At 42.1% G+C, this 72089-nt stretch overlaps 2 protein-coding genes across 3 annotated transcripts; one reads left to right on the top strand and one right to left on the bottom strand.

The window, feature by feature from the left end:
• The first annotated feature begins 2116 nt into the window (after positions 1 to 2116).
• Positions 2117 to 17096, top strand: LOC124121318. The gene is made up of 6 exons (XM_046484314.2): positions 2117 to 2917; positions 7271 to 8032; positions 9610 to 9838; positions 13187 to 13243; positions 14697 to 14756; positions 15852 to 17096. The coding sequence occupies exons 2-6, from the start codon at positions 7277 to 7279 to the stop codon at positions 16502 to 16504; spliced, it is 1755 nt and encodes a 584-aa protein (XP_046340270.2). The 5' UTR covers positions 2117 to 2917; positions 7271 to 7276; the 3' UTR covers positions 16505 to 17096.
• A 7097-nt stretch (positions 17097 to 24193) lies between these two features.
• LOC124121322 (carbonic anhydrase 1-like) lies at positions 24194 to 71317 on the bottom strand. Of its 2 annotated transcripts, none has more exons than XM_046484321.2 (8): positions 71257 to 71317; positions 38110 to 38139; positions 36326 to 36499; positions 31056 to 31204; positions 27937 to 28029; positions 26889 to 26952; positions 26015 to 26172; positions 24194 to 24696 (listed from the first exon to the last, which is right to left on the bottom strand). In XM_046484321.2, exons 1-8 carry the CDS (start codon positions 71303 to 71305, stop codon positions 24490 to 24492), a joined length of 924 nt encoding a protein of 307 aa, XP_046340277.2. In that variant the 5' UTR covers positions 71306 to 71317; the 3' UTR covers positions 24194 to 24489. The 2 variants fall into 2 exon arrangements, with proteins under 2 accessions (XP_046340277.2, XP_046340276.2); XM_046484320.2 differs by lacking the exon at positions 71257 to 71317 and adding an exon at positions 65434 to 65689.
• Positions 71318 to 72089: the final 772 nt, after the last annotated feature.

Here is a 72089-nt window from a genome sequence, read left to right as displayed (position 1 = left end):
CCGACATGGGTACAACGTGTGAAGCCCATTTCTGTTGTCCCCCACTGTGATATTGCTGGAATATTGCTAAAAGCGGCGTAAAAACCATACTCACTTACTCGTGCAGAATGTCGAACGATCACGGGAGTAGTAATTTGATTGGGTGGTTATATTTAGCGCCGGGTCGTCTAAAACGTACTGACAAAACTAGAATCGGTGGTGAATGGGCCAAGGCTTTATGTCATAACAGAATGGAGGTATATGTTTCATATTTTGTTTGATCAAGGTTACAGTTTTCAAGGCCTCAGTAAAGCTTTCAAAAAGTTTGATGGTAAACACGTGGCGGACCCTTTCCAAATGTGACCATCAGTGGCCAAAAGTATGTCCGATGCAATTCCCTATTTTGATATATACCAGATGTTCCCGTATGTTTTCAGGTGTAACATTGACTTGGCTTTGTGTGTGTTTATGGCGAGTGCCACCGCTGGAGAAGGATACTCTTAATGTTTCGCAAACACCTGGCATCATGACTATTTATAGGGATTCCTAAACACATGCTCATGATATAGTCGGAACCGTAAAATCGACTCTGCTTTTAGCAGAGATTTCTTATGAATATGGAAAGAGTTTTTTACGCTTTTATTTATTTTATACACTGGATAATCGAGGATCCAAAAACTGTGCACTGACAAAAATAGTTTCTAGTTTCACTGTCCACTCTATTTGTGTCACTCACTTGTGATGAAATTTTACTAACCAGTTAGTAACTATTTGCTAAAATTAGACTAGTGTGGGTGGTCTTATCAAAATTTACTAACTGCAATAGTATATTTACTAAGCTTGTAGTAAGTTTTACAACACAAAGGCTCGTTTCTTGGTCATGTTGTGATCCCTGTTGACAGCTGCTATTAACAATTTGTGAAAAAACAAGTAAATGACAAAAACAATGAAATATAACATATAATGATTTTCAGTGGCATTTTAAGAATATTAACACAACACTTCGAAAACGTAATTGAGAGGTAAATAAAATAAACAAATCTTGTTGTATACTGGCAAACTTAACAAACGAGGAATACGTTCTCTGCCACTGGTGCACGTGTGCCAAGCTCCGTCGCGAGCTGACGTTTACAATGCATGGTACGCGACTCTTCATAATGTCGTGGGACCCTAAAGTAGCATTTTATCAATCACTTGCACATTATAAATACATTCTGACGGTGATTAAAGGACATAAAGAGACCCGAACAAGGATATATATCTTAACCTGAAAGGTTAATTTAATTGCTTCCAGTATGACAACAAAACATACATATTATTTTTTAGCTTTTAACGAGTAAACGAGGGCCTCATTCTAAGGAATGAAAATTTATTCGGTGTGAGATAGCCCTTCATTCCACCGGTGCCTCGTGCAATCTATCAGAGTGGATAGTAAATTCGCGAACCTTCTGGCAGAGTGTCTGAAACTCAGCAGAGTAAATGAGATCCTTAAGTGCCAGCACATTTCAAATACTGTAGGCCTTTTGGGAAAAGCGTAGGCCCAAACATTTTAGCTGAGCAGGGAGACATACTCTTGCAATATAAATTGAAGCTTTCACTGCTATCACACCGAGCTCCCTGAGACATGGTGGTGATAGATGAAGCCTACATTTATCAGGAAATTATCAGTTTGTGAAACATCTCCGCGACTACATGTCATACACCATTTGAAAGGTCCAATCCTACTGGGGGCGGTCGGGTAGCCTAGTGGTTAAAGCGTTCGCTCGTCACGCCGAAGACCCGGGTTCGATTCCCGACATGGGTACAATGTGTGAAGCCAATTTCTGGTGTCCCCCGCCGTGATATTGCTGGAATATTGCTAAAAGCGGCGTAAAACCATACTCACTCACTCACTCCAATCCTACTGTTTATAAATATGAAAGTGATGCTAATCACATTACTTAATAATGCTTAATAAAAATTACTTGATTAAACTATCAGCCCGAGAAAAAATCTGTCGGCCTACGGGTCGATGTCTATTTCGAACACTGCAGATTCTGGCCGCTGTTACTCATTAAGTTAGTAGAATTAACTAGACTTTTTTTCTCAGAGTGCCGTGCGTCTTTAATAGGTATGAGTGACATGTTTTGTGACACCCCATGAGGTCTGCTATCTCTCTTTATGTCGCGTGCTTCTGTTACTGTCCTCCAATGTCCACGCAGATCACGTCAGGCCTTATCTGAATGAAAATATAACTTTCTACAACTTACATATTTGTGTGATCGCGTTCTATGGTTAAATTGACAACGTGGAGTGTTGCACACGACGCACTACTGACAGGACCGTAATGACCGACCGACATCTTCCACACAAGGTTAACGAGCTAGCAGACGACATTCACAACTGCTGACATCGACAGCAGCTTACATCGCCAGCAGACGACATCCACAGCAGCTGACATCAACAGCAGACGACATCTACAACACCTTACATCGATAGCAGACGACAACATCCACAGCTGACATTGACAAGAGACGACATCCACAACAGCTTAGCGCGACAGCACACGGCATCCACAACAGCTGACATCTACAGCAGACGACATCCACAACAGCTGACATCCACAGCAAAAGACATACACTGTCGGTGATACCAGTTGGCAGGCACCATCTACTACAACAGGCACAAAAAATAGGCGTACGATCAAATATAAATATATTTTCACCCAATAACATCGACACCAAATGGTGGATACACAGGGTGTGTATCAAAGTTCGTAACCGTCAACACCGACAGCTGACGACATCCACAATAGATGACATCACCGAAAGTCGACATCCACAACAGTTGATACTGACAGCAGATGAATCCTTACATCTAAACCACACAAGACGACACCAAAGGCGATTTTGAAGAATCGAAGCTTGCGACTTTTCAAGAGGACATATTAAATCCTAAGGTGAGCAGGAGACAGTATAAATATTATTTCATATTCACTGTTTTCGGATATCAAAAAGACCTTCTGAGATTTTGGTTGAAACAAAAAAGTGCATCACATTTTCTTATGCTTTCTAGGATATTTGTGTTGTTACATTGGTGTTGTATGATTTTTGCGAACACCTGGTGTCATCACTGATTGTCTGTGTTCCATTTAAATAATATCCATCGCTATTTTGCTTTGTACGCTCAATGGATTTTTGGGGCAGATAATCGATTTTTCCATGACGTTGCCGTTTGGAATACGTTTTCTGCACTGTCATTATTCGGAAGATGATGACTCTTATTTTTTCGATGAGAGCGACGTGATACTGACATCGTAGAGATACTTAAACCGTGCGATAACCTTGAGTCCCATGTCAACAGTAACTGACACGGACAGGCTCATCAGGACAGCGCTGGTATCTGACTGTCCCTTCAGCTACACGAAAAAAAATATACCTATCTAGTGACACATGTATATACACTCTTGTTTTTATATGTTTTCACCGTGTCTCATAAGCCCTGTGGCTGGGCGTTACATACCTTACTTACACTCTTCAAAAAAAGAAACGCACAGGTAGATTTTTAATAAATTTATTGTACCTAATAAAGTCGATACATTTAATGTAATATCATAGATACAAATATGAAATTTTGGAACTCGATAGTCACATGTTGTCATTTTACAAAGGCATTGGAAACTGTTCATTGTCATGCCACATAAGGCTCCCAACAAGTACCATCTTTAAGCGTATTTTGGTATGGCGCGGCCGGGTATCGAACCCCGGACCTTCCGCTCTCCGGGCGGACGCTCTACCACTAGACTACGGAGTGCTGCATTTCGTACCAGGGCCACTATGGGCCATGATGCCAGAAATACTGAAGACAATTTGTCATTGTCATTGTGTTCAACAAGGGAAAAGACACAAACGAGCAATGTGTTTTAATAGTTTGATCATAAACAGCTTGAGATTCCCCTGAGTGTATGGGCTGAGTTTACTAACGCCTTGCTTGTTTGCTTAATTGTTTGTTTGTTTGTTTGTTGTTTAACGCTGCACACAGAAATATTCCAGGGCCTTAATCCTGAGTTTGAGATGCCCACACCCCTTCATACACTTATGGAAATGTTGACATCCTCAAATAATTTCAGTAAGAAGATGCATGAAATTAATCATAAACTATCGTAAGAAATTGAGGATGGAAAACATGTAGACATGTTGAAACCCCCAAAATTTAGAGAATTAAGCTCTGACTCTCTATTTTGGCACAGTGTGTGGCTTGGTGTATGTTAATTGTGACTGTCCTGATGGCAAAATATCAAGGAAGCTGTCAATGATAAATATTATCTTTACTATTCATCTGCAAAACCATTTGACACTGCTATAAATGATTTGTTTGTATGTTGATTAACACCGCACTCGGAAATAATCCAGCTGTAGGACGGCGGTCTGTAAATATTCGAGTCTGGATCAGACTATCTAGGGATTGACATCATGAGCATCGACTAACGCATTTGGAATACGATGACAAGCACCAAGTCAGCGAGCCTAACCATCCGATCCCATTAGTCGCCTCTTATGACAGGCATGGATTGCTGAAGACCAATTCTCAACTGGATCTTCACGGGTCAATAGCGCTATGAGTAGTATTCCAGTTACTGGTATATCAATTTAGGGACCTACCATTTAACATTCTAGAGTTATAACATATATACATCGTATGTCAATTAGGAGATATGTGTTCACAAATTTTCGGTTGTAATTCAGTATTTTATGCCCGGTAATTTCATTTGGAACTGGCGGGGATAACATTTCTGCGCATCAAATAACAAGTAACACCTAAACACACACATCATGATTATCTTCATTGGGAAATACAGAAGTTATCAGTAATTGTCCGTAGAACGTGAATGTCTCACTCTGGAATGATATGATGTCACTCTGAATGGCAATGACGTCATGGTGATAACTTAACCCACCTGGTTATCAGAATGTATGACGTAACACTAAATGTTCCGGTAAGTATTGATCACGCGTAATGTATGACAAATGAACTATCAGTTTCGCCATGCCCGATGACACGAATCTAGATATGAGAATTTTATACTTTTCAAGCAAAGTGTGTAATTACAGACGCGTTATAGGATCTAATCCCATGGACAACGTTTTCACACTCTAATCAATTTTAAAATGACCTTTAAATGTGAGTGAGTGAGTGAGTGAGTTGGGTTAAACGCCGCGTTTAACAGTATTTCAGTTATATCACGACGTGTCAGCTTAATGTGGGAGGAAAGCCCGAAGTGATGCAGGTCTCGGACGTTTACCACTTCGGTGAAACCCACGAGCACGGGTATGGTGCTGACAAACCTAGAAACATAATCGGGGCGAACCGGGATTCGAACCCATAATCATAGGTTTCTCGCATGCCCAAGGGACCCCCCCCCCCCCCCCCCCCCCCCCCCCCTCTTTAAATGTAGTGTGCATGTACCATTTACAATGTTCTTAAAAAGTGGTATTGTATATTTTATTAATATATTTGAGACCTGCATCATTTCAGGATTTCCTCCCACAGAAGCTAACAAGCCGTGATACAGAAGCTAACAAGCCGTTATATAACTGAACTACAATGTACTGTAAAAGCGGTGCTAAATCCAACTCAGTCACTCACTCACTACAAATATAGTAACTCCTGGTTGTGTCGTCCATCCCGCGTCCTACACCCCACCATCCCCTAAGTATACTGTCGTACATATTCATAGTACCTAACTAAAGGATAGGTATTTGGTGGTGTATGGTTTCACTGTTATCTTATAAGGCCAACTAACTTGGGTCTGCAGTGAAGCTATCTGTTGTGGGTGGTGTAAGATTATCATCACCACGGTATAGTATGACACGGATTTTGGAGGTGAGGTGAAATGTGTGTGTGTGTGTGTGTGTGTGTGTGTGTGTGTGTGTGTGTGTGTGTGTGTGTGTGTGTGTGTGTGTGTGTGTGTGTGTGTGTGTGTGTGTGTGTGTGTGTGTGTGTGTGATTAATGCCGATTTATTGTGCTAGCCTACTGAGATACCATGACGCAGTTTAACATGAATACCCCACTCAGACATAGTATACTGACTCCAAGCCGACCAGTCCTTGTTTTAGCCGAGCACCAGACAGGGTAACAGCAAGTACCATCTTTTAACGTCTGGTATGACGCGGCCGGGGATCGAACCCCGGACCTTCCACTCTTCGGGTGGACGCTCAACCACGGGTATTAAACTTACACGGGTTATTGATGTGTGTAACATACGGAACCTGCATCACACCCGTCAGTACTTCTGTTTGTTTAGGCTTCGACCCGTGGAGATCCGGGGTAGAATAGGTCTTCCGCAACCCATGCTTGTCGTAAAAGGCGTCAATGATTATCGTAAGAGGCAGCTAACGGGATAGGGTGGTCAGACTCGCTGACTTGGTTGATGCATGTCATCGTATCCCGATTGCGTAGATCGATGCTCATGATGTCAATCACTGGATTGTCTAGTCCAGACTCGATTATTTACAGACCGCTATCATATAACTGGAATATCGCTGAGTGCGGCATTACACATCAAACAAAAACATAATCGTTCTTTGTGAATACATAGGCGTTGTGCGGCGTAGAGGCGTGTCCAGTTTTAGTTGCGCAATGAAATTAGACCGTGTATCACTGGGTAAGTCAAACGAGCCCTCCACGTGCATGAATAGAGCGATGTGTAGAGTATATGGCTGAAAAACTGTAGAACATGTTGCATGAGAAAAGTACCGTTTGTAATCTGAAGACTCGCTGGTCTTAGCACTCGCTGACTTCCCTCTCGCTGGAACAAGTTCATAACAGCCAGAGTGCGTGAGTCAGTATGGTTTTACGCCGCTTTTAGCAATATTCCAGCAATACCAAGGCGTGGGACACCAGCAATGGGCTTCGCAATTTGTACCCATGTGGGGAATCGAACCCGGGTCTTCAGCGTGACGAGCGAGCCCTTTAACCACTAGGCTACCCCACTTCCCCAATACTAGCCACTGTAACGCGGTCGTATGTATTCATGGGTGGGGGGTGACGATAGATGAGTCTGCGAACAGTAGAATGAGACGCGGTGACAAATATTATTCCCTGATTCCTGATTATTCCTTCCAACGGTGGGGCAGGACATGTTTAGGCTTATCGCGAACACCTGGTGTCATCATTGATTTTCAGTGATCCATTCATATAATTTTCAAAGTTATTTTGCTTTGAACGTCCAATGGAATCTATTTCGGCGGAGAATCGACACTGTATTTTCTCTTCCACTGACGTTTTATATTTGCTTCTGTTTTGTTACAGGAGGCAATGTCAGAGACTACAGACATCAAGAACCTGCTCACTGAGTGCCATACGTGTTTAAAACAGTATGACCGGAAGTCACGTGTTCCTCGGCGCATGCCCTGTTGTTCAGAGACCGTATGTGAGCCTTGTCTCACTTCCTGTCAAACCAATGGCCGCCTCATCTGTCCCCTGTGTCAAAAGGAAACATCTGAACACAAAGAGGTTTCAAATCTGCCAATTGATCCCCTTGTGATCAAGCTTCTCTCACAGAACACCACGTCACCCCTCACGTGCACGTTCTGCTCTTTCAACAATCCTGCCATCGCAAAATGCTGTCAGTGTAGCGATCTGCTTTGTCAGTCCTGTCTGAGCACTCATTCAATGAACAAACTTCCCATCAACCACGACGTCATCTCCATTGACGCAATCAAACAGCAACGTGCCATCCGTTCGGAGACATTGTCCAGAAGTCTTAGCCTCCAGTCAATGAACCTCCTGGGTCAGCTTAAGGAGAAGGGGGAAGGGGTGATGGCTCGGATGAAGCAGTTGGATGATGTCCTGAAGAACATAGGTCAGTCCCGGAAGAGCGCCATGGGAGATATCAATAAATGTTTTGACGACCTGCTAAAGGAGCTGCAAGAGAGGAGGAAGTTCCTCTTGTCTCAGGTGGAGCTGAGGGCGGACCAACACGCCAGTACTGTCAAATATGCCAAGGCTTCTCATCACGGCATCAACGAAAAGATTAAGAAGTTATCACAGAACATATCAAAGGGTCGTAAGGTAGGTATGAGTGAGTTTGATTTTATGCCGCTAAGAACAGATTCAGTTGTATAGGGTGAGTGAGTGAGTGAGTGAGTGAGTTGGGTTTAACGCCACTTTTAACAGTATTCCAGTTATATCACGGCGTGTCAGCTTGCTGTAGGAGGAAAGCCCGAAGTAATGCAGGTCTCAGACGTTTACCACTTCAGACGTAAAACCCACGAGCACGGGTATGGCGCTGACAAACCTAGAAACATAATCGGGGCGAACCGGGATTGGAACCCACAATCATAGGTTTCTGGCGTTCCCAAGGGACGCAACTCTGCACAGCGAATCGCGGCGCCTTAGACGACTGGAACACCCGTGCCCCCCTTGTATAGGTGAGATGAGGTGAAATGGGGTTAAACGTCGCGTTCAAGATTATTGCACTTGTCCTGTAGCGACGTGCATGCACGTTGTGTGGCTGCTTGTTATAGTCCGGACTAATGCCGACCAGTCCTTGTTAGTCCCTTAATGCCGAGCGTCGTACCTTTCGCTCTCCGGACAGACGCTCTACCACTAGACCACAGAGGTGGTCCAGTGACATAGCATGAACTAGTATATATTAGTTGTATAGTTAATACATCATAGGTTTCTGTCACAATCAAAGGGACGCAACTCTGCACAGACGACTAAGCCACCCGTTCCCACGTAAGGGGGACATAAATACATATGGATTATTATCGTTTTCGTATTGGAACTATACGGAAGCAAATAATAATCCCTTTATAAGAATGTCATTTTTTAAATGGTCGAGGTTTCATACATATAGTGAGTGTGTGAGTTGGGTTTTTGCACCGCTTTTAACAGTATTCCCGTTATATCACCGCGTGTCAACTTAATGTGGGAGGAAGTCCGAACAATTACCATTTTGGTGAAACCCACGAGCACGGGTATGATGCTGACAAACCTAGAAATGTAATCGGGGCGAACTGGGATTCGAAGCCACAATCATAGGTTTCTGGCGTGAGTGAACTGCCCCATTTAGCACAATGTGCCAGATAATTTGCAGCCATAGTTGGTTACATGGGACTCATACATCGGGTACCTTCTTTCAAAACGTTTGGGGAGAGTAAGGTTTTAATAAGATGGCATCGCATCGATGTACAGAGCTTAAAATTATAATTACTGCTGAATAACAAATCGGATCGTGATACTGTCTATCGGACTTTTTATCACCTATGTAACACATCGATGTGATAGTTCTTAAAGCGTTCGTACGTCACTCCGAAGACCCGGGTTCCATTCCCGACATGGGTACTATGTGTGAAGCTTATTTCTGGTGTCCCCCGCCGTGATATTGCTGGAATATTGCTAAAAGCGGCGTAAAACCATACTCAGTCACTCTTTACAATTCTCCAGATGACCATGTCACTTTTCGGTAAAAACTAATTCTGGTATGACTTAACATACTAGTATCAATGACATAAAGCACATTTTATATATTTTTCAGATATCTCAACTTCTAGAAATACCTTAACTAAACAAAACATGATGTATATATTTACACATATACGATGAGCAGTTTTCAAAGATAAAACTTCAAGTTTCTGTTCCAGGATTCACCGGCTGCTATTATCTCATTACTCCAAGAAACCGCAAAGGATGTAGATTTTGCCCGGAAGGGGGTCTGCTTTGTGCCCGCGAACACCCAGCATCTCTTCTCCATCCTCCAGACAGCTGGGCTGGTCCGGTCCATCACCTTCACGCCGGCGGAAAAGCCCTGGGGAGTTCCAGACGCCGTCATCTACAACGCAATATCCCTGGACCCTATCAGTATCCCACAAGGCAGGTGCCCTGTACCCGCCATAGAAGTAGCCCGCAGTTTGTTTGTTTGTTTGTTTGTTTGTTTGTTTGATTGTTTGTTAGTTTTTTTGTTATTGTTGTTTTTGTTGTTTGTTTGTTTGTTTTTGGGAGTGTGTTTTTTTTTGGTTTAACGTCGCACTCAGCAATTTTCAAGCTAGATGTCGGCGGTCTGTAAATAATCGTATTTGGACCAGACAATACAGTGATTGATATCATGAGCATCGATGTACGCAAATTCAATACGATAGCATGCATCAACCAAGTCAGGAAATATGACCATCCTACCCCGTCTTACACAAGCAGGAGACGGGGCCACGGGTGGCCCAGTCGTCGAAGGAGCTGCGATTCGCTGTGCAGAGTTGCGTCCCTTGGGCACACCAGAAACCTATCTCTACGGAGAGGTGGTCCCCAATAACCAATGGTTGTTGAAAGAGTCGACGAAATTATTCGGTAGGCCGGGCTTAATAACTTTGTTGATTGCTTGTCATTGTTGATCAAACTTCCTATCAGTGGTTTGTATGGTCGATAGTTGATTACTTACTGGCCGCCATGCGGTATCCGTTAGATACAGTGATGGAGGTTTCATCACTGGTTTGCCTTTACGCCCATTGGAATATGTTGTGGTTGATAATCGAGACTGGTAACTGTCAGGCGTTGGCGTCTTATATACACATGTTGCTGGAATAGTGTACTTTCAAATAACTGCGATTTTTGTTTTACGCTACTTTTAGCAACAAGTGGGGCGCCGACACGAGCTTGTACAATAGTACACCGTGATGTCAGGACACTAGGTTGTACAATAGTACACCGTGATGTCAGGACACTAGGTTGTACAATAGTACACCGTGATGTCAGGACACTAGGTTGTACAATAATACACCGTGATGTCAGGACACTAGGTTGTACAATAATACACCGTGATGTCAGGACACTAGGTTGTACAATAATACACCGTGATGCCAGGACACTAGGTTGTACAATTTACACCGTGATGTCAGGACACTAGGTTGTACAATAATTCACCGTGATGTCAGGACACTAGGTTGTACAATAATACACCGTGATGTCAGGACACTAGGTTGTACAATAGTACACCGTGATGTCAGGACACTAGGTTGTACAATTTACACCGTGATGTCAGGACACTAGGCTGTACAATAATACACCGTGATGTCAGGACACTAGGTTGTACAATAATACACCGTGATGTCAGGACACTAGGTTGTACAATAATACACCGTGATGCCAGGACACTAGGTTGTACAATTTACACCGTGATGTCAGGACACTAGGTTGTACAATAATTCACCGTGATGTCAGGACACTAGGTTGTACAATAATACACCGTGATGTCAGGACACTAGGTTGTACAATAATACACCGTGATGTCAGGACACTAGGTTGTACAATAATACATAGTAATGTCAGGACACTAGGTTGTACAATAATACACCGTGATGTCAGGACACTAGGTTGTACAATAATACATAGTGATGTCAGGACTCTAGGTTGTACAATAATACACCGTGATGTCAGGACACTAGGTTGTACAATGAAACACCGTGATGTCAGGACACTAGGTTGTACAATAATACACCGTGATGTCAGGGCACTAGGTTGGGCAATAATACACCGTGATGCCAGGACACTAGGTTGTACAATAATACACCGTGATGTCAGGACACTAGGTTGTATAATAATACACCGTGATGCCAGGACACTAGGTTGTACAGTAAAACACCGTGATGCCAGGACACTAGGTTGTACAATAATACACCGTGATGTCAGGACTCTAGGTTGTACAATAATACACCGTGATGCCAGGACACTAGGTTGTACAATAATACACCGTGATGTCAGGACACTAGGTTGTACAATAATACACCGTGATGCCAGGACACTAGGTTGTACAATAATACACCGTGATGTCAGGACACTAGGTTGTACAATAATACACCGTGATGTCAGGACACTAGGTTGTACAATAATACACCATGATGCCAGGACACTAGGTTGTACAATTTACACCGTGATGTCAGGACACTAGGTTGTACAATAATTCACCGTGATGTCAGGACACTAGGTTGTACAATAATACACCGTGATGTCAGGACACTAGGTTGTACAATAATACACCGTGATGTCAGGACACTAGGTTGTACAATAATACATAGTAATGTCAGGACACTAGGTTGTACAATAATACACCGTGATGTCAGGACACTAGGTTGTACAATAATACACCGTGATGTCAGGACACTAGGTTGTACAATAATACACCGTGATGTCAGGACACTAGGTTGTACAATAATACACCGTGATGTCAGGACACAAGGTTGTACAATAATACACCGTGATGTTAGGACTCTAGGTTGTACAATAATACACCGTGATGTCAGGACACTAGGTTGTACAATGAAACACCGTGATGTCAGGACACTAGGTTGTACAATAATACACCGTGATGTCAGGGCACTAGGTTGGGCAATAATACACCGTGATGTCAGGACACTAGGTTGTACAATAATACACCGTGATGTCAGGACACTAGGTTGTATAATAATACACCGTGATGCCAGGACACTAGGTTGTACAATAAAACACCGTGATGCCAGGACACTAGGTTGTACAATAATACACCGTGATGTCAGGACACTAGGTTGTACAATAATACACCGTGATGCCAGGACACTAGGTTGTACAATAATACACCGTGATGTCAGGACACTAGGTTGTACAATAATACACCGTGATGCCAGGACACTAGGTTGTATAATAATACACCGTGATGTCAGGACACTAGGTTGTACAATAATACATAGTGATGTCAGGACACTAGGTTGTACAATAATACACCGTGATGTCAGGACACCAGGTTGTACAATAATACATAGTGATGTCAGGACACTAGGTTGTATAATAATACACCGTGATGTCAGGACACTAGGTTGTACAATAATACACCGTGATGTCAGGACACTAGGTTGTACAATAATACACCGTGATGTCAGGACACTAGGTTGTACAATAAGACACCGTGATGTCAGGACACTAGGTTGTACAATAATACATAGTGATGTCAGGACACTAGGTTGTATAATAATACACCGTGATGTCAGGACACTAGGTTGTACAATAATACACCGTGATGTCAGGACACTAGGTTGTACAATAATCACCGTGATGCCAGGACACTAGGTTGTACAGTAAAACACCGTGATGTCAGGACACTAGGTTGTACAGTAGAACACCGTGATGTCAGGACTCTATAAAACACTGTGTTGTCACTTTTTATTCCATACTTTTATCATATTTTATACTCTTTTGTAGTGTCGAATGGAGATGTTGGCTTTCTTTCCCACAGCAGAGCACACAGTGAACAAACATGTGAGTTGGTGTCAGGATGTTACATCATTTATGCTATGGCATTCAAACCAGGTAATGTTTGTTTGTTTTTTTGTTTTTTTTGTTAAACGCCGCACTCAGCAATATTCCAGCCATATGGCGGCGGTCTGTAAATAATCGAGACTGGACCAGACAATCCAGTGATTAATATCATGAGCATTGATCTTTTTTTTACGCAATTGGGATACGATGACATGCATCAATCCGGTCACCCGATCCCGTTAGTCGCCTCTTACGACAAGCATAGTCGCCTTTTATGGCAAGCATGGGTTGCTGAAGACCTATTCTACCCTGATCTTCACGGGTGAAAACTAGGTCATATTCAGTGGTATTGGCGATACTGGTGCATGCTCACAGTAGGTTTCATAGTAAGTGTAATTTTGTTTATTGGAGCAACACTTCCAGACCTGTGAGACCGATAGTGACATTACCATGTTCATCAGGACGGTAACGTGTCTGGTGAAACTGCCCGGATCAACGATCCCTGTGTGTGCAATATGAGAATATAACCAACGTGTTACCCGGAGTTCCGGATCATCTGTCACAGGGAACTGAACGTTGTAAGCTCAGAGACGCTGGAGAACGAAATACAGCATTCATTTACGAGGGACAAATAATTCATAGTTCCGAGTTTAGAGTAGGTTATTCTATACATGTATATTACTGACTGACAAGAAGACATATGTATGAAGAGCTACCCTTCAGATAAACCTCGCCGCAATCAGTTTATTGTTCAGATGACGTAATGTTATTAATATGTCACGTCCTCAACAATGGATGACGTCATATCGTATTGTTTTCAACAATGAAATCTATTGACACCTTATCGCTTCAACTGATCAATTAGCATTGAGAGTCGCAAAAAGCGATATCGATCTCGAATTCGCTACGCTTATGGGAAATGTTCATCCTTTCGATGGATATGAGGATCGCCTCCATGGTCTAGTGGATACAGTGACTGCCTGGAAAGATCTGTCGGTGGTTAGATCTCAGGCCTCGTCATACTAAAAGACGTGAAATTTGTTGTTTCCCTGGCGCTAGGCATGAAGGGGATAAAAAAAAGTACGTATAGGAGGCAGTCAAATGTGTGAGTGGATCCATGTTAAACTCTGGCATGGTGTCTTAGTACTATATAACCAGAATTAATCCGGACTAGTACAACCGCGCACTCACTCACTCACTCACGCACGCACGCATGTATGCACTCGCAAAATAAGTGCAATAATCTTAAACGCGACGCTAGACCCCATTTCACCTCACCTACAAAATTGTTACCGATTTAACGGAGTTTCAGTCTGTATGAATATAGCCGTGTTGAGCATGTCGTTATCTGAACACCTCTAAGTGTCAGTACATTGGTGTATATTGCCTTTGTTGGAGATGTGATTATAACTTTCTCAGTTTTAATGAACACAATATCTTTATGTTTTTTCAGGCTCGCTTGGAGACCAGGTTGTTGTCTTGAAGACTGCTAGCAAACATCGAACTCTCTTTTGTGAGTATAATTTGTTTTATTACATCTAGTTGTTACTTAATAGATCTACACCATATCAAACAATATAGAACCATGGTGACAATAAGCGTTCCCATTGCTATCAAAAAATACCAGTCAATCATGTTGACGTTTGTGTCATATTGGAGTTGTGGAACAACACTGCCTGGTTGTTTGTTTGTTTGTTTGTTGTTTAACGCTAATGTCAGCCACATTCCGGTTGTATCACGGGTACCTGTAAATAATCGAGTCAGACAAACCCGTGATAGGTATAATAACTACGTACGCCGTCGGGGTAAAATGACACGCTGTCCACCAAGCCACTGTGTTTGATACCAGAACCATTACGCAGCCTCTTGACCAGCATAGGTTGCTTGGGACCAATTCAAACCCGGAATGTTATAGGGACTGTTTGTTGGTATGCCGTGTTGGGTGTTTTTGCACGAGACTATACTCCTAACTTACATCTTCCCGAGACTTTAACAGTCCAGTTTCCGCCCTTGCCGAACTAGGCTGGAATTTCTGGGCTTGATAGTAGCGCCACTAGTGGCTTCTACGAGTTATGTCCCTTCTAGTCCCTCCTACTGACCAATCAGATTCCACCTCTCATATCGCTTGCATTTGCTTCAAACAAGACGATCGGATCGATAATCAGGATATATATGGTAATAAAACGCGTCTTACCTCGCGAAGTGTATCAAATCACGTGAGCCCCTTCATTAAAAACATTAAAAAAAATTTGGAAAATATCTCTTGACGCCCAGTTGACGGTACACCTCTTTTGCAAATCCTGCAGTCGACCAAAATCTGCACGCTGAAAGCCATATTGTTTACGAATGGATATCCATTTCGTTACGCGATTTTGAATGGACTATGCATAAACGCGCTGGTCCAGCCACATTATAACGTCATAATTGCAGCCTAGTTCGTCAAGAATGGAAACTGGACTTTTACAGTTAGTTAACCCCCTTGCCCCGGAAAGGGGCCTAACTCAATGTTCGCTCTTCGTTCGGAATATATTCATGGTATCCAGTTTAACTGTACCTAGTTTAAATGTATGGTGTATGAAAGAGCAATATAGGAGAGTTTCTATTCAAGGCCCAAACTTGGAATGGGACACCAGCACCGCAAACCGGACTGTCACTACATCCGGGCCTGTGATCACCAACACCAGACCAGAACCGCCTTTGTTCAACAGCGGTTGCCGTATACAGGCTGACCGTCACGTGATGACCTCCAAACCGCTGTTGATGAGAAACGGACAACAAGCCATGTACCAGGTTAAGGTGAAGTACAATCCCAAGATGTTGATTCAAGACAACAAGATGCTCTTTGAGGTGTGTCTCACTGACTCCCCTGTAGATTCTGTCTGGAGCCAGCCGAGCGGACTCAGCGTCAACTTGGCTTCCTGTTCTCACCATCTTCAGCAGCTGTGCCTCAGGGTCGTCTACGACAACCAACTGCTTGAAGACACGCCCATTGCCCAGAACGAGGTTGGTGTGTCACGTTACCTCCATCTTGCTTTCCTTTTGAATTCTGGTAGGAACGAGATACACGTGATCGACGTTGAGGATGTCAGAGTCATCAGCACTGTGACGGACGTTGACTTCGACAACCCGCTGTGGTTGATGATGATGTTGGCGTGGCCATCGTGGGCAAACATGGCGGCTGCGCTTGCATCAGGAACAAGGATAGATGTGTCAAAGGACATCAACAAACTACTGTCTTCGCTTCAAGCGAGTAACATCTGATAAACAGGACGACCTTTGGAAGCTGTGACAAAGACATGCATATTTTTATAACCTTGATAAAAATCATGATTATGCGATATTATGTGAAAGGATAATGCCGAAAATTCAGTGCACCATACCGCGCGTAAAGGATTTTTCTTGTTAATATATACTACTCAAACTAGGTTAAGGATCACCCGATTCTTTCACATCACTATAGTAAATATGTCATGGTACTATAAAAAGGATCGGAGGTTCTTTAAGTTTTTAGTAGCATATATCAAGGTCAGGTAACTCTTAACAAATTCGTTTTATCATATACCTTGCCTACATGAAATTCTGTAATTTATGTACCATTCTAGAAAAGGTTCTCAAACCAGAAAAAAATATAAATGTGATACGATGCTGGCCTGAGCAAAGTGATGCAGATGTGTATTATACTGATGATAGCGTTGCACTTAGACAATGAATGTGTCCATGATTGGGCGCATAAGTGTAGAAGTTTCATCGTATTACACACACTCTACGTGAGAACTGGGATGTTAATTTAATTAAATATGTTTTAAAATTAATTTAATGAATAGAAATGTAACCAATGCATATCACACTATCTGTATCATACTCTACACTAGTGGATCCAGATAATACAGGGGGGTGGGGGGACGGGGGTGGGTGGGGGGGGGGGGCGTGGTTGTGCTCCACCCACCCCCATCCCCAGATGTCAACCTTTGCCAGTCTACCCCATGTGTTTTGCTCACTTCGCGAGTAGTATAGTGTACATCTTTAACCATCAACTTTTGTGATTTCTATTGCTCATATATTCATTATTATTTGTGTATTTTGATGTTCATGTTTTCATGTAATGTTGATAATTCTAATAATCATATTATCATAAAGTGTTGTGAATTTTAATAATCACATTTTCATTAAGATTTGTGGGTATTGATGGTCTAATTAAGACATATTCATGAAAATATATTTTGAATGAGATTAGATCAATCTGTTTTGAACGTTAATCCAGTACAAGCGTTTCTTGTGTTAACATGCCGAACGAGCAACTCGACCAAAACGTCCATATGTCTTGATTTTACAGACGTTTCATGAACTTGCATTTTATTAAATTTGACTGTTTTGAGTTAAATGTAATAAATTGTCAGTCGTTTACAGTGATGGTATACGTATGCTTATACAGCAGCTGAATTGGTAAACTATCTTTTTCAAAATTAGACATAAGTTTTTTAAGAGGCTCATTTAAAAATAAGCATTCGTTTTTATATAAAATCTTGATCAGAACACAGAACACTTAATGTATATTCAAATTTGTTTAACCGGCTCCTTGGTCTAGTGGTAGAGCGTTCATACGGAGAGCAAAAGGTCCGGGGTCGCGTCATACCAAAAAGACGTTCCAAAAGATGGTATTTGTTGTTGCCCTGCCTGGCCCTAGGCATCAAGGCAGCATGGTATCCCTAGCACTATAAAATCGGCATTAGTCCGGACTAGTATAAGCAGCCACACACACGTGCATGCACGTCGCTATATATGTGCAATGATCTTGGACGAGACGTTAAACCTCACCTCACCTCACCTCACCTCACCTTACCTCACCTCACCTCACCTCACCTCGAAATCACATCAGATATGTTTGTGCTTTTTGTTAATACGTGCTGTTATATATTCACAACATTTCTATAGATATTATTTTATAATTTGTATTATATAATAAAATCGTTTCGAAGTACGCATTTACACGTTAGGTCTCTTCTTCTAAAATATATTTGTTTCGGCATTCACTTTTCTCATAATAAAACTTCTGTCGGTAGATTGAATAATCGAATCTGGACCAGACAATCCAGTGATTGACATCATGGGCAGCGATCTAGGCAATTGGGATATGATGACACGCATCAACCAAGTCAGCAAGCCTGACCACCCGATCCCGTTAGTCGCCTCCTACGACAAGCATGGGTTGCTAAAGTCCAATTCTAACCCGGAATCTTCACGGGTAATTTTCAATGTCATGTGTGTGTGTGTCGGTGTACTGGTTCTGTAATGAACAAAGTTTACAAAGACCGATACTAACACATTCCATCTTCTCGAGGCAAGGAAGTTAACTGACTGTAAAAGTCCACCCTTGCCGAATTAGGCTGGAATTCCTGGGCTCGATCGTAGGGGCACCAGTGGTTATTACGAGTTATGTCCCTTATAAGCCTCTCCTATGGACCAACCAGATTCCACCTCCCGTATCACTTGCATTTGTTTCACTCAAAATGGCGGCGCCAAGCCAAGACGATCGATAATCAAGATCTTTATTGTGATAAAACGGGTCCTACCTCACCTTGATTAAAAATGTGAACAGACTTGGAACATCTGCTGACGAGTTGACGGTGTACATGCTTTGCAAATCCTTCAATCAACCGAAATCTGTACGACAGTTTACGAACCGGATTTCAATTTCGTTGCGCGATTTTGATTGGACTATGCAGAGACTCGTTAGTCCAGCCAAAATGTAATTCCATAATACCAGCCTAGTTCGGCAAGGGTGGAAACTGGACTTTCATAGACAGCTAATTCCCTTGTCTCGGGAAGATGAACACATTCCAGCCCATAATAAGTGAGTAAGTATTGTTTTGCGCCACCTTTTGCAACATACTAGCAACGTCACGGCGGAGGACATGGTAAATAGGCCTCATGCAATGTACCCATCTGCGGACTCGAACCGGGCCTTCGGCGTGACAGGCGAACGCTTTGACCATTAGACTATCACACCGGCCCACTTTTTATGTAACCGAATAATGCACCCTAAGCACTTAAGTATCAATGTCAATATAGTACATAACCTGTATAACATGTATAATACGGTTGATTCCTGTATAATTAATCTATAATATACTCTTTTATACCATGCTCCGTTTACAGACAAACCAATGTTACTGTTATTGTGTTACGCTGATATACTAGTATCATGATTCTGTTATATGTCCGTAAAATGGTTGTAATATATTCGGTTGTAATAAACACTCATGAAATATTTGTACAATCTGTTTTGCAACAGAAATGACGGGGTGAAACGGGGTGAGCTGCTCCGAAACGGTCTTCAAATTATACGTCATTCGGGTTTGCTCGGCATATTTCATCACCTACATTGAACCTCGCATTCGTCACCACTCGCCCCTTTCCGTAACCTGCAAGTCGCTATTCGGCTTGTCCCTGAATAACACGAGTGGGTCACAAATGAGAACCTCGGGCAGAAATGGAATGGGGAGTGAGTATGGTTTTACGCCGCTTTTAGCAATATTTCAGCAACATCACGGCGGGGGACACCAGCAATGGGCTGCACACATTGTACCCATGTCGGGAATCGAACCCGGGTGTTCGGCGTGACGAGCGAACGCTTTTACCACTAGGCTATTGGGACATTGCATGATCTCAATGTGAACCACTGACCGAATGATCCCTTAGCATGTGGTTCGCAACACTTACTGTCAAGCTGTATATGGTAAAAATATATACGATGTACAATTTCATATGAAACAACGTATATTTAAGGGCCACAACTGCCGTGCGATTATGTTGAGTAATGTGATCGTCACGTGAACTGCTGAAACTATTGAATCAAGTTCCAATATGGAATCCTGCTAGTAAGGATTGTATGCCTGGGGCTACAAGGTAATATCCGGGACCATTTTCACAGACGATATTATTCAGCCTAATGTGACGTACCACAAGCAGTGAAAGACGATGTAGATCGATGCACATGATGTCAATCACTGGATTGTCTGGTCTAAACTCGATTATTTACAGACCGCCGTCATATAACTTGAATTTTTGTGTGCGGCGTAAAACAACAAACAAGCAAACAAACATTGTAGGATAAGGGCCCAAACAAGCTCTGTGTAGTTTCAGAAACTCGTTTTGGCCGGTATCAGTAGACCTACATATAGTCTCTGATATAAAGTTAAATTATTCAAAAGAATATATCTACAATATACAACATCAAATCCGAATGAAGCCCTTGACCATGCTTAATTTTAGGCTAGACTTGCTAAATCGTTCTATACTTGGGGTGGATTCTTTTTATAATTATTTATTCTGTAGGGTCTGGTCATGTTCATGTTCATTCAGAATGAATATTGGAAACACCGCATATGTTTGACTTATAACGAAGGCAAATGTAGAGGTGGGGCTAGACTTTGTCAAAAAGGTTGAGATGTTTCAAAAAGTATTTGTGCGGCTTCGGTCCTACCCAACACTGAAGCACATGTAGCTCTAGTGGTGTCTCCTGTGGCAAGTGACTGTGTTTAAACCAGCAGTGAAAATGGGTACCCGGTAGGATATGATAGCAATGTGAGTATTAATTTTCTGGCGCCTGACAAGGTAGCTTGGAATGTTTACTCCCCAGGGAGCTGAGAATGAAAATCGAAGGCCCGCTGAACCATTTGCCGGGGTAGTAATGTTAGCACTTTGCGAAAACACCGACCAGTGCAATACAAGTACTTGTATTATTATTATTGTTGTTGTTGTTGTTGTTGTTGTTGTTGTTGTTGTTGTTGTTGTTAGTGTTTATATATGATCTAATCGTGGATTTATCTGAGGTGGTTAGCGTGTTAACTCAGGTGTAATTAAGTTACAACCTTTAGTAAAACGTTCATGTACGTATTACCAATTAACTGTCATACTGTAGAGCTTTGTAATTAGTCGGTTTGCGGATCTGAACTTGTCTAGGGCGAATAACGTGTCTACGGTTTAACAAAAAACATGAATATTTCGAAAACACACATGCAATTTATATCTGTCCTTCACACTTCACAATATTGTGCTTAAACGCAGGTAAACACAGGTAGCGTGTGAAATCAATAATCAGACTCATAAACAAACTGTTCTGGGTTACAAATGGTATTTAAAACAAGATCGCGTTCATTCTTTCTTTATCGGCAGCAAACGCCAGGATCGCCAAACATCTGTAAAACACAGGACTCAATTCGTAGTCCAGGACCATATTTAAAAAGATTCACATTTGTTTTCAAGACTTTCTTGTACTCGATATGATGTCGATGTTATGACTGCACCATGTGCCTGTACACTTATTTATTTGACCGAGGTTTAATCTTACGCTGCGTTGTATTTGTGTTTGTTTGTTTGTTTGTTGTCTAACGCCGCACTTAGCAATATTCCAGCTATATGACGACGGTTTGTAAATAATCGAGTCAGGACCAGACAATCCAGTGATTGACATCATGAGCTCGATCCACGAAATTGGGATACGATGACATGCATCAACCAAGTCAGCGAGCCTGACCACCCGATCCCATTAGTCGCCTCTTACGACAAGCATAGGTTGCTGAAGATCAACTCAAACCTTTGAACCATAATCCAGACTCGGACCCATGACAACGGCGCCTTGATCCTTACAGCTCTGCGCTGCACGTGCGTTCGTTCGATTATTAAAATTTGACTGACCTGAATAAACCGATGTTACCCTATTTCTGCATTCAGCTTGATGTTAATCGCATCCTCTATATCTCCAAGGCCAGCAACTCCGTCAACCTACACTAACTCCTGGATCCATTCCTGTGGTTCTCGCAATCGCAAATTACCTGCCCTTGATTTCGATTTGCCGATCTGATTGGCTATGCGACTAGGTCTAACGGACCAATCAGAATGCGAGTTACAAACCAACCTCAATAATACGTTGGCAATATCAACAACATGGCGGCCAGTCCCATTGATTATGATTATGATTATGATTGATACAACACACAGTTATGAGAGGTTATTAGGTGTCTCATTACTTGACAAAGCTGCCATTGTCCCTTTTGTAATTAATGCCTGTAAAACGACCAGAAAATTCAAAATATATATTTTTTAAATATATTTCAGGCTGCAGAACAAAGGGAAGTGAGATATTGGGTATATTGAGCAGAGATGGTGATGGTCACAAAGACTGCAACGCCTAATAAATATTGTAAGATAGGTCTAATTTTTATCCCCCGCCGGGCCAGAATGGCCGAAGGGGGATTATGTCGTGGCGCAGTCCGTCCGTCTGTCTGTCCGTCCGTCCCACAGAGGGTACTAAGCTTGTGAAATCAACTCCTCCTACAGTTTCCAGAGAATATCCCTGAAACTCTACACACAAGATGTCGACATGTTGATGATACGCATATCGCAGTCCCGTTTCATTTCGACTAATTTTGACAGAGTTACTGCCCCTGTTTTACGGAGCTTCATTTGCCTAATTGTGAGAGAGGGTACTAAGCTTGTGAAATCAACTCCTCCTACAGTTAAAATGTGCACATGTTTAATATATCCATCTCTAAGTCACGTTTCATTTCTTTTCATGTTGAGAGAGTTACTGCCCTTGGTTTATGAATCTCGATTTGCACAACTGTGAGAGAGGGTACTGTTTTTGTGATGTCAACTCCTACATTTTTCAGGGAATATCCCTGACGCTCTTAACACATGCCGCTCTACACACAACATGTGTTATTGATACACATATCGCAGTCGTTATAAATTTGATTTATTTTAACAGAGTTACTACTGTCAGCTGATACAGGTACAACTTTGCCTCAGGTAACTCCCATTATAAAACAATGTCATTTAGTCTCTGTTGTGAAAATATCACAATATCTAACTATAGTTAGTTTCCTTGTATAAGGCTTTTGTGGCTGAGCTACATCCTAATGGCATTAGCATTCAGACTGGATTACTCTCAACAAAATGTTCTGCACAATTTGTTTCAAATGCAGTGCCATCTACTGTTGTTATTTCATACAAAGAAAATATAAACTCATTTAAAAAAATCATGCGGGGGATGTTGTGCTCTCCGAGCACTCTTGTTTTAAAGGTTAACGACAAACGACGATGAAAAAAATGTTCAGCGAAGAACTGCATGTCGTAAAAGTCGAAAACGACAAGCGGCCGAAAATTGATTTGTTCCTGCCTGGTCTGTTGAAGCGTTTTGGAATCCATTGACACTAATATCTTACAGAAGGTAACCTTGCGTAGTGTGTATAGCACAATGTTCCATCTATAAGACGGAAACCCGTAAATATCCAATCCAGTTCCAGACAAACCAGAGATTGATATTGTGAGCAAAATCATACTCCGTCTGGGAACGATGACACATAATCAACCACGTGATCGGGCCTGACCACCCCACCCAATAAGTCGCCTCATGTGACAAGCACAGGTTGCTGGGGTTCAATTCTAACCCGGAATCCCTAAAGTAAGTGAGTATGGTTTTACGCCGCTTTTAGCAATATTCCAGCAATATCACGGCGGCGGACACCAGAAATGGGCTTCACACATTGTGCCCATGTCGGGAATCGAACCCGGGTGTTCGGCGTGACGAGCGAGCGCTTTAACCACTAGGCTACCCGACCGCCGGAATCCCTTAAGGAGACATGGGATTTGACCATTGTTCCTCTCTAATCAAATGTTTCCCCTGAAGATTCCGGGTTTGAATTGGTCTTCAGCAATCCATGCCTGTCGTAAGAGACGACTAACAGGATCGTGTGGTCAGGCTCGCTGACTTGGTTGATGCATGTCATCGTATCCCAATTTCGTTGATCGAGCTCATGATGTCAATAACTGGATCGTCTGGCCCAGATTCGATTATTTACATATAGCTGGAATATTGCTGAGTGTGGCGTTAAACAACAAACAAACAAATCTAATCAAATGATGTTTCTATTTGAAAAAAACACCGCATAGAGAGCTCTGTTTTATAAGTCATACATATATATGAATACGTATATTTATATAAATTAAATAGGCAGAAAAGATATCAAACTGACTGAGTAACAATAATAATTAACAACACCGGAAGACAGGCAATAAAATATATATAAATATTATCCATTTCGTCACATAATTCATAGTGATAAAAAGTCGTTTTACTCCGTTTCTACATAAGGCCACAGTCGCTTCAAATCTTTTTTAAATGGTTTCTATAAAATTATTCCTCATGTGGATGGTATAAAAAAAATCTTTTTCATAAAATATCATCACATACTGGTGCCAATAATCCCGACAAACAGAACAAGCAGATAGATCCAAGCAGACGATATCCGGTCGGCGTCATTGTAGATGGCGTTGGCGTAATTTGTCGTGACGACCCGGCTGTTACGGGGCTGAAGCGGCCGGAAGACGTCGGTGACATACTGGTCTCTCTCTCCTATATGTGTCCGCTTTATATGCCGGAATTTCTCCAACTGGAATAACAAACGATATATGCGTGACGGTTTTATCATCCCAAACTCGCTCCCTCTGGAGATATCGCTTGGGTGAGATCAAGCGATATCTGCATTGTAGATATCGCTGCAATGAAATTGCATCACAATGTTTTGCAGACCATTGTGACGTCATTGGTTACCATCATCACTAATAGCTCTGCTACTGAAGCTGTTAGCAGTACTTTTTAGACTTAAGACACTGCTAATTACTGTCTACAAACTGCAAAAGTTGGAAGAATGATGTTGGATGATAAATAAATGGATGATATATTGATATCAAAAGACACTCGTGTGAGATTCTCTAAGTCTCACACAAACCCTCTGTTCTGTTTTTCATTAACACGTTCTAATGCTATTAATATAAAGTATTTTTCATCGATTATGGCATAGAACAGAAATATATCTTTGATAAAGTGACATTGCATGGGGAAGTGAAAAGGATCTGTCAAAACATCACTAGCTGAGTCACTGACTCACTCACTCACTCACTCGCTGACTCACTCACTCTCTGATTCATTCACTCACTCACTGAATCACTCTCTAGCACACTCACTCACTCGCTCGGTCGCTGACTCACTCACTGAATCACTCTCTAGCACACTCACTGACTCACTGACTCACTCGCTGACTCATTTACGCACTCACTCACTGACTCACCCGCTCGCTCGCTCACTCACTCACTCTCTAGCAGACTCACTCGCTGATCCACTCGCTCGCTGACTTTCTGAATCACTGTCTTGCACACTGACTCGCTGACTCACTCACTGACTGACTTACTGACTCGCTGACTCACTCACTGACTTGACTCACTGACTCACTGACTCGCTGACTCACTGACTCACTAAATCACTCTCTAGCACACTCACTCGCTGACTCACTCACTGACTCATCTGCGCACTCACTTACGCACTCACTCGCTCACTCAATCACTCGATCACTCACTCACTCACTCACTCGTAGAGTTTAGCTTCTTTTCGATATGATATTCTGCCACTATGTATGGAGACCAGTCGGTACACCAAGCCCCCTACGCCTTTACCTGACAGAAATAGTAAATACTCATCAATGTGACAATGATTCCCCAGCTTGTATTTTTTTTTAAATGTAACTTTTTAAGTGGTGTTACATTTTATGTTGATCTACGTTTTCATCTTCTAAAATAAGCTTTATGTATGAACATGGGTTAAACTTGAATAGTTACATAAACTGATGTGTATTATGAATAAACATGTATTGCAAGCTACTACAGCTAAAGGTTCATATGCTTTGGCTCTCTCAGTCTGTAACATGAACGTACCTGTTCCTCGGCTACCTCTATGGTTTCTGTAAACAACGTCCACAGCACTGTTTCCGAGCACGGCGGAGTGGTTAAGCTGCCCTCATAGCGATAGAATCCGTGAAAGTCCTCCGGCAGCAGTGTCATGATAGGGAACGTCGGTATAGAATACGTGTCCTCTGGAGGTAAAGTAAAGGTTTTTATTCATCGATTAATCAAAGCTCAAGGATGTTTCCAGTCTACATCTTTACGTATTTTTTTTTTAATTTTAATTTTCAATAATAATCTTTTTTTCAACAATTAGTGTAGGCTATAGGCCCATTCTACATTACAACCTGTACAGTGTAAGAGGGCGTAATGTAGTTTATACAAATCGCATTGCTTTGTAAGTAAAGATAGCTAAAGAGGTTTTCGAATAGTTGGTACATCGGTCGACGCCATCAAAATATTAAACTTAAGTAATGTAGGGTACATTTAATAATAATAATAATAATAATATAATGATAATAATAATAATAATAATAATAATAATAATAATAATAATAATAAAATTAATGGCATTTATATGGCGCTGAAATCCTCATCACTAAAGCGCTAAAATAGAATTTACGTGGTATATATATATATATATACTCCCCCTTCCCCAAACACCCCCAACCCCGCCCTCAACCTTCCCAACCCTCCCAACACCCCCCAATATCCCAACACACACGCCCAACCACCCAACCCCCAATACACCCCACCCCCCAATACACACACACACCACATACCGCAAACCCCTGTAATAAATGACCAGTCCCAACGAGGCCTCGTCTGCAAGTTTGTCATTCTGGGATACCAGCTACCTGGTGGGTAGTCATAATGTCACATGACCGAGAGACGGTTGTTTACTCACCACTGTGTTCAATTTGATCGAAATAATTCAGCAGTTTATCGAAGTTTGCATTTGTTTTGCCCACCTGAAAGTAAAAACAGTCAACACACGACATCATCGAACAGGTGGAATAAGGTAGCCCAGTTGTTAAAGCGTTCAATGGTCAGCCCGGATAATAGGTTCGACTCCATAAAGACACGATATGTTCAGAGCATTCTTTATGGTGAGGTGAGGTGAAATAGGGTTTAACGTCGCGTCCAGGATTATTGCACTTATATAGCGACGTGCATGCACGTGTATGTGAGTGTGTGTGGCTGCTTGTACTAGTCCGGACTGATGCCGATTTATAGTGCTAGCACACTGAGATACCATGTCGCAGTTTAACATGAATACCCAACTCAGACACAGTATACTGACTCCGAGCCGACCAGTCCTTGTTTTAGCCCCTTAATGCCGAGCGCCAAACAGGGTAACAACAAGTACCATCTTTTAACGTCTTTTGGTATGACGCGGCTGGGGATCGAACCCCGGACCTTCCGGTCTCAGGGCGGACGCTCTACCATAAGACCACGGAGCATTCTTTATGGCCCTTGCAGTGATACTATAGAGCAAAACTGTAAGAAGTTATGTGAACCTTAACCCACTCGTTCTTAATTGATCAGGGCGGTCGGGTAGCCTAGTGGTTAAAGCGTTCGCTCGTCACGCCAAAGACCGGGTTCGATTCCCGACATGGGTACAATGTGTGAAGCCCATTTCTGGTGTCCCCCGCCGTGGTATTGCTGGAATATTGCAAAAAGCGGCGTAAAAACAAACTCACTCACTCTGCGAGTAGTTGGAAGATTGCATGCTGCATAAAACAATTCTCACTTACACATTCCTATATTAGGAATATCTATCCCACGAATATCCGGGATGCATGTCATCGTATCCCAATCGCGAAGATCGATGCTCATGATGTCAATCACTGGATTTTCTGGCCTAGACTCGGTTATTTACAGACCGCCTTCATAAAGCTACAATATTGCTGAATGTGGCGTTTAACAACAAACAAACAAACAAAGGTTCTTACCCTGAAAAAGAATCCGAGGACAGATAACCCTTTTCGTTTAGTCAGGGCGTTGTCGATGTTGGAGTACTTGTGCGAGTACATCACAATATGCATCTGTAACGGAACAATTGTACATGAGTATATATAGGCCTCTTAAAGGGCGGTATCTCATCTTTAAAATATAGACACAGATATTGTTAGTTCATATCAATTTGAATTTTTATTATAAGATTATATTATTATAATGAGATAAATTCGCATTAAACACTCATGTTCGGCTAGATTTGGAGAGTCATTTGAAGATTTGCATCGTTATGACTGTTCCAGGCATCTGGGAAATACTGACTGTCACATTAAACTACCTTCACTCATTTACTTACTCCTTGTTGCCTTGGGGGCGGCGGTTGGGTAGTCAAATGGTTAAAGTGTTCGCTTGTCACGCCCGAGGCTCGGGTTCAATTCTCCACAATGGTACCATGTGTAAAGCCTTTTCACGGTGTCCCCCGCCGTAATATCGCTGGAATATTGCTTTAAGCGGCATAAAACCATACTCAATCCTTACTGGTGGCGTGGGCACCATGCAAACTAATGTCCAAAAGAAAATATACCAAGAGTTTGAACGACTATGAAAGAAAAAGAAAAGCATGTAGAAAGTCAGTATGTCTATACAGTAGACTACGGTTAAAACGAACACGCTTATAACGAACTGACGGATATAACGAACTTATTTTTTGGTCCCGACTATTTGTTGTAGTTATGCTGTATATATGCTTATAACGAACTACGGTTACAACGAACTAAAATTAGTAGTCCCTTTCAGTTCGTTATAACCGTAGTTTACTGTATTTCATAGTTGTGTTTTAACATAATGTGTAGAACTGCTCATGTTATCCAAACAGAAACTTTACGACTAAGACACAAAGTGAGTGAGTGAGTTGGGTTTAACGCCGCTTTTAACATTATTCCAGTTATATCACGGCGTGTCAGCTTAATACGGGAGGAAAGCCAGAAGTGATGCAGGTCTTAGACGTTTACCACTTCGGTGAAACCCACGAGCACGGGTATGGTGCTGACAAACCTAGAAACATAATCGGGGTGAACCGGGATTCGAACCCACGATCATAGGTTTCTGGCGTGTCCAGGGGACGGAACTCTGCACAGCGAATCGCGGCGCCTTAGACGACTGGGCCACCCGTGCCCCCCTGAGACACAAAGACACATGGTGGTAAAAAATGATAAGTTTCACAATATCACTGTCACAACATTTGTTCAACATGACCTAATAACGTGTGTATTAATGCACGCCTGAACACGACGACGCAAGGATGGCGTCTGACGTCGGATTACGTTGGGGGTAATACGCTGCCACTCCTCAAGGAGACATGGTTCCAGTTCTTGACGGTTGACTATTGCCGCAGGTCGTCTTCTGATCTGTCGGTCAAGGTGATCCCGGGAATGTTCGATGGGGTTCGTATCAGGAGAACATGCAGGCCAGGGTAAAACGTGAATGTTCGCGTGGTTCAGAAATTTCTGTGTGAGCCTTGTTGTATGTGGTCTCGCATTGTCTTGCTGAAGACAATGCCACGTGGCTGTTGCTGAATTAATGGCTGCACAACGGGTCTCTAATATTCCTCCCGATATCTCTGAGACTAACATTTAGTCTCTGAAATCTTATATTACACAATATCCTTCTTGACTCTAAAAATAACATAAAAATTCCCTATGCTGATTGTGGAATAGAGCTAGCTTGAGCTGGCTAAACTTGCTTTTGTATGCATTTCTAGATTATTTGTTTTTCATAAAATAATTTAAATAAAATATATTCCACGGTCATGGTGCAGGACTAGGATATCTCAAGGCATTCAGGTTTCCCTGAATAATAACGAGCCTCGTTTTGACATCACCGCAGATAGCTCCCCAGGCCATGACGCTACCGCCTCCAAATGTTTGAACTTGTTGAACACAATTTGGCGCTTAACGTTCACCTACTTGTCTATATGCTGACTGCCGACAATCATTTAAGAGATAAACCTACTGTGTTTTGAAATTTGATGTAGTCCCACTGTAGAATAGATACCTCTTTATTATAACTTTGAACCGAGCGCTTTAGCTACGCCGTCTATTAATTTCGCGAGAGCCCTTGACTCGGCGTGTATTAGAGACCTTGCTGGTATTAGAGACCCAGCGTTTATTAGAGGAAATAAGACATGTTTTACAGTTCATATGGGGGTGATCGATCGGCAGCCATTTTCTATGAATCGATATGTAGGCTGTCTATGTATTCAAAGGCACGTCTTTTGTGAAAAGGCTTAATATATTTGAAAGGGGTTTCCATTGCAAAAAGGAAACCTCTTTTTAACCAATCAGAATCAAGCATTCATCAATGTCATGGTAGAATTATGTACAAGTAATATCCACTCTCGTCGGAGAACATGACGCGTCCCCGGTCTCGCACTTGCCAACGCCTGGCCCATTTCAACCTGTTACGACGGTGTTGACATGTTAACGTTTCTCCGCAGTTGGGTCGACGTGTTCTGATACCACGGCCTGTCGACTGACTCTGTGTCCCAGTGCCGTCGGTGCCGTTACCGTCGGTGCCGTTACCGACGCTGTATTTAAGCGGTTTCGGAGATGAATCGACCGGATTTTGCGATCTTTAATGGGCGTGGTCATCCGTGTTCTCCCGCTTCTACGCCAGTCTGATGCCTGCCCTGTCTGTTGTAAACGTTGCATTAATCTGGTTATGGTGACACGGGTGCATTAAAACGTTTCTCGCAATGGCGGCGTGCGTGCGTCCTTGTTGCGCCACAAGAACGGCTCTGCTCTTCTGTATAGCAATTAAACGTGGCATATGTTCTTAGTGCTTTCGGTTGATGTGTTCATAACGTGCCGTGTCATCAATTTTATACCGTACTTTTGCACGTGCATTTCGTTCTCGTTTCGGCAAAATGCATGATCCTCCCAAAAAGGGACAATTTTTACTGCTTTTTGTCACCGAATACTTTTGGTTGTCTTCATGCGACGTATTTAAATTTTAATATATATTGATATTTAAGTTACCAAAAAAGTAGACATTTTTAGGTGGTATGCTTTCTTTTGGACATTAGTGTATATAAACCATTATGCAGATATGTACTTACCTCCATAGGGAAGTGTCTGCCATTGATGGTGTGCTCCGATCCCCTTTCATCCTTAGCTCCCCAGTGGAAGTGAAACTGCTTCACCCCATAGGATGTGTCTAGACCTCCCCCTTCGACATTTATCTCTTCCCCGCTCAGGTGAACCTCCACTGCAACAGGCAGAACGCCAGGCAAACACCGTGAGGTGAAATGGAGTTTAACGTTGTGTTCAAGATTAGTGCACGTATATAGCGACGTGTGTATGTGGCTGCTTGTACTATCGAGACACCACTGAGATACCATGCCGCAGTTTAACATGGCTACTCCACTCAGACACAGTATACTGACTCCGAGCCGACCAGTCCTTGTTTTAGCCCCTTAATGCCGAGCGCCAGGAGGGTAACAGCAAACACAGTCTTTTAACGTATTTTGGTATGACGGGGCTGGGGATCGAACCCCCGACCTTCAACTCTCTGTCAGACGCTCTATCCACCAGGCCACAGAGGCTGCCAGCTCGGTACTACCCTCAGGTCGATGTTTGAGATCGAAGAGTTCCCGTGACCGACCATTTTATTTATTGTGTGGATTGGGGTTGTTTTTTTATAAAATAAAAAGGATTTATTTGGTGTTCAGTGAGACCAAATGAAACCCTATAAAAGGACCGGTGATAAAATATCATTGACGATACAATTAATACAACAAACGGTATTAAAGAGATGAAAAACGTCCGTTTGGGATATTGGTTTCATGTACCAAAAGATTTGATGGGGGTTTTTCTCTCGAAAAACTGCTTTGTAATCTTCAAAATGGATTCTGTAATAGTGGTTATACTCGTTGGCAAACATGGAATTCCATTTTGACGTATTTACCTTCCGGCCTTTTACTTTCTATCGATCGATCGCTTCCTTTAAGGTGGGCTTTTGGTAGTCTGGTTCCATTATCTACACGATCGTAATGTGTAAATGAAAAATGTAAACGCCAGAGAATAATCAGTCTCGATTATCTGCAGAAAATCCATTCGGGGTAAAACAGATTCCATTCGCCGAAAAAGACAAACTAGCGGTACAAATTACACGAATAGACCCCTGCAAATCAGTAAAAGGAATGCACACTATGACATAAAGGGAAGGGTGTCATACAGGCGTGAAAAGTACATGCTCGCACAATCCATCTTCTTAAGGTATTCTTTTAAGGATAACTCGAAAAGATTCGGTTTGCTTAAAGTATGTGTCGATTAAAAATATTTCAAGAACGTTTGGAGGGTTATAATCCAGTTTATTGGCTCCTGTCGAAGCTGATCGAAGACATCGTTAAGTGGGACTAACAGACAAACATTAGAACCCCGTACCCGGTACAGACATCAGACAACAGGTGCGCGGGTCGTGCACGACATTCAGAAGCAGCGTCAATGTCTGCTAGCACCTTGGTCGGAAGTCCTTTGAGTTGAAACTCCACACAGCAACATTCTTCAAGTCAGTCGTCATTTGGCGCCCCTTCGTTATCAACATGTATGTGTGAAGCTCATGGTTGACTCGTGTGCCTGCAGCATTGTGGGCTCATCTTTGAAGGTCACGTGACACATGTAGCTGCAACCACGCCCACTAGCCAGCGTAGTTTGTCAGTTAACGGCTAGTAGTAGTAGTAGTAGTAGTAGTAGTAGTAGTAGTCGTGGGTGAGTAGGTGAGTGAGTGAGTGAATTTGGTTAAACAATATTCCAATTATATCACGGCGTGTCAGCTTAATGTTGGAAGAAGGCCGATTTTTGATCGGAATATAAAAGCATCGTTTGCCTTCGAAGAGAGGTTGAGGGTTGTTGCTGGTTTTTTGTGGAAGAGCATTAATTGGTATTCGAACCGTTTCCTCCGGAGGTGAGGTGAAATTGGGTTTAACGTCGCTTGTAGTAGTCCGGACTGATGCCGATTTATAGTGCTAGCTCACTGAGATACCATGCCGCAGTTTAACATGAATACCCCACTCAGACACAGTATACTGACTCCGAGCCGACCAGTCCTTGTTTTAGCCCCTTAATGCCGACCGCCAGACAGGGTAACAACAAGTACAATCTTTTAAAGTCTTTTAGTATGACGCGGCCGGGGATCGAACCCCGGACCTTCCGCTCTCCGGGCGGACGCTCTACCACTAGACCACGGAGGCGGTCCGTTTCCTCCGGAAGGTAAATATTCCAGACAAAAGTGAACAGACTTTTCAACAAACAAGTCATGAACAAAGCGAGGCCTACCGTATACGTGAGTCAGCCAGTAGATCAATCAACCAGCCATACAGTTAGGTGATCTACGACAGTAACAAAACGAATTCTTGAGTCAAGACAACCAGAAATGTGAATATAGGCCATTGCATTTAATGTACGCGTTGATTCAGAGCCTATGATGAGGCAATATTTAGCGAGGTTACCTGGAGATTTAACACCCCTAAATTTCACTTGGAACCGAACTCCCAGTGTGAGGTTTCAAATGTGACATTTAGCGCGGTTATAAAGTAGGATGTTAATCTCGATTCTACTATGACTAACTGAAAGGCAAACGTTATTAGGTGTTCGGAAATATATGAAGTGAGGCGCTGTGTTGTCGATTTGAATTAGGGAATTGCCGACAACAGCCAATAAACAAAATATGGCGCTGTTTATGCTCAGAAAATATTTTATCAGGTAATATCACCTGAACATATGACAGGCATTGAAAGCATGTAGCTCAGCAACTTCGAAAGCTCTTATAAAGTAGGCACCCCTCACGGAAATAAAGCAAGACTTGCAAGGTTTCTTTCTACACCGTGCGTCACTATTATGACGTCTTATTGCTCATTGTGACGCAAATATATGACGTCATAGTCGCATGCTGATCGTGTATAGAAAAGAGCCAAATTTCAATCAATTTCCCCAAAACTTGAAATACATTCTCTTTATGAGCATTTATTACATTTATTAGCATGTAAAAAGTTTCTTTGTGTCGGATCTTCTACACCAAATTGCATGGTTTATGGTGAATGTGGTAGATACCCATTATATATTAATTCTCAGATCAGATGTTTAAAATACTGGTTTAAAATTCTTCATATGCATGAACAACGTCTCCCCAAATTAGCTTATAACATGCTACATGCTTCTACATTTAGATACCATGGGAAAGAATACTTGGACATCGCATATAAGAAATCTTTTATTTTCGCATGGTTTGGGTTTTATATGGCTATGTCAGTCAGTTGGAAATGTAAATATGTTTCTTAATGAATTTCGGAATCGGTCTATAAATATGTTCTACCAAGAATGGCACTCCACTTTAGAGGATAGTTCGCGTTATGAATATTACAAAACTTTCAAGACTTTACTTCAACCAGAAATATATTTATCAGTACTCACTACGGAAAACTTAAGAAAACAGTTAATTAAATATCGACTTGGTTTGCTAGACCTATTTGTAAATGAAGGAAGAAAACTGTCCATTGAAAAAATGAAAAGAATTTGTCCATTGTGTAAGCTAGAGATAGAAAATGAAATTCATTTTGTGTTTGTCTGTCCATTTTACAATGATCTCCGAAAGAAATATATAAAAGATTATTTAATAGCAATGTCACCGATAAACGCCTTTGTAGATATGCTGACGACAAAGAACGAATCAAATATATTAAATCTTTCTCTTTATATTAAGCATGCATTAGCCAAAAGAAATGAATTAATCAAACAACGTGTATATCCCAATGTGTAACAAATGTAATTGTATCTACATGCGTAACTCTTTCTTGTATATGGGCCGGTGGCCTTTTGTACAATAAACTTCTTTGACTTTGACTTATGTATTTCTGTCGTGTTTTTTTGCACAAAATGTATTGCCACATGTCCTTTGAATAATGAAATTACCGCAACGCTTTCATTGTAGAATTCCGTGAAGATCCAGGGTAGAATAGGTCTCCGTAAAAGGCGACTATGCTTGTCATACGCGGCGACTAATGGGATCGGGTGGTCAGGCTCGCTGACTTGGTTCATACATGTCGTCGTATTCCAATTGCGTGGATCGATGCCCATGATGTGAATCACTGGATTGTCTGGTCCAGACTCGTTTATTTACAGAGCGCCGTCATAAAGCTGGAATATTGCTGAGTGCGGCGTAAACAACAAACAGACAAACAAAACCAATCATTGTGGAATTCAATCGGGGTACAATTACAGTTCATTGTTTCATTTTGTAGGTGAAAATTGTCGGCTTTTTTACTACTTGGTTAACGTACGTTATGTTTAATTATAATTGAAATAGAAATATAATTTTTACAGTAATCTTCTAAAAGCATAGTCAGGTTAACTTAAAAAATGAAACATAGTTGCTTCCCTTGCCATTTATATCGAACTGAAAGTTCGGTCCGGTTTAGACAGAGGAAAATATTTGTGAGATTATAACAAGAGATAAAGAAATAGGAATTATTACTATAATTATTTGGGACTGTAAATATGGTTCGGTATTGAGAGAAATATGGATTTTCATGTCCATCACATAAATGTTTGATTTGTTTACTGGCCGCCGCCGTAAAGCAGGATCTCCTGCTGTGCGGCGCCAGGCAACAAACAAACACTATTATTGTTTATGGAAACTGTGTGATGCGGCGGGTGCTGCCGGTTGAGCAGGACATGTTTATCCTTTTCGCGAACAGTGATGCTATAAAAAAAATTACCGCTATTTTGCCTTTTGTATCCGTTGGAATATGTTTTGTCGGATAATCGAGACTGGTTATTCTCTGACGTTGGCTTTTTTATTTATTTTACAAATACGGGAAATAAGTGATTGTTTCAGCCACAGACAGCTATTTTCCAGCTGTATCACACAAAAGCCTTGAAATAATCGATTCGGGACCGACAGACGAGTGGTTGATAGTGTGAATAATGTGTCACACCGTACGACACGCATGGGCTGCTGGGCATAAAGAGTTTACCTGTATCCATCTCACTCACTCACTCACTCACTGGCTCACTCACTCACTCACTCACTCACTCACTCACTCACTCACTCATTCACCTGACCCGTGAAGATAGGTAGATAGAGATAGAGAATAGGTCTTCAGCAACCCATGCTTGCCGTAACAGGTATCTATGCTTGTCAAAAGAAGCGACTTACGGGATCGGGTGGTCAGGCTCGCTGACTTGGTTTGATGCATGTCATTGTATCCAACTTGCGTTAATCGATTAATCACAGGACTTCCTGGTCCAGACTCGATGATTTACAGACCGCCGTCACATATCTGGAATGTTGCTCAGTGCGGCGTTAAACAACAAACAAACAAACACTCACCTGTATGCCCCTGTACATTTTCCAGCAACATGGTGACATTCTTGGTCTTGCTAAGCTGTGTCAAATTGAAGTGGGTTAGAGATGAGTCGAGCATGACCAGTGAAGTGTCTACGTCCACTGGCGACTGGCTGAATCCGCCACACTCAGGGTAGTCCACTGACCAGTGGGCAGGACCTGGAAACACGCACACAGAAGAACCTCTTTACTCCGGACATCTTCCCGAGGCAAGGGTATTAACTGACTTTAAACGTCCAGTTTCCACCCTTACCGTACTAGGCTGGAATTTCCAGGCTCGATCGTAGCGCCACCAGTGGCTATTACGAGTTAGGTCCCTTCTATGTTCTTCCCACTGACCAATCAGATTCCATCTGCTTCAAACAAAATGGCGGCGCCCAGCTATGACGTTCTTATCGATAATCAAGATCTATATTGTAATAAAACGGGCCTTATCTCGCGAAATGTATCAAATCACGTGAGCACCTTGATTAAAAACTTGAAAAGATTTGCAAAATATCTGTCGACGCCCAGTTGACGGTACACGTTCTTTGCAAATCCTGCAGTCGACCGAAATCTGCACTTTGAAATCCATGTTGTTTACGAACTGGATGTCTTGTTTGTTACGCATAGACTCGTTAGTCCAGCCAGAATGTAACTCCGGAATTCCAGTCGCGTTCGGCAAGGGTGGAAACTGGACTTTAATAGTCAGTTAGCTCCCTTGCTTCGGGAAGATGTTAACCGGATAGCGGTATGCTTAAAGGCACAAATTGCATGTTGTTTGTATTTTTAAACGTTATTCACTCACAAATTTTCGTGAAATCTTAATTCTTTTGTTTCCAAGGAATATGAACTGTTGGGTCGAATGTTCAGTCCGGTTTAGACAGATGTCCGGATTAGTGAGATTACAACAGAAGATCAAGAAACAGGTAATGATTATAGGGTTTAATTTTTTTTTAAATAATTTCCGCAGTAATTCGGGACAATATATGTGGTCCGGTTTTGAAAGAAATCTGGATTAGTCAGAGTAGAGAATAACTGAGCGCCACGCTGTAAAGTCGCCTTGCCCCAAAGCCTGGAAACGTGAGTGTCGCCAAGATACACTCACAGTTTAATGTGTGAGTGAGTGACTTGGGTTTAACGGTATTGTCGTTATATCAAGCGGTGTCAGCTTCATCTGGGAGTCTGCTTCATTTCAAAGTGATGTAAGTATTAGATGTTGCTACTTTGGTGAAACCCACAAGCATGGGTTTGGTGGGGCATAAAATTAGAATCATCATCAGATGAAATCTAGGATTCGAACCCACTATTTTGATTCAAGGTGAGGTGAGGTGAAATGGGGTCGCGTCGCGATTCAAGCACGCTTTAGGGGTACAAGGCTGCTCAGAGAATGCCTATGGCTTAGACGACTGGGCCTCCCGTGCCACCATATTTACCACTTCGGTGAAACTCACGAGCAGGGGTACGGTTCTGACAGAACAAGAATCATAATCGGGGCGAACCGGGATTCGAACCCTCAACAACCGTACCCTAGCGAACACCTTTACAAGAAGAGAACCTTGTCTACGGTTTAGAGTGAATGAGTATGGTTAAACGCCGCTTGTAGCAATATTCCAGCAATATCACGGCGGGGGACACCAGAAATGGGCTTCACATATTGTACCCATGTCGGGAATCGAACCCTGGTCTTCGGCGTGACGAGCGAACACTTTAACCACACTGCCACCCACAGGTTTGGCATGCATTAGATAAATAATAAATAAAACATTTTTGAACAATTTCATACTCACCCAACTGTCCCTCATAGCTCCACGTGTTACCTGGCAAGGAAACAAACTTGGATCAGTGTGTGAGTGAGTGAATGTTACGTCACAGTTACCAATTAAACTACATTAGGGAGTCCAGACTTTACACTAACTACATTTCACACAAGGTACAGCACACCTCTGCCCGCAGTCTGAGGAAATCACAGCAAACGCTGCCTGGTTTCTGATCTTATTAAATCCTTTCGCAAACTTCCCCAAACCCTGTGTTTACCTGTGGCTTTATCAATGTTGCACAATCAGACTTCCTGGAATGACACTTGAAACATTCAACTCGGATTTGCCTCGAGAATATTTGTATGCTCGTACGGGATCAGACCGCCTCTGGGGTATAGTTGTAGAGCGTCTGCCCGGAGAGCGGAAGGTCCCCGACCGCGTTATATCAAAAGATGGTTCGTAACCCTGCCTGGCGCTCGGCACTAAGGTGCTAAATCAAGGACTGGTCGGCTGGGAGTCAGTATTCTGTGTCTGAGTGGGGTATTCATGTTAAACTGCGGCATTTTATCTCAGTAGGCTAGCACCATAAAATCGGCATTAGTCAGAACTAGAACAAGCAGCCACACACACATATAGGTACGCATGCACACACACGCACGCACGCACGCACGCACGCACGCACGCACGCACACACACACGCTATACAATTGCAACAATCTTTGACGCGACATTAAACCCCACTTCACCTCACCTCGTATGGGATGAACAGTCAGGTGGATTGAGGTACTCTGTGTGTGTGTGTGTGTGTGTGTGCGTGCGTGCGTGCGGGCGTGAGTGAGTGCGTGCGTGCGTGCGTGCGTGCATGTGTGTGTGTGTGAACTGTGTTTGAACTCTGTGACGTGCGTTGCATTGCGTCACGGACGGTGGTGAAGTGATCCCCGTGTGAGTGAGTGAGTGAGTAGGTTTTGACACCCTTTTAATAGTGTGTCAATAACATAGCGGCCTGTAGACTTGTGATGTGAAGCAGGTCATGCACTTTAACTGCTTGGGGTTGAAAAACAACAAAGATCATAATATGGATTTGAGCCCACGATCGTAGGATTCTGACATTCCTGAGGGCGCCGTAGGCTGTGCGTAGCACCGAGGACGATTTCAACGATTAGAGACCAGGGTCTGTGTGCTCAGACCTATTTAAACCATGGTCAACATTCAAAGAACATTAGCACCCAAAATAGAAACGCGTTTATAAAGATATTCAAGAACGCTATGCATAACTGTGAGAACACTGTGTGAGTCGCCCTTGAGTGAAAACTGTGTGAGTCGCTCCTGAGTGAAAACTGTGTGAGTCGCCCCTGGGAGAAAACTGTGTGAGTCGCCCCTTAGTGAAAACTGTGTGAGGCGCCCTTGAGTGAAAACTCTGTGAGTCGCCCCTGAGTGAAAACTGTGTGAGTCGCCCCTGGGTGAAAACTGTGTGAGTCACCCCCGAGTGAAAACTGTGTGAGGCGCCCCTGAGTGAAAACTGTGTGAGGCGCCCTTGAGTGAAAACTCTGTGAGTCGCCCCTGAGTGAAAACTGTGTGAGTCGCCCCCGAGTGAAAACTGTGTGAGGCGCCCCTGAGTGAAAAAACTGTGTGAGTTGCCCCTGACAGAAAACTGTGTGAGGCGCCTCTGAGTGAAAACTGTGTGAGTTGCGCCTGAGTGAAAACTGTGTGAGGCGCCCCTGAGTGAAAACTGTGTGAGTCACCCCTGAGTGAAAACTGTGTGAGTTGCTCCTGAGTGAAAACTGTGTGAGGCGCCCCTGAGTAATGCACGTGGCATATATTCAGTGTGCCATTTTGCACCGCATCTCCCCCTTTAGCGACTCACAAAATGCATAGAATGACTTATGAAATGCATGTCCCGGTGCAAATATACAATTCAAATTATCGCATGTTAGTGTTATTTGCCCATGTTGATGGGCCTAATACACATCATAGACCTGGTGAAAAATCAGTACTTTTAACAAAAAGCTACCAACTCACACTTCTGTTCAATGTACAGAATAACATAGTGAATACATCATATAATTCATCCGTTAATAAACGGATTAAACATTCGTCTGGATGTTAATAAACATGATGTGTTCCATGTCGTCATGGTGATTTATCGTTTATCGTAAAATTGTTCCATCATCAAGGTATATCAAATGGGGAAAAAATGTCCGTACTTTGTATTATGGTAAAGAAGAACATTTCATCTATCAATAACATGCCATTTATATCTCTTCGATGCTACGGTAAAACCAATTCTATTATATGGTTGTGAAATCTGGGGTTTTGGTAACTGTAAACAAATTAAAATTCAGGTTAATTGTTTTCTTGAATTACTTCCCATTAAGAATAGTGCGTCTTTATACAGGTTGTATGGAGAACTTGGAAGAGTACCTTTAATTAACTCTAATGTCGAATGTGTGTTTTGGGGTAAAGCTCTAATCTGACAAAGAACAAAAGTTATCAAGAATCCTATATCAATTATTATATAATGAATTCTGTACAAACAATAGCTGTCATAAATGGATAAAATGTTTGAAAATTATTTTTTTATGAAACGGGCTATAGTTCTATTCGATAAGCCAACAAGCAGTGCTTCCTATTGTCCTTAAATCTAACATTTCTTTAAGATTAGCTGATATGGCAACTCAAAAATGGAAAGCAGAGATTACAAATTCTTCTAAAGTTATCACATCTTGCATATTTAAAACTGAACTCGTCTTTAAAAAATATTTATTATTCTTCTCTTTCTCTTTGACTGTAAAATTCCTCTTGTTAAGAGCCTCGTGCTATCATTTCCCTATTGAACTAGGTAGGTGGCACATATTACTGTCAATGATCGAACGTGTAAACTCTGCGACATGAGCGATGTTGGTGATGAATTCCATTATACTTTTCTTTGTCCATTTTTCAAACACCAACGGAAATCGTGTCCCACTTTCATATGCTAAAACCTCAAATATATTTTTAATTTAAAGATCCTTTATATTGTAAAATGATAAGTGTTATAAAAAAACCTCATGTCATTATGAAACCTAGATTCTTCCCTGTAAACCATCCCGCCATTTTATGTATATAGAGGCGGTCGGGTAGCCTAGTGGTTAATGCGTTCGCTCGTCACACCGAAGACCCGGGTTCGATTCCCGACGTGGATACAATGTGTGAAGCCCATTTCTAGTGTCCCCCCGCCGCGATATTGCTGGAATATTGCTAATAGCGGCGTAAAACCATACTCACTCGCTATTATTATATACTGTTTGTAAATTTGTATATCATATGCCGAGTATCCCGGCCTGTGTGTAAATAAAGCTCTGTTCTGTCCAGTCGCTCACAGGTTCAAACAGGCCAATGGCAGGTGGTCTTCAAGTAACAATTCAGTTAGTTAAGGCACGGTTAGTTATGGACAAAGGAGACAGGGGTTACTTTGGAGTGTTTAGATTTGGACTATTTTAGATCGTTTTGTATTGCATTGAATTGTATTTGACTGTTTTGTTTTGTATTTGAATGTTTTGTTTGTATTCGGTTGTTTTGGGATTGTATTTGATTGTTTTGGATTGTATTTGATTGTTTGGGACTTATTTCATTGTTTTGTTTTGTATTTGAATGTGTTGTTTGTATTCTGTTGTTTGGGGATTGTATTTGATTGTTTTGGATTGTATTTGATTGTTTTGGGATTAACACGTCCCATTTTAATTCTGGAAACCCAAAAGTCCAGAAACTCTACGCTCTCTGCCCAGTCTCGGTTAAAGGTATTTACAAAATTAAACATGCCGTTTTCATTGGAACATACCAAGGAAGAAAAAATGAAAACAAAATTGTTTAAAAACTCAATATTTAGACTATGTCGCCCATGGGCCTGCCCATGGGCCTGCCCATGGGCCTGCCCATGGGCGAAGTGTGGCCCATGGGCCTGCCCATGGGTAGGCCCATGGGCGAGAACATGTTCCCTTACTTAAAACTCATGATTTTATTTCGCAAATACATTAAATGTATTTATTGAAGTATCATGACACAAAATTAAACTCATTTTAACTTAATTCAACGATTTTATAGCGATATTGAAATATTTCGCCCATGGGCGAGAAAAAGGTTTGGCCCATGGGCAGGCCCATGGGCGAGAACATGTTCCTTTACTTAAAACTCATGATTTTATTTCGCAAATACATTAAATGTATTTATTGAAGTATCATGACACAAAATTAAACTCATTTTAACTTAATTCAACGATTTTATAGCGATATTGAAATATTTCGCCCATGGGCGAGAAAAAGGTTTGGCCCATGGGTAGGCCCATGGGCAGGCCCATGGGTAGGCCCATGGGCAGGCCCATGGGCGAGAATATCTTCCTTTACTTAAAACTCATGATTTTCTTTCGCAAATACATTAAATGTATTTATTGAAGTATCATGGCACAAAATTTAACTCATTTTAACTTAATTCAACGATTTTATAGCGATATTGAAATATTTCGCCCATGGGCGAGAAAAAGGTTTGGCCCATGGGCAGGCCCATGGGCGAGAATATGTTCCTTTACTTAAAACTCATGTTTTTGTTTCGCAAATACATTTAATGTATTCATTCAAGTATCATGACACAAAATTAAACTCATTTTAACTTAATTCAGCGATTTTATAGCGATATTGAAATATTTCGCCCATGGGCGAGAAAAAGGTTTGGCCCATGGGCAGGCCCATGGGCGAGAACATGTTTCTTTACTCAAAACTCATGTTTTTCTTTCGCAAATACATTAAATGTATTTATTCAAGTATCATGACACAAAATTTAACTAATTTTTACTTAATTCAACTATTTTACGGCGTTATTAAAATATTTCGCCCATGTTTTCGTCAGTCCCTTTCAAGCATCAACTAACTGTTTGCAAAGTTTATTGTATCATGTGAAATATACTTTATATTATATCATTACATTACTATTTAAAAAGGGCTTTTGGTTGGATGTTTCCTTTAGTTCTACAAATTTCACCTGTTTTACATATTGTAGCGATCTTTAATGAACCCGGCCTTACCTCTCAAAACGTTTTGACAGTTTATCATACGAATTCATGTGCGTGTACTCAAATTCATTGGAGTTATTTTCCACAACATTAAATTTTAGTTAGTTTCTATTTCATTTCCCATTTTATGTCCCGTTGATACATCACACTGGGCAGTTACGTGACACTAGGTATGCAATGTACAGGTACGCGTGCGCGTATTTTAATGAAAAAAACTATTCGTCTTTTATTGCATAACGTTTGGCTGAATATCTTACATTCTAACGAAATCTCGAAATAATTATTTAATTACATGCGGTTTCGAACTGACCAGTAGGAATTATGTTTCAATGCGATTGAGGAAAACGTGAGTGAATATTGTGACACTAAAGCAACTTTTAACTGCATTGTCACTTTTTTTGTATGAAAATGGTAACAGTTCAGAAAAAACAACAGCCTTCTTATGATAATTCTCATTAGTACGTCGGCCTTATTTACAGGTGATTCTACAATACCTGCTCTCGGTCAATTACGATCTACCACACCACGCGTGAATAAACAGTTATGCAGGTGTTGCTGTGGGCAAATACCTAGCCTGAAAATGTTTATTTTTTTTAGGATACATGTTTTACAAATGTTCGTTGATATGTGGATATATTAAGCACAAAGACAAAAAAATGTTTATGAAAGATGAATTAGTGCCTTGATATATTCATCGAGATGTGTATCATCGTTTAATGGGGTCATTCAATAAACGTATGTTGTGAGGAGATATCGAAGGAGCCGCCCAATATACACAGTGTCGTCCGGTGAACTACCACCCCATCCTGTCCATTAGAGTTATGTAATCGGTACACAAATATATTTGATGCGGTGTCAGTGCGGAAGGAGTTTGAATTACGTCCGCCACTTGCCACAGAAATCCTCAAAGTATAGAAACAATAAACAAGGTCAATCCGTACTAATTACCTAGTGACGCACGCAACAACGACTGTCAATTGGGAAAATGGTGAAAACAAATTGAAATAGATTTTAATAAAACATTATTGTACTAAATAACTCGCAAAAGCGGTGCCTAAAATTGTTTGACCGTGTTATGTGTGTTGTAAACTGACGAATAGCAAGTAATTGTCATGCTGTACGCATGGTTCCATATACAAATTCAGTTATACAACCGGTATGAAACTGAGAACTTAGATACCAAGTACAACCTGCATTCACACACGGAAGCAATATACTTGTGTGTATGCCCTCTCCTCTAAAAAATGTATCACTAAAGTATTTGCATTGTAATAAATATAGTAATGATAAAACTTGGTAATTTGGTAGGTCTCCGACAGATATGATTTTCAGTTTTTTTACACCTTTGATTGATACGGATTACGTACCTGTAGTCTAGTCACTGTATCTAATGTATCTGCTTGTTAGAAATTTCAAATGTCTTGTTATAGCACTGTTCCTAAAATACGGCAGTTTCTTTTATCGGGTATAAATAGTTGATTCGTCTTGTCACGCAGTCATTTTTACTTGATCGAATGATTTCCACAAAAAATAACGGCAGAGAGTTTTGTATTTTATTATATTTTTAGAAGATTTTAGAATATGCTTACATCACTGTATCTCAGAACGTAAAACTGATAACATTCAAACATGTAATTAGTACACAGTTAATTGTTACATATAATTTCCTGCATATTCCTTTTTGAACAAAAAGCCTACTGATATCGGTGTCCACTGTTAAAAGGGTATTAGTGCAGTCAGCCATGGTAAATGGAGAGACAATAATAAGGTGATTAATTATAGTCTGTTGCAGAATATGCGGTATAAGTGTAGTCATTGATACATATACACATTACACATATACAGATGAAATACACGATATGATGCAGTGCGAGAACAAATTAAGATACGGTTTCTATTAAAAATATTTATACGATTTTGGATTTAATTAGCATGTTTAAATTTTCAGGCCAACACGGCTGAGATACAGCATCGGCATACTCAACTGGAGTTGTTTTCTGCCGGTCGTAAGTTCATTGTTTGACTGAGCACACTCGTGTCGGGTCTGCGATATTTTCTTCTCTTTGTTGGCAGCCTGCCACCGGTCTGAATTTTGAGAAAGGTCTCAGCATGGGACTGTTAATTACTTCTTAATGATGTCTACAAGCTTACAAACTTGTAGATGTTGGGTGCGGTTAGGACCAAACTTTTTCAGCTCAGAGTGTTAGTGGTCCTGGAACCCATAGTGTCAAACAGGTTCTGCACAAAACGTCCATCAGATTCTACTGTTCAGCAACATTGTCACTGAATTTCAGAACTCTGGCATGATATAATAATCAAGGATTTCGAAGGTGAACGAGGGGAAAGGCAGACGCACGTGGATTTACCCTCAGGTTATTATTGTCTGGAGTTCACATTTTGGGGCATTTCATATACTAATTGAACAGAGTTCACCTGCACATGTCCACTTTAGTGATACAGACTGTAACCAAAAATGCAATGAGCCGTAGCTCTTAATCCCTTATAACAACGGTAACAACAACCAGGGTGAGGACACAGTAAGGTTAAACTGTGTCCAACAGACAATCTGAGGTGGCTATCTCCCATCAAGTCAGCTCTGTTTTTAAGCGCATAGTTATGTTTTTACATATTGAAATAAAAGGAATTTAAAAAATTATATTTAACAAACCTACACATTACCAAATACAAAACTTTATAACCCTTTCTAGACTTCGTTCCAATTAACCTGGATCATTCAACTCGCTCGCGAAGGTCGTATGCGACTTTAAAGTGAATACGTCTACAGTGTACAAGTAACTTTTAACTGTTTCATATATACTCATGATAAGAAATTATTTTCGTTCCTAATTCGAATGATCACATTCTGAGGCTAAATCTGCAAAAGGACAGATAAAATATTTCATTGTACAATGCAAACGATACAAACGTAGCGGCTGATAATAGAGACAATGATTTAATAATCTGCAATATATCAAGTGTTCTCGTTCAATCTATTGTACATATTGAAGTGATTGTAAAGTTTCAAGGAGTACTAAAATGTTGTGGTATTATGAATGTATTTAGAATATGAATAGCGAAAAACAGTCACCACATCGGATGTACATGTATAACTTGTCTTCCAACACCACGCTTGTGCCGAGGCCCATGGTAATAAAACTAATCGGTCCTATAAAAGGAGCAAATAGTTTCGCAGATACTTTTTGCTATGGTTCACTCCCAATTGTCAGACGACCTAATCATCAGTCAGACCAGTCAAGTGTGACCAGCGTACCTGCCTGGATTTGGCTCCTAATTACTGAACTGCCCAATACAGTCATACTGTGGGCAGAGTCAGCGGCCTCGTTGAGTGATTAACTAACTAGATTATGATTGTGTTTGTAAGTTGCGTTTAATCTGTGTCGGGTTGCAGTTGTTTTATAAGTCAAGACTAGGGGTAGTTTTTTCAATGAAACCTTTTGTGTTTGTTTTGCATTCATTTCATTAAATACATTGTTAGGTAGAATAATAACACGTTATATGGATTAAACATCTCCCTAATCTGAGTATAATCTCACATGTACTCTAAGTACCGTACTATATTACTTTGCGGAGACACTGAGTATAATTTTTTAGTTGGCATTGTATGCTGTCTGAATGACTTTACACAAATCCCTGCATTCAATTGACCCGTGAAGATCTTCAACAAACCATTCTTGGCGTCAAAGGGCGACAGCGCTTGTCGTAAGAAGCGACTACAGGGATCGGGTGGTCAGGCTCGCTGACTTGGTTGATGCATGTCATCGTATCCAAATTGCGTGGATCGATGCACATGATGTCAATCACTGGATTGTCTGGTCCAGACTCGATTATTTACAGACCGCCGTCATACAGCTGAAATATTGCTAAATGTGGCGTTATACAACAAACAAACAAAACACAAAAAGAGAAAGTGTATGAGTACTAAAACTTGCAATAGATATGCGTACCCTACGTACACACATGAATCCAATTCGACAGTCTACAACACACGAATAACTGTCAAACAAGTTTGGGTACCCCTTCTGTTCAGGCAAGTTATTTAGTTCGATAATTTTGTATTAAAATCCTTTTCAATTTGTTTTCATCCTTTTCCCCTATTCCATGCATGTTTATGTTGCTACATCTTATTGCTCATGTTTCCAAGTATTCTAAAACACTTTAATGTTTCTCCTTCTTAATCTAACGTTATAACATTTCCGGTCATTGCCATCATCTAATACACAAGAGATAATACCAAGACATATTTTATTCGGTTTTATGGTCTATGCGGTCTTACAATTGATTTTATTAGTCATTAAATTAATGTCTAGTAAATATTTTCACAAACAGGGCTGTTAACTGATATAAGGAATGTAACATCCAGTTGAGGACTGAATACGACGTACGTTAGTCTGGTAACGACATTTCTACAATTAATATTTTGAATAAGCCGTTAATACGCCAGTTGTGACAGGGATGATGGTATGGTAGATGTAGCAGACATATTGACAGCCGTTGTTACGCGAGTCACTAGGTTATTAGTACGGCATTGGCCTTGTTGATTGGTACTATACTTTCTGTGGCCACTGGCCTGGCGGACGTAATTCAAACTCCTTCCACACTGACATTGCACCAAATATATTTGTGTACCGATTACATAACTCTTACTGACAGGGTAGGGTGGTAGTTCACGCGAAACGGACGACACTGTGTATATTGAGCGGCTCCTTTGATATCGCCTCACAACATACTTTTAATGAATGACCAATTAAACGATGCTACACATCAGGATCGCGGAGAAAATACAAGCTTCGTTCGCGTTGAATATATATATCAAGGCACAAATTCATCTTTCATAAACTTTTTGTGTCTTGGTGCTTAATATATCCACATATGAACGAAAATATGTAATACATGTATCCACAAAAATATACATGTACAGGCTAGGTATTTGCCCACAGCAACACCTGCATAACTGTTTATTCACGCGTGGTGTGGCAGATTGTAATTGACCGACAACAAGTACTGTAGAATCACCTGTAAATAAGGCCGACACTGTAATTAGACACAACGTACTAATGAGAATATGAGAATTATCATAAGAAGGCTGTTACGTTTTTCTTAACTATTACCATTTTCATACCAAAAGTGACAATGCAGTTAAAAGTTGCTTTAGTGTCACAATATTCACTCACGTTTTCCTCAATCGCATTGAAACATAATTCCTACTGGTCAGTTCGACACTGCTTGTAATTAAATAATTATTTCGAGATTTCGTTAGAATGTAAGATATTCAGCCAAACGTTATGCAATAAAAGACGAATAGTTTTTTTCATTAAAATACGCGCACGCGTACCTGTATATTGCATACCTAGTGTCACGTAATTGCCCAGTGTGATGTATCAACGGGACATACAATGGGAAATGAAATAGAAACTAACTAAAACTTAATGTTGTGGAAAATAACTCCAATGAATTTGAGTACACGCACATGAATTCGTATGATAAACTGTCAAAACGTTTTGAGAGGTAAGGCCGGGTTCATTAAAGATCGCTACAATATGTAAAACAGGTGAAATTTGTAGAACTAAAGGAAACATCCAACCAAAAGCCCTTTTTAAATAGTAATATAATGATATAATATAAAGTATGTTTCACATGCAAACAGTTAGTTGATGCTTGAAAGGAACTGACGAAAACATGGGCGAAATATTTTAATAACGCCGTAAAATAGTTGAGTTTTGAGTAAAGAAACATGTTCTCGCCCATTGGCCTGCCCATGGGCCAAACCTTTTTTCTCGCCCATGGGCGAAATATTTCAATATCGCTATAAAATCGCTGAATTAAGTTAAAATGAGTTTAATTTTGTGTCATGATACTTGAATGAATACATTAAATGTATTTGCGAAACAAAAACATGAGTTTTAAGTAAAGGAACATATTCTCGCCCATGGGCCTGCCCATGGGCCTACCCATGGGCCAAACCTTTTTCTCGCCCATGGGCGAAATATTTCAATATCGCTATAAAATCGTTGAATTAAGTTAAAATGAGTTAAATTTTGTGTCATGATACTTGAATGAATACATTTAATGTATTTGCGAAATAAAATCATGAGTTTTAAGTAAAGGAACATATTCTCGCCCATGGGCCTGCCCATGGGCCAAACCTTTTTCTCGCCCATGGGCGAAATATTTCAATATCGCTATAAAATCGTTGAATTAAGTTAAAATGAGTTAAATTTTGTGTCATGATACTTGAATGAATACATTAAATGTATTTGCGAAACAAAAACATGAGTTTTAAGTAGAGGAAAATATTCACGCCCATGGGCCTACCCATGGGCCAGACTTCGCCCATGGGCAGGCCCATGGGCCACACTTCGCTCATGGGCAGGCCCATGGGCGACATAGTCTAAATATTGAGTTTTTAAACATTTTTTTTTTCATTTTTTCTTCCTTGGTATGTTCCAATGAAAACGGCATGTTTAATTTTGTAAATACCTTTAACCGAGACTGGGCAAAGAGCGTAGAGTTTCTGGACTTTTGGGTTTCCAGAATTAAAATGGGACGTGTTGATTGTATTTGATTGTTTTGGATTGCATTCGGTTGTTTTGGATTGTATTTGATTGTTTTGGATTGTATTTGATTGTTTTAAATTGTATTTGATTGTTTTGGATTGTATTCGAATGGGTTAGATTGTATTGATTCTGTTCTATGGTTTGGGATTGTATTTAATGCTTTTTGAATTGTACGTAGCTCTGTTGGATTGTATTTGTTTGTTTTGTATTTGATTGTTTTTGGTCCTATTTGATCGTTTGGGATTGTATTCGATTGTTTTGTTTTGGATTGTTGAGAAAATATTTGATTTTTTGTATTTGATTGCTTTGGATTGTTTAGGGTTGTATCAGATAACCAAACTAAAGATTGTTTGTGGAATGGGATAAGGCTCGTGGCAATTGCCGCCCTAGCCAGTTGTATTCACTGAATATTCCCAATCTCTCTCTGCTTGTGGTATGGTGTAGATATACATATTGAAACTACCAATAATTTCCTCGACCTCCTGTGGTGTCCTCTTTCGGAATTAATGCATCACACCAGGTGAGGCCTACTGACCCACAGAAACACTTTCAATAAACCACCTGACATTATTGGAGCTGGCGGCACAAAGCCATCTTGGCGTCCATCGACTATTGTAGGCCAAGGGTAATATAAGGGGCGTTTGGAGCGCTTAGTGGTTACAGTGTGCGACCGTCAACCAGAAGATCCGGATTCGACTCCCAACACAAAGATAATTCTAGATATTGCCTCAACTTCACCAAACGTACCATATTCATTCATACACTTTGCAAACGTAGTCAGTGATACGGTCGTTATGTTCAAATGGGATAGACACCATTTCTTTAACAACGATACCCATAACGGCAAAATGAAAGACGTACTATTAACTTTTTAGTCTTTGCACATGTTTTAGTAGATGACAAACTAAAGGTTTATTTATAATGGATTAATCTGTAATTCCTTGTAGCTCGAAGCACATGGTTATTCCCTCAGTATTTCTACATTTTATTATGATACACGGTGAGGTGAAATGGGGTTTAACGTCGTGTTCAACATAAGTACTCTAATATAGCGACGTGCGTGCACGTGTGTGTGTGTGGTTACTTGTACTTGTCCGGACTAATGCCGATTATAGTGCTAGCCCACTGAGATACCATGCCGCAGGTTAAGATGTATACCCCACTCAGACACAGTATACTGACTTCGAGCCGACCAGTCCTTGTTTTAGCCCCTTAATGCCGAGCGCCAGGCAGGGTAACAACAAGTACCATCTTTTAACGTCTTTTGGTATGACGCGGCCGGGGATCGAACCCCGAACCTTCCGCTCTCCGGGCGGACGCTCAACCACTTGACCATGGAGGCGACTTATTATGATACATTAAAACACAATTGGCATGTATGTAATGTTTTTACGCCTCGAACTGTTATGGCCTGCTGTTTATATGGTCCATGTCCAATACCCATCGGCATGTTTCATGCCAACCCCACCCTCAAATAATCTACGTGACAGCTGCAGTAAAGCTGTTTCTATCTACTAGAAAAATTCAGCAAATATTTCCATAGAAAACAAACACGGTTTTATTTGAGTGAGTGAGTTGGGTTTAACGCCTCTTTATCCCAGTATCCCAGTTATATCACGGTGTGTCAGCTTAATGTGGGAGGAAAGCCCGAAGTGATGCAGGTCTTAGACGTTTACCACTTTGGTGAAACCAACGAGCACGGGTATGGTGCTGACAAACCTAAAAACATAATCGGGGCGAACCGGGATTCGAACCCACAATCATAGGTTTCTGGCGTGCCCAAGGGACGCAACTCTGCACAGCGAATCGCGGCGCCTTAGACGACTGAGCCACCCGTGCTCCAGCTATATGTCGATAAGGAAAATTACAGTTATGACAAAAAAATGCAAAAGTGCGCTTTTCAAGAAATTTCCATTCTGCCAGCGAAAAACATCATCACTGAATATTGATCTCGTGGTTACAATCCGGTTAAGGGTCGGAAGTCAGGTGATTACCCTGCCCCACCTGTGGTACCCGTCATAAACACATGCAAAGGCAAGTCAATTGTTAACCTGAAAAAACGCAGGAACACATGGTACAAGTATAAATATCATAATGGTCAATATCTGGTGAGTCAAATATAGATTTTTTTAATACTCCACTAAGGCATTGAACGTTTCTGATCCAAACAATTATGAGCAAGAGTCGCATGGCGTTCTACCCATTTCGTTAAATCCTCCTAATGAGGTCCGGTTGGTTACGACGTGGGACCTGAATAAAATCGCGTCATCGTGTCCAAAGAGTCGTCACTCATGATGTCAACCACTGGTTTAGCTGGCCGGGACTCCTGTTATGTCCCTGTGGCATAAAACAACATTCGCTCACTCATACAGATTTATGACATCACATGCACTTCCTGCTACCGGACATAGCAACTATTTCAATGAAGTTACTGACAATGTCTCCTTTCATGTGTCATAGGATTAATAATTGGTTTGAATCGCAGTGCTAGCTACCGTTCACAATAGAGTCATTTCTTTCAGGTGGGCACCCGGTATGTATAAGTCAATTGATTGACAAGAAAATCAAATCGCCCGCGAACACAATTATACGGTGTTCACTCCCATCGTGAACACTGGATGAATCGAGTGAGTGAGGTAGTGTTTTTTATGCCGCTTTTTTTTCCAAAATTACAGCAATATCAGGGCGGGATCACCAGAAATGGACTTCACACATTTTATGTGGGGAATCGAACCTGGGCCTTCGGCGTCACGAGCGGACGCTTTAACCATCAGGCTACCCCGCCGCCCCTTGATGACAGGATGTCATTATCGGCCGTTCGCATCCGGGTCCTATTACCAACCTCTGCCATGGATGGATCCGAGATCGCTGATGCGACGTAAGGCAATAATCCATAACTCTTTCTGGTCGATGATGATAAGGCACCGAGAACAATGAGGTGTCAGTTATGGTACTTGGGATGCAAGCGTGACATTTCGAAGCGAGGTCTGCATATTTGTCATGTTTTTCCTCAAATTGTCCATCACATTAGTGTCAAAGGAGACAGAAAGTTCAATAATATAAATGATTTCATTGGATTTATTAAAAAGGACAAGATCAGGTTTCTTGGCCTGGATACGTCTGAGGCTGTATACGGGCCTATTCCAAAGATTTTTGTATTTATTATTTTCCATGACGCCCTCTACATATTCTGGGTCGTACCATGGATGAACCTCTGTGTCAAAACCACAAGCATGGCGAAGACGGTAATAAAGTGATCGAGCTACACCATCATGTCGCTTAACATACCGTGTTTGTGCCAAAGCTGGGCATCCACTGACAATGTGTTGGACAGTCTCATTAAATTCATTACATAATCTACATTTCATATTTACATTTTGATGCAAAATCACACATTGGCGGCTTCGAGTGGGAAGTGACTGGTCCTAAGCAGCAAACAGAAAGCCTTCTGTTTCACTTTTTAGGCCAGCTATTCTTCATCCAAGCGAAGGACTCCGCAGGGTTGCTGATCCTCTCAACAAACTGCACATAAACTCAATGCAGTGGTCGTTCATATAGCCTCTCCTAGGGTCTGGGCCGACTTGATATGGCACTTCGCTTGGTTGAAACTCATTTCTGTACCGTCCAGCGATTGGGAAGAGGTCGGATCTTTTGTCTGACATGATTCTTTGTGTTAGGGTGTCAATACCCTGAATTTCTCGTTTCGTCCAATCAACAACACCAAAAGAATATGAAAGGACGGGTACAGCATAAGTTTGTGTGGCTTTAACGTTATTTCGAGCATTCAGCTCTGAACAGATTTTCTTAGGTCAACATTTGTACTCGACCCGAAGTTTGTCCTTGATATGGGCATTCTGGAGTTTGTCCCTAATCTACATCCCTAAGTACGTTTAGGCCGGCCTGACCTTCCACGAGATGGTCAATAACTCCTCCTCCAAGTAAACCGACTGATCATCCCTCTTCTACCATGCCACGTTTCAGATGAAGAATGTTGCATTTGTCGAGTCTAAAGGACATGTCGATATCATTAGAAAATTTATTAAAGGATTCGACAAGGAGAATCTGCATTTTTAGTGTGAATCCTCCATTGGCAATAAGGTCAAGGTCAGCCATGTAAAGGAGTTGAGGTAGGGGTGTTGGGGATCTGTGCTGAGGAGGTCCCGGATGATACCCTTCCTCTTTGCTAAGGAAAAGATTAAATGAGTGAGTGAGTGAGTAAGGTTTTAAGCCGCTTTTAGCAATATTCCAGCAATATCACGGCAGGGGACACCAGAAATGGGCTTCACACATTGTACCCATGTCGGGAATCGAACCCGGGTCTTCGGCGTGACGAGCGAACGCTTTAACCACTAGGCTACCCGACCGCCACGAAAAAGCGTAAAGGATTCAGTGACAAACAGAAAAGCAAAGGACTGAAAGAATCGCCCTGAATATTCCTCTTCTATTAGAAATGGGTTCCGAAGTATATTAATTATATTGTTGATGACTCACTATCAAGTAATATTAATATTAATATTAACAAATATTAATAAATATTAATAAATATTAATATTAATATTAAATTCTTTTATTATCATTATTTGATAGTGAGTCATCAACACATGCTTCTGAAAAAGTCGGAATTGCACAATGGACGCTGCTCCGGTTAAGGAAATGGCTTTGTCGGGTTTTTTTTGTAAATAATTAGCTCACCATATCATATTTCCTGTGTTTTGGGGCTAGATTTACCTGATGAATCATGTATCACTACCACTCGAGATATAGTGCATTAAATTACTAATATTTGATATGAGTTATGAACAATAACTGTCCTATTATGATATCATATTTCATCTTATATCTATCTAAACCTGTTCTGCAGCGTTCATAATGCATATAAATCATTTTACGTGTTTTACCAACGATCAACACATGTCAATCTCATGTTGATGCAGTTATATCAGGATCTATATTTCTGATACGGTTTAATCAATAAATCAGATGAAAGTTGGAGTATTCCCAATAACGGTTAACAGTAACCAGATACTAACAACTCCAACCCCATTGTCGAGACCTAGTGTTCATAAGTACGCCTATTTAGAGATCATGTTGCAATAAAGTGTGTTTGTGTACGCTCTTAACGTAAACTGCTGCAGGTGCTTTCTTCCACACAATATCCTTTTATGACGGGGTCAACACCCGCTGGTCAGACTGACTTTGTAAGGAGTTAGGAGTAGTTTAGACACTTTGGCAGAGATTTGTTATTTTGAACACCTGGTGTCATTACTGATTTGTAGTGATCCATTTATATAACGTTCAGCGCTATTGTGCATTTTAAGACCAATGGCAGACACTCGAGACTGGTTATTCTCTGGCATTGCGGGGCGGTCGGGTAGCCTAGTGGGTAAAGCGTTAGCTCTTCACTCCGAAGACCCGGGTTCGATTCCCGATATGGATACAATGTGTGAAGCACATTTCTGATGTCCCCCGCCGTGACATTGCTGGAATATAGCGGCGTAAAACCATACTCACTCACTCTGGCGTTGTCGTTTTTTATCATGTCGCATCTTGTCGCTTCTAAAATGTCTGCTACAAATCTACTACTATACTACTCAAAAGAAGCTAAAGAACTCCCGATCCAAGACATAGTGGATTAACTAGGTTTGTTTGTTTGTTTGTTGTTTAGCGCCGCACTCCAGCTATATGACGGCAGTCTGTAAATAATCGAGCCCGGACCAGAAAATCCAATGATTGACATCATGAGCATCGATCTACGCAATTGGGATACGATGACATGTATAAATTCAGCGAGCCTGACCACCCGATCCCGTTGGTTGCATCTTACGACAAACATATACGTCAGAGAGCTGGCATTTTGCTGAGTGCAGCTTAAAACAACAACAAAAAACACGCACGCACGCACGCACGCACGCACGCACGCACGCACGCACGCACATAAACACACATCGTAATAACAAGCATTCTGACACGCTTCTGTTGACAGTTTGGCCTAGTAGGTAACGATCTAAGTGACACATGTAAAACGAAATCCGGTCTCAAATTTTGAGAACTTCGGGTGAACCAATAACAAAGTTAGGTGAATCCACGTAATTTGAGGCAGGGCATACAGGAGCAAAGTTCAGTAAGCTGACCCGAGGATGCTTATGATATCACGTAACGTAAGTGTCACGTGACCACGGCACATATATCAGTCTCGAATTTCCCATTCCCATACGTCGATCGTACTAAATACATCGTTAAGTGCGTCTGTGCAAGACACGGGTGTTTTCGTGTAACAAGACCGACATGTCTGAAAAGGTCATCACCGAGTGGCGTTTAATGTCACCTCTTTCTCTCCCTAACGGTAAATATAGCCCAGGTGTTCAGTAATTCCTTCATGAAGCAATAACGGATCTATAATTATACAAATGTATTATTTCAGATATTCCTGTATATGTAAACTATGTATATTTAGGATGCTTCAGTGTACACCCCACACATACATATATCAAAAACTACCAGATGAAAATCACTTACTTTTCCTATTTGTTAAGTAAGTAGACTGAACGCTGTTTCACCAATAGACATCTATATCACGCTGTCAACTTAAAGTTGAGAAAATACCTAAAGTGGCGCAAGTCGTGGGCGATTACCATTTCGGTGAACTACACAACGGTATGATGCTGACAATCCTGAAAATCAATACCGAGTCGATTCCGAGATTCGAGCCAACGACGAATGGATCCCGATTGAGTCCGTATGGACATTGACCCACTGTTATTCCAAATGTCCCAAACATTCTTTAAAATTATTTGTGATGTAGCAGAACAACACTTGAAAAGGTGCTAACGTCATAAGAATGATATAGGATGTCCTAATGTCATTTATCTCAAACCAGCTGACCGGGATCTTGGTAGACCGGGATCTTGGATCAAGCACGCACGCACGCATACACGCACGCACTCACTCACTCAATCACGCAGGTGTTCACCCAACCGCCACCCACTCAGCCACTCACTCAATTACTCACTCACTCACTCACTCCCTCACCAACTAACTCAATCACGCAGGTGTTCACCCAACCGCAGCCTACTCACTCACTCACTCACTCACTCGCTCGCTCGCTCGCTCACTCACTCACCCACTCACGCAGGTGTTCACCCAACCGCCACCCACTCAGCCACTCACTCACTCACTCACTCACTCACTCACTCCCTCACCCACTAACTCAATCACGCAGGTGTTCACCCAACCGCAGCCTACTCACTCACTCACTCACTCACTCACTCACTCACTCACTCACCCACCCACTCAATCGCTCACTCACTTTCTCACTCACGCAGGTGTTTACCCAACTGCCACCCACTCACCCACTAACTCACTCACTCACTCACCCACTCACGCAGGTTTTCACCCAACCGCCACCCACTCACCCACTCACGCAGGTGTTCACCCAACCGCCACCCACTCACTAACTCACTCACTAACTCACCCACTCACGCAGGTGTTCACCCAACCGCCAACCACTCACCCACTTACTCACTCACCCACTCACGCAGGTGTTCACCCAACCTCCCCCAACTCACCCACTAACTCACTCACTCATTCACCCACTCACGCATGTGTTCACCCAACCGCCACCCACACACCCACTAACTCACTCACCCACTCACGCAGGTGTTCACCCAACCGCCACCCACTCACCCACTCACTCACTCACTCACTCACCCACTCACGCAGGTTTTCACCCAACCGCCACCCACTCACCCACTCACTCACTCACTCACTCACTCACTCACGCAGGTGTTCACCCAACCGCCACCCACTCACCAACTAACTCACTCACCCACTCACGCAGGTGTTCACCCAACGGCTACACACTCACCCACTCACGCAGGTGTTCACCCAACCACCACCCACTCACTCACTCACCCACTCACGCAGGTGTTCACCCAACCGCCACCCACTAATTCACTCACCCACTCACGCAGGTGTTCACCCAACCGCCACCCACTCACTCACTCACTCACGCAGGTGTTCACCCAACCGCCACCCACTCACTCACTCACTCACGCAGGTGTTCACCCAACCGCCACCCACTCACCCACTCACGCGGGTGTTCAGCCAACCACCACCCACTCACCCACTCACCCACTCACGCAGGTGTTCACCCAACCGCCACCCACTCACTCACTCACTCACCCACTCATGCAGGTGTTCACCCAACCGCCACCCACTCACCCACTCACTCATTCACTCACGCAGGTGTTCACCCAACCGCCACCCACTCACTCACCCACTCACGCAGGTGTTCACCCAACCGCCACCGACTCACCCACTCACTCACTCACTCACGCAGGTGTTCACCCAACCGCCACCCACACACCCACTCACGCAGGTGTTCACCCAACCGCCACCCACTCACCCACTCACTCACTCACTCACTCACCCACTCACGCAGGTTTTCACCCAACCGCCACCCACTCACCCAGTCACTCACTCACTCACTTACTCACTCACGCAGGTGTTCACCCAACCGCCACCCACTCACCAACTAACTCACTCACCCACTCACGCAGGTGTTCACCCAACCGCCACACACTCACCCACTAACTCACACACTCACTCACCCACTCACGCAGGTGTTCACCCAACGGCCACCAACTCACACCCTCACTCACGCAGGTGTTCACCCAACCGCCACTCACACACTCACTCACCCACTCACGCAGGTGTTCACCCAACCGCCACCGACTCACCCACTCACTCACGCAGGTGTTCACCCAACCGCCACCCACTCACTCACCCACTCACGCAGCTGTTTACCCAACCGCCACCGACTCACCCACTCACTCACTCATGCAGGTGTTCACCCAACCGCCACCAACTCACCCACTCACTCACCCACTCACGCAGGTGTTCACCCAACCGCCACCCACTCACTCACTCACGCAGGTGTTCACCCAACCACCACCCACTCACTCACTCACCCACTCACGCAGGTGTTCACCCAACCGCCACCCACTAATTCACTCACCCACTCACGCAGGTGTTCACCCAACCGCCACCCACTCACTCACTCACTCACCCACTCATGCAGGTGTTCACCCAACCGCCACCCACTCACCCACTCACTCATTCACTCACGCAGGTGTTCACCCAACCGCCACCCACTCACTCACCCACTCACGCAGGTGTTCACCCAACCGCCACCGACTCACCCACTCACTCACTCACTCACGCAGGTGTTCACCCAACCGCCACCCACTCACCCACTCACGCAGGTGTTCACCCAACCGCCACCCACTCACACACTCACACACGCGTGGATACACACACATTAACTCTCTGTGGTATTGTTATCTTGACACGACGCGAATATTGACTTTTCAGCATTCTTAATGCAACAGGAATGTTTTATTTTTTCATTTAGCACATTATCTGAAGGGCTCACACATTGAATCCAGTTTTTCAAAAAACATATTTCTCCCTTTAAAGAAACACAGACCCCAGACCACAGTCCACAGTCTACAGACCACAATGAAAACAATGGTCGGCCACCGGGAATAAGGCACAAGAGTACACCAATCAATGCCTGTTGTCTGTGTATGACTAAGGAGAGAATGTTAGCGTCATGGGGCACGAATTCTCATCAATTCAGCCACTCCACTTCTATTCAACACCGGACCCCTAATCTTATCTCAAATATTTAATTCCGACTTTCACAAACAAATAGTAATTCTGGTGTCCGTTGTCACGATACTGCTATAATTTTAGACTGACGTTAAGACCCAGAAATAAAGTTATCATATTTAAAAATATATGCCTAAAATATCCAAATGGAGCCCAGAACATTCTTTAATTTCAGGCCTAGACCTGAGGCAATCTAGACTTGCCAATTATTCTAGACTTGACCTTGACTCCTTTGTCAATTTGCTCTCTAGGGTCTGGTACACAGACTACTGTAATTATACAAACACGACGTTAACCTCTCACAACTCGATTACAAACAAACAAGAATAATCTGACCAAATGGCGCTACATTCTGGCAGACAACAGACAGACACCTTGATCCACGGATACACAAAAGCGTCTGTCTGAATATAGAGTACACATGTATGTACGCTCACGAACGCGGGGAGTTGATTTGTGAAATTAAGGTATAAGTATTACCTCATTAGCATGACAGCGGCATGGCCGGTGTCATGACATTCACTCTGTACTGGCAATACCAATATAAGAGCAAATCAGTCTAAGAAAGAATTTTCCGATGTGCTGCAATAATTATGTTGAAGATGAGCTTCACGTTTTAAATATGTAGTCAGACCTACGTTTCAATTTAGATTGTTAAGCAGTACATTTTAATGGTAACTTCTGTGTTTTTATGTCAAACGTGCACTTAACAGTAAACACGTTAGCTCCACGTCCATCATCGTCATATTCATATCGTTGGTCGTTTGATCGAATCTCGGAATCGACTCGGTTTTGATTTTCAGGATTGTCAGCATCATACCATTATGTGAGTGAGTGGGTATTGTTTTACGCCGCTTTTAGCAATGTTCCAGCCATATCACGGCGGGGGACACCTGAAATGGGCTTCACCCAATGTACCCATGATGGAAAACGAACCCGGGTCCTCGGCGTGATACCATAAGCCTACCCGACCGCCCCTATATTCTTAATGCCTATCCATGTAAATATATTACTCAAAAGAAGTTAAGGAACACCCGACTCTTTCATATTGCTACAGATTCTCTGTCTTACCACGACAGATTAACTATAGATTAAACCGCCTCCGTGGTCTAGTGGTAGAGCGTCCGCCCGGAGAGCGGAAGATCCGGGGTTCGATCCCCGGCCGCGTCATACCAAAAGACGGTAAAAGATGGTACTTGTTGTTACCCTGTCTGGCACTCGGCATTTAGGGGCTAAAACAAGGACTGGTCGGCTCGGAGTCAGTATACTGTGTCTGAGTGGGGTATTCATGTTAAACTGCGGCATGGTATCTCAGTGAGCAAGCACTATAAATCGGCATCAGTCCGGACTAGTACAAGCAGCCACACAAACACACACATGTACATGCACGTCGCTATATAAGTGCAATAATCTTGGACGCGACGTTAAACCCAATTTCGCCTCACCTTAACTATAGATTAACGTCTTTTGAATACTGTATACTAGGTTTATAACGAAGACGCTTATAACGAACTGACTGATCTAAAGAAAAGTGTTTTGATCCCGTCCATTTGCTGTATATTTGCTGTATATATGCTTATAACGAGCTACGGTTATAACGAACTAAAATTGGTCCCTTTGAGTTCGTTATAACCGTAGTTTATTGTAGTATACATAGCCTCTCGTAGTTAAACAGGGACAGCTTAGTATACTTTTATCTGCGTTTTAAAGAGTATGAATTGGTGTACAAAACGTCTTTGAGAGGCATTTAGAAGTTGGAGTACTAAGTAAGTACAAGATACATGGATGAACAACTTCTTTATTACAATTAGGAGCGACGTTTCGGTGTAGGTTCTAACACACTCATCACTTGCTTGATAACGGTGTTTGAACATACACCGAAACGTCGCTCCTAATTGTAATTAAGTTGATCATCCATATATCTTATCCTTACTTACTGTTGTACATAAGGGGAGACTTTAATTAAAATATGTCTGTCTGTCTGCCTGTCTGTCTGTCTGTCTGTCTGTCTGTCTGCCTGTCTGTCTGTCTGTCTGTCTGCCTACCATGACACATATGGATGTCAACTCGGGACGTTCTCCAGTAAAAGATAAATACGGGTGCTATATATATATATCACCTATAGCCCTACAGCCATAAGTTATGGTCCTGACTTCAAGTAATGCAGGCAACGCCTTTGAAGTCGTTTTAATAAGTTTGAAACATTTATAGGAAGAAGACACACCTGTCACTGTCTATTTGTTTGTCAATTAGTGAGGATGGTCTCACATTTGTTTTAGCACTATTCTATAAATTCCCGGACAGTGTTCGGCACGGGGTTTCACGTGATGTACCCATGTTTGGAATCGAACCCGGATCTTCTGCGTCTAAGCAAACGTTTTACTTACTGGGATGTTTAACTGTCTACATATTCTTAAGGGCAGGTGGTGACTGTTAGAAATAGTCGCAGGATTAATGGCAAGGTGTAACAAAAATAAGGCCTCATTTATGATGTCATCAGGGGACTGTCCTGCTGTCTTAACAGTGGGGTCGTTGGGACGGCCTAATGGGTAGCGTTCGCTCGTCTATTGATGGGATATTGCTAGAAGCGGCGTAAAACCATACGGACTCACTCACGCACTCAAAACCCACCCACTCATTCATAACAGTGACAGAAATTGTCAAGGGAAACGATTGCAACCAGCGCTAAATCGGTTCTTCAGTTTAATGTTTAATCAATTCAGTGAATTAATTCAAGAGTTCATTACAAGTATGCGGATCGTGAGGGTTAAACATGAATCAGGTCTGTAGGGAGGCAAACTGCATATTCTCGAAAACAATCGTGACTGAGGGAATTAACAGTAAAACATTACGTTTTTTCAGATTTACAGGCGCTATTGAGTATTTGATGTCCGAACGGTGCATATGGAACCCACGACGTTATTACATTTAATCACGATTTTCAACCAATCAGATTGCGGCATACACGGTTATTCATTCAGAATCATACAACGTTAATAACGCATGAGTCAGCAATATTCCAGCTATCTCACAGCGTCATGCGAATAATCCAATCTGTACCAGACAAACCAAAGATTGACATCATGAGCTACGTTCCACGCCATCCAGGCGTGATGCTTGTTTGTTTATTTTGGTTTGTTTGTTTGTTGTTTAACGCTGCACTCAGCAATGTTCCATCTATATGACGGCGGTCTGTAAATAACCGAGTCCGGACCAGACAATCCAGTGATTGACATCATGAGCATCGATCCACTCAATTGGGATACGATGACATGCACCAACTAAGTCACCGAGTCTGACCGCCCGATCCCGTTAGTCGCCTTTTACGACAAGCATAGTCGCCTCTTACGACAAGCATGGGTTGCTGAAGACCCATTCTATCCCGGATTTTGACGGTTCTCGAGTCGTGATGACACGCAAAGGTCAGATCACTACACCTGACCACCCAATCCTCTTACAACACGTATATAATACCACAGACATAACCAGCGTAAGTCAATAGTCACAACACTCCAGTCATTCAAACACGTAGAGGGTTACATTTCAAAACGTTTCGAGATACGTTCAATCGTTTCGGGCCTTCGCATATAGTGGCAATCACCCAACGGAGCGTCACGAGGTATCGCTGTATAATCCTCAACAAATATTTTCCGTGCCTTGTATCAAGTCAATAGTCACACGTCCTGATTGCCTCGCTCCAGAACTCCCAAGTCAGTGAGTCACGGCTTCAAAGAATATGTCCATCTCTCCATCGATAACATTAGACAGTATATCGATTCAGACAGTATATTAAGTCACTATTTAAGTCCCAATCTCTTATCATACAGTATCGGACAATCAGATATAATTACCTGTTATGGTTCAAGTAATACAAGTCCCGGCCTTGAATATGTGTGTTAAATAGGACCATTAAACTATGAAATCATACAAGAAGAAAAATCCTCAAACTTTATAACGAGTTTTTTTGGAGTACCAAGGCATTCCAAAAATACGGGTGGGTGGGGGTAGGAGTGGGGGTAAGGTAGCATTGTGGTTAAAGCGTTCGCTCGTCATGCCGAAGATCCGAGTTCAATTCCCCACATGGATACGATGTGTGAAGGCCATTTCTGGTGTCCCCCGCCGTCTCATTGCTGGAATGTTGCTAAAAGCCGCGTAAATCCATACTCACCCATTAAAATGTGGGTAAGGTGGGGTAGCCTAATGGTTAAAGTGCTCGCTATTCACGCCGAGGACCCAAGTTTGATTCCAGTGGGTGCAATATGTGAAGATCATTTCTGGTGTACTCCGCCGTCCTATTGCTAGAATATTGCGAAAAGCGGCGTAAAACCATACGCACTCACTCTTTAAAACAGATGCGGGTTTGCGGCGGTAACCAATTTTTTCTTAATGTTTCATATCTGCGCCAATGTGAAATGTGGTGCTCCCTCTGTAGCCATTAAGGATTGGTTTCCGTGGTGCAAAGTCTTGTGTAAACTATTTCCTGTTTATATTCATTATAGAAAGTCACTGATGAGTCATTGTATAAATAATAAGTTGAACTCTCTGTACAAACCTGCCGCAACACACGTAAGTAACTGATTGCCAGATAGTGCAGAGGTACTGGGTAGACTACCTAATTGCAGTATATGAGAGTGTCAACCTACTCTCGCTTTCACATCGTCCGTTGTTTATGGTGCTGATGGTAGTCACACACATTTGTGTGTCACGCAAGCTCTCTATCTCTCCTCTCTTTTGACTCTCCCCTCTCTCATTCTTTCTCTCACACGCTCTCTCATTCATTATCGCCTCTCATTTTTCTCGCACCTTCCTTTTCAGTCTCACCTCTATCATTCGCACTCTCTCATTCTCTCTCACCTTCTCATCTCTCTCATTCTTTCTCCCCCTCTCTCCCCCTCTCTCTCATTCATAATCGCCTCTAATTTTTCTCACATCTTCCTTTTCAGTCTCACCTCTATCATTCGCACTCTCTCATTCTCTCTCACCTTCTCATCTCTCTCATTCTTTCTCCCCCTCTCTCCCCCACTCTCTCATTCATAATCGCCTCTAATTTTTCTCACATCTTCCTTTTCAGTCTCACCTCTATCATTCGCACTCTCTCATTCTCTCTCACCTTCTCATCTCTCTCATTCTTTCTCCCCCTCTCTCCCCCACTCTCTCATTCATAATCGCCTCTAATTTTTCTCACATCTTCCTTTTCAGTCTCACCTCTATCATTCGCACTCTCTCATTCTCTCTCACCTTCTCATCTCTCTCATTCTTTCAACCCCTCTCTCCCCCACTCTCTCATTCATAATCGCCTCTAATTTTTCTCACATCTTCCTTTTCAGTCTCACCTCTATCATTCGCACTCTCTCATTCTCTCTCACCTTCTAATCTCTCTCATTCTTTCTCCCCCTCTCTCCCCCACTCTCTCATTCATAATCGCCTCTAATTTTTCTCACATCTTCCTTTTCAGTCTCACCTCTCTCATTCGCACTCTCTCATTCTCTCTCACCTTCTCATCTCTCTCATTCTTTCTCCCCCTCTCTCCCCCACTCTCTCATTCATAATCGCCTCTAATTTTTCTCACATCTTCCTTTTCAGTCTCACCTCTATCATTCGCACTCTCTCATTCTCTCTCACCTTCTCATCTCTCGCATTATTTCTCCCCCACTCTCTCGTTCGTTCTCCCCTCTCTATCATTCTCTCGCTCCCATCGCTCCCATTTCTTCTCACATCTTCCTTTTCATTCTTCACTCGCTCAGTCTCTCTCTTATTTTCTCTCACATTCTTTTTCTTACACTCTCACCCACTCTCTCACTCCGTCATTCAGTCTCCTCACTCTCATTCTCTCTCCAGTCTCTCATTTCTTCTCACATCTTCCCTTCCATTCTCTCACACTCTCTTACCCATTCACGCTCTCTCTCACTCATTCTCCCCTCTCATTCTCTCACTCTCATATTCTCTCTTTTAAAGACATTTTATCACAATACATTGCTAGAAACTGAATTACTTCCTATCAAGGTAAATAAACGAAATACTATTTGGATCGCAAGTAGATTGGTACTATACGGAGGATGAACTTACCGCCTCCAGCGAGACCGGGAACAACGAGATTACACAACACAAGACCTGATGCCAGAATCCACGAGGACATCTTCAGACTGTCGTTTCCTCGCTCCGATCTTTCAAAATATTCCACAGAGAGTGACACAGGAATCGCTTACCATCTCCAGAAGTCCCGTTGACATTGCTGTCGTCGCTTGCAATCAATCTATTGATACAAGTCACCAGACCCTCTGTTAGACAACCTTACACACAGCGGCCATTGGTGAACCAACAGTGGGGGCGTGGCAACGCCAGTCATTGCTGAAATTGACAACTCGTGCCCTGCAAACGGTGTACATTTCATGTCATTGTGGCGTCCACATCAATCGCGTGTAGATATCTCTTTGATAAAAACATTCGGATTTGTATGAATATTATATTTCATTACTAATTATCACTCTTTCATACTATGGCAGTTCGTACGTTGCCGTGTACCATTTAAGTGTGTAACGTTGCTTGTTATATCTGGGTATTGTGTAGTGTTTCAACCTGTTACATCTTCCGGAATGAAAGCTGCATACGTGCTTAATAATTGACAGACGTGTGTGCTGACAAATTATTAACTTCCCCGTTACTTGAGACGGGCTTCGCATTCCGGTGGCTGATTTTTTTTAGGAATTAACGATAATCTTAAATGAAAAATTAATAAAAATATCAATGATCTTGTTATTGTTGAAATGCTTGAAGCTTTCAAATTTCAAGTCTCTTAACTCTTAACGATATAATTATCACGATAATGCACGAGAAAGAATGGATGTCTACAAGCTATGTTTTTCTCAGGCGTAAATCATTTTGAACTGAACAAATAGAGAGCTAGAGGCATCGCAACATAGATGGAAAACAATGGAATTATGGGTGAAAACTATAATTTTCATGTTATTAAATAATTTTGCAACATTTATAAAAATTCCAAAATATGACGCTATCAGATAACCGTAGTTTCATCACATGAGATTTCGAAAAGAATCCGTCTCTATGATTATTAAAGGTGACTCACTGCAAATACATACACTAACCAGTATCTTGTTTTGAGGCTACGCTGAGTTGCGGCGTAAAATACCACTCACTCATTCTAAAACCTATATCATGGCGGGAAGACGAATATCGAACTTTTCCATGTCCATGCTCGCCTAACATAATACTAATTCACAAAACTATAATTAATTAACGATGGATATTAATGCCAAAGCTATAGTTAATTAACTTTGAAAGTTAAACATACAGAGGTCTATCGTGATGCACCCAGTTTAAATTGTGATTAAACAATCCTCACAGACCAACCGTTTCTTTCATCAATTAAATCGCTTAAAAATAATCATTTAAAAATATTTCACTTAATCACTTCCCTGATGTGCCTCGGTGTGAAATTTCGCTGTCACTCACGGTAACGGGCGTCCGGTGAAAGTTTCGGGTGAGGTGAGGTGAGATGAAATTGGGTTTAACGTCGCGTCCAAGATTATTGCACTTATATAGCGACGTGCATGTACATGTGTGTGTTTGTGTGGCTGCTTGTACTAGTCCGGACTGATGCCGATTTATAGTGCTAGCTCACTGAGATACCATGCCGCAGTTTAACATGAATACCCCACTCAGACACAGTATACAGACTCCGAGCCGACCAGTCCTTGTTTTAGCCCCTTTAATGCCGAACGCCAGACAGGGTAACAACAAGTACCATCTTTTAACGTCTTTTGGTATGACGCGGCCGGGGACGAACCCCGGACGCTCTACCACTAGACCACGGAGGCGGTCGGAAAGTTTCGGAGTAAGTAAAGTAAAGCTAATACAGTATCCCTCTAGTCATTCACAGACACTTGTCGACTAAGGCGCAGAGTTGTGTCCCCTTGGCGTGCCATAATCCTATGGTGAGTGAGTGAGTATGGTTTTACCTCGCTTTTAGCAATATTCCAGCATTATCACGGATAAATGGGTTTCATACATTGTACCCATGTCGGGAATCGAACCCGGGTCTTCGGCATGACGAGCTAACGCTTTAACAACTAGGCTACCCGACCGCCCCGACGTTAAGGATGGTAGTTGTTGCCTCGCCTCGCACTCGGCATTAAGGGGGAAAACAGGGACTGGTCGGCTCGGAGTCAGTATACCATATCTGAGTTGGGTATTCAGAAAGCCCCCTATAAACTTTTTATCTGAGGTAGTGAAAGCCCGAAGTGATGCGGGTCGTTTACCACTTTGGTGAAACTCACGGGCACGGGTATAGTGCTGACAAACCTAGAAACATATTTTCGGCGAACAGAGATTCGAACCAACAATCATAGGTTCCTGGTGTACCCAAGGGACGCAACTCTGTACAACGAAGACGACTGGGCCACCACTGCCCCATCCTTTCTCCAGATGCCACTGGGTACATTGTGTGAAGCCCATTTCTGAGACCTGCATCCCGCTAGGTTTTCCTCGCACTTAAAGCTGACACGCTATGATATAACTGAAATAATATTCAAAACGGCGTTCCACCAACTCCCTGTGTACATGTTTACAGTTATTTTCATACTGTATGTTCTATCGCAGCTCCGACAAATAAAATCCGACCAACCACACTGTATTCGGGTAGAGCATCGAACCGGTCATATGGTAGATAGACAAACACACTTCCCACTGGGTGTCAATCATTCAGTAACACATTCAACTAAACTGCGGGCGAAAGAATACACCCATGCTAAAAAAGAAACAAACAAGAAATGTTTTCCGCCTTATAGTTTTTCACCTAATGAAGGAGTAAGTACATGCTCTAAAACGTTTTGTTCCTCATAACAAAGTTGGCATCCATTAATTCTCTTCCTTAAACAAGAAATGGCTTTTCGACTTTAAATTTACTGTATTACGGCGAACGTTTTCAGTAAGGTATTGATACGGTTTGTAATTTTATTCAAATCGAATTTTCAGGTGGATCCTTTATTTAGCCCGGCAGTCTGTATATCACAATGTCTATCTACAAAGTTGTCCTTCCAGCGATATTCCACCTGTGAAATATATTTTTTGTGTGGATGTTTTCAAAACATTAAGAATTCAACCTGAGATAGTTAGATAGTAAGATAAAGATTTCTGGAAACAGAGAGTAAAACAGCCGGGAGCAGAATAGACTTGAATAATCACCTTCCTTGTACACTCGGCTCAAACAACAAACACTACATTCTAAAAACGCATATGTTTATTAACTATTTATAGACTTCATATTAAATAAAATAAACACAAAACAGCGATTAATCTTAAACTGAAATATATCCTGTTCTCATCACACAAGATATGTTTTGAGGTGAGGTCAGGTGAAATGCGGTTTAACGTCGCGTTCAGGATTATTGCACTTAAAGCGACATCCATGCACGTGCGTGCGTGTCTGCTTGTATTAGTCTGGACTAATGCCGATTTTATAGTGCTAACCCACTGAATGCCAAACTCAGAAATGGTATACCGACTCCGAGCTGACCAGTCCCTGTTTCCCCTTTAATGCCGAGTGCGAGGCGAGGCAACAACTACCATCCTTAACGTCGGGGCGGTCGGGTAGCCTAGTGGTTAAAGCGTTAGCTCGTCACGCCGAAGACCCAGGGACGATTCCCGACCTGGGGTTCAATGTGTGAAACCCATTTCTGGTGATATTGCTGGAATATTGCTAAATGTGGTGTAAATCCACACTCACTCACTTACTCATTACTTAACGTCTTTCGGTAAGACACGGTCGGGGATCGAACCACAGACCTTCCTCTCTCCAGACGGACGCTCTATCCACTGGTCAAAGGAGGCGATCTGCTTAATATAATATTCAGAACGTGACAATCATAAATTGTGCATTGACTACTGGTTTTGCTGGTTCCTGCCCGAATACAGGGCTGTTATATTGCCGTAGCGTTAATATTCGTCCAAAGAAAATGGCTGATCCTATAGTATCAAACCTGTGTATGCAGACAACTAGAAGCTTGCTAGCTGACTGTTTTACACACCTGACCAGATAAACAGGTTGCAGAATGGTTTAAGGAGCCGTAATTCACTATCCAGAGTAGTGTCCCTTGGTCGTGTTAGGATCGAATATTGCCTTGTGAGGCTTACGTTTTATACCCTTTATTCGTTATTAATAAAACAAGCTACAAAAGTTGCGTACTTTGGTTTGCCATTACAACCTCAGTGAGACTCCGTTTTGTTTTCTAAACGATCATCATACAAATATTCAATATTTGAATATTCAATATTTGTAAAACTATTCTGCCTGAATCTTTGTACCCCTGACCGAATACACACCGAAAGGTAATGTTATGCGTGCTTTTTCATAATCGGTTTCATGGCCGCCTCCGTGGTATAATGGTAGAGCGTCCGCCCGGAGAGCGGAAGGTCCGGGGTTCAATCCCCAGCCGCGTCATACCAAAAGACGTTAAAAGATCGTACTTGTTGTTACCCTGTCTGGCGCTCGGCATTAAGGGGGCTAAAACAAGGACTGGTCGGCTCGGAGTCAGTATACTGTGTCTGAGTGGGGTATTCATGTTAAACTGCGGCATGGTATCTCAGTGAGCTAGCACTATAAATCGGCATCAGCCCGGACTAGTACAAGCAGCCACACAAACACATACATGTACATACACGTCGCTATATAAGTGCAATAATCCTGGACGCGACGTTAAACCCCATTTCACCTCACCTCGTATATAACAGTCTTGGAATATGATATGAAGCGCTACTGGTAAGACCTAAAAGGGTGAGTAGTGATTACTTTTCCGCGAGACAATCCACGGCTTATCCCTGGTTAAAGTTACGCACAGGTTCCGGCGTAAAACATAACACACCTCACTCACTCATACGTGAAAATATTGACGATTGAACACAATGCTCCAAATGAAAAGGTAATGAATAACTGGAACAAGTGTACATGGACCGCGTATATTCTCAACATAAATATACCCCAATGATACAACCACAAAATCAGTGCAAGTTCCCTGATAGATAACTCTTCATTCCTAAATGTAAAACTTAAGATTACCGTTAGAATGTTGATGAATCCATTATAGAAAACGCGGCGCCGTACGGCTTTTTCGAAATGGTACAGCGACAAAATCAGTGCAAGTTTCCTGATAAATAACTCATCATGGCTAAATGTAAACTTAAGATTACCGTTAGAATGTTGATGCATCCATTATAGAAAAACCGGCGCCGTACGGATTTTCGAAATGAGAAGTAGAATATTGTAATTGCCGAGCGAGGGCGTGTTCTTGGTGAGGACTTTCGTTAACTCTCTTATCCTGGGCGCTATTGAGAATAAATGACACAGATAATGGTCTAAATTGTCGACAAAGGGAGAAGGTTAAAGCTGTGCAATTCGTGCTTATTCACTCGGCTCTTCAATCCCAATCTCATCTCTGCTAGCCGGATTCCGTATTGGAACTTGATATACTAGTTTCACTAGTTCACGTGACTATCACAAAATCTGACGACAGTCATGGTCCCAATATAAATTTTGCTTACGAGGGTCAAGAATGATGATGGTGATAGCTAGGGTTGTTAAAACGTCTTGTGCACATGCTATACAGACGTATCATTATTCAGCGCTACTTTTGCGCAGTCTAAAATACGCCTTAAACAGTGAGCAAATTCATATTTTAAAAAAAAACAGCAAATAGAATAATTACACACATGCGATATTTTAAAGTGGGAATTAAATGTTTTTCAAACCAAGAAATAGAGAGTTTGACAAGAATGCTTTCTTGTAATGAACTCTTAATGAACAAATTAATTCAGCAGTCAGAGGGTTAAAGAGAATGAGGTTCTTGTTCATTTTATTTATCATTAGCATTTACCTACCTGCTATAGGAACAATGCAGGCGAACAGCAGCATCAACACCGTCTTCATCTTGCTTCTGAGCTTCTCCGATCTTACTGACTATTTATCACTGAGGCCCCCCGGGTCGATTCGTCATAAGTAGCAAGTGTTTTATTGGTGATTTAATCACATGACTGGTGCGATATTTCATTGTCTGTGACCTGTCAACGAGTCCTAGCGGCTGAATGTGCCGTCGTTTAAGAACACAGCCAAATGTGGTATATCCCACCCCCCTTTCTATAATACCAAAAATGGTTAGGTAGCACCAATGATGTTTATATATATTATATCGAATCCCCTTACATACTGTACCTTATGTACTCGCCCTTATGCCCCTCCCACTCGCCCATATGTGAGGTGAATTGGGGTTTAACGTCGCGTCCAAGATTATTGCACTAATATATAGCGACGTGCATGCACGTGTGTGTGGCTGCTTGTACTAGTCAGGACTGAGATAGCTCACTGAGATACCATGCCGCAGTCTAACATGAATACCCCACTCAGACACAGTATACTGACTCCGAGTCGACCAGTCCTTGTTTAAGCCCCTTAATGCCGAGCGCCAAACAGGGTAACAACAAATACCATCTTTTAACGTCTTTTGGTGATAGAATTGTATTGTGTACTTTTGCACACATTTATTTGTCTGATGATCCTCTTGTGAAGCATGTCAAGACTCACGATGAAAACAAGGCATTCCACAGTTTCCTTAAACGAACCAAGGATATGGGACATAATCTCAATGTCAGTGTTGATTTTGTTGATGGTTCTGTAGTGCTGGACGGTACAGAAATGAATGTCAACCAAGTGAAGT

Source organism: Haliotis rufescens, unplaced genomic scaffold (assembly GCF_023055435.1).
Source record: "Haliotis rufescens isolate VD_foot unplaced genomic scaffold, xgHalRufe1.0.p SCAF_21, whole genome shotgun sequence".
In the NCBI taxonomy this organism is placed as follows: Eukaryota; Metazoa; Mollusca; class Gastropoda; order Lepetellida; family Haliotidae; genus Haliotis; species Haliotis rufescens.
Note: the sequence above shows the minus strand (reverse complement) of the source record. Positions and strands in the feature narration are given on the sequence as shown.

Coding starts and splice junctions, on each gene's coding strand:
- LOC124121322 (XM_046484320.2), bottom strand. CDS start 65,503: ATGTCCTCGTGGATTCTGGCATCAGGTCTTGTGTTGTGTAATCTCGTT. Junction 28,030..31,055: donor GCAGACACTTCCCTATGGAG/GTAAGTACATAT, acceptor GTTCCGTTACAG/ATGCATATTGTGATGTACTC. Junction 24,697..26,014: donor TAGAGGTAGCCGAGGAACAG/GTACGTTCATGT, acceptor TTGTTATTCCAG/TTGGAGAAATTCCGGCATAT.
- LOC124121318 (XM_046484314.2), top strand. CDS start 7,277: ATGTCAGAGACTACAGACATCAAGAACCTGCTCACTGAGTGCCATACG. Junction 9,839..13,186: donor CCCTATCAGTATCCCACAAG/GCAGGTGCCCTG, acceptor ACTCTTTTGTAG/TGTCGAATGGAGATGTTGGC. Junction 13,244..14,696: donor AGCACACAGTGAACAAACAT/GTGAGTTGGTGT, acceptor ATGTTTTTTCAG/GCTCGCTTGGAGACCAGGTT.